The 72,089-nt window shown below is 37.7% G+C and overlaps 1 protein-coding gene across 4 annotated transcripts; it reads left to right on the forward strand.

The window, feature by feature from the left end:
* The first annotated feature begins 11,402 nt into the window (after positions 1-11,402).
* PCMTD1 (protein-L-isoaspartate (D-aspartate) O-methyltransferase domain containing 1) lies at positions 11,403-51,796 on the forward strand. Of its 4 annotated transcripts, none has more exons than XM_068671701.1 (7): positions 11,403-11,640; positions 25,358-25,465; positions 29,956-30,381; positions 34,156-34,258; positions 45,864-46,035; positions 47,583-47,706; positions 49,175-51,796. In XM_068671701.1, exons 3-7 carry the CDS (start codon positions 30,075-30,077, stop codon positions 49,543-49,545), a joined length of 1,077 nt encoding a protein of 358 aa, XP_068527802.1. In that variant the 5' UTR covers positions 11,403-11,640; positions 25,358-25,465; positions 29,956-30,074; the 3' UTR covers positions 49,546-51,796. The 4 variants fall into 4 exon arrangements, with proteins under 4 accessions (XP_068527802.1, XP_068527803.1, XP_068527804.1 ...); XM_068671702.1 differs by having other exon boundaries at positions 25,362-25,465; XM_068671703.1 differs by lacking the exon at positions 25,358-25,465.
* The last annotated feature ends 20,293 nt before the right edge of the window (positions 51,797-72,089 follow it).

Below are 72,089 nucleotides of genomic sequence, written 5' to 3' on the forward strand. Positions count from 1 at the left end.
CTATTACTAACAGGCTAGAACACTGAGAAACTCAAAGCAAGCTAAAGACACCTTCCCCCCAACCACCCTCTTCTAACTCCTCCCCCTGAATGGCACAGGGGAACAGGGAATGGGGGCTGTGGTCAGTCCCTCTCACAGGATGCCATCCTTCCTGAACTGATCCTGTAGGGGCTGCCCACAGGCAGCAGCTCTTCCAGAACTGCTCCAACATGGGTCCCACGAGGGTTCATCCACTGCTCCAGCACAGGTCCCCCACTGGCGGCAGCTCTTAGCAGACTCCCGGCTCCTGCGTGGGCTCCTCTCCACGGGCTGCAGCTCCGGCCCGGGGCCTGCTCCTGCAGGGGCTCTCCATGGGCCGCAGCCTCCTCCAGGCCACATCCACCTGCTCCACTGGGGGCTCCTCCACGGGCTGCAGCGTGGAGATCTGCTCCATGGGCTGCAGGGGGACAGCCTGCTCCACCAGGGGTCTCTCCACAGGCCACAGGGGAACTGCTGCTGTGTGCCTGGAGCACCTTCTGCCCTACTTCTGCACTGATCTTGGGGTCTACAGAGCTGGTTGTCACTCCTCTCTCCCAGCTGCTGCTGTAAAGCAGGTTTTTATCTTTTCTTCAGTCTTCTCTCACAGAGGGCCACCCAGCATCACTCTCTGGCTCAGCTCTGGCCAGCTGCAGGTCCCTTTTGGACCCAGCTGGAGCTGGCTCTGATCTGTCATGGGCCAGCTGCTGGGCTCTGCTCACAGAGGCCACCCCTGCAGACCCCTGCTACCAAAACCTTGTCACATAAACCCAATACACTCCTAAATAATCTTTGGATACCTCTCATTTAATTTCTTCATGGCATAACCAGTTACAAGGTGCTTCAGATGACAACTTAATAAAGGCTGATCTTGTGAACACAGAACAGAACACGGTGACAAGAAATTAAAGTACTATTCTTGGTTTTCCATATTTTCTTTCTAATTCTGAGAAAATTGTTTAACCTACCTGAGCCTCACTGTACTCAGTAAGATAAGGATAATGATACATGCCTATTCTACAGAGATCTGCGAAGATAATTATCTTTACATTGAAAAGCTATGGGAATGAAAAGTATCGTTACTTCACTGTTATTTAATTGTATTAAAAATTATCCTTCAACTTCCATTAAAAACTTTGGCATTAAATATAACATGAGTGGGTAGAAGTAACGAATACCATGGTCCTTTATTTTCTGTATGGGTGAGGTGTTCACTTATATGAGTTGACTGGCAGATTCAGGTCCTTTTGGAAAAACACTGCCTTCTGTTGGATGAAGAATCCTACCAAATTCACATAATCTTTTCAGTTTACGTTCTTCCCAGCCAGGTTTAGGAGTTTTGGGGCTTTGCTAAAATTATGATGCTGCTCTAGTATTTACCATGTGAAGAAAAATAATCTAAAAATAGGCAAAACAAATCAATCTTTCTGCTATTAATGTCTCATCTGGAAGAATAACAACAGTAGGATGCCAACAAAACACAAATCTCTCTGCAGATTTTTAATAAACTTTCCTCAGTAAAGTGCTGACAGTTATTTCAAACTTTTTGGTTTGTTTAGTATGATTTTAGTTTAAGATCTATGCAAGGTTCCCTTGAGAATTAGTAACAATTATGACTAGTGTGACATAACTCCCTCCCTCATTTGTGCTAACTAATGGCCGTATTTCTCAAATCAGTTCTTGTAAAATCAGAATTATCAGCATAAAGATTACCACACAAACATCAGAATGTCAAAAGCCAGTTGATCTATTAAAAGGGAGAATTGTGATAGCTGAGATACATAGGTGAAATGCAATAATAAAAACATGCAATGACATTCCCTGTCCTCAAAAATTTATACTGATATTAGGGAGAGGAAATAAAGAAGTGTTATTGACCTTTCCAATAACACCACCTTTGGGTGTTATTGGCCTCCTCTGACCTTTATGGAAATAAAAATGTGTATATGAGCAACTTTAACAATATTTAGAGGGTGCTTACATAATAAACATCAAGGAAGAAGTTTACCACAGTTTATTTTCATATATATTTATATTTAATAAGTTTAAATGTCTTCAGATGCAACATAGGTTTTGAGTAAGTTGGTTTGAAATTTTGGAAACATTATAGCAGGTTATAGTAGGTCAGATTTTCATTAGCACACCTGGAAAGTCTGCAGCATGCATCTCTAAGAAGGCAATTTACATTACTCAGTTGCTGGATCTTTGCTTTCCCATTTTGAATGAAGAACATATTTCATCGTCTAACTACAAATGTCTTCAGCCATTACAGTTCCCTACAGCTCAGAGTCACAAATCAAGTACTTATTACGGCTTAGATCATCAGCATCTGATTGTGTTTTGATTTCCAGGATCTGATTGAGATGAATGGTGTTGCTCCTCTGCAACAGCTAAATTAGTTAAGAAAAGCTACACAAACACTACAAGCATGTACTTTGTTTCTGTTGCCAGTAACTGATTAGCCTATGAAAAAATAAATTAGTTTTAAGGTTTGAAGGAGGTCAGTGAATGACTTAAATGAAGGTCATTAGATAGTTCTTACAATCACAAGAAAAAAGAAGAACTACCGTTGTTCTACTACTTCTTCTGCAATGGTTCTTCCTGGCTACAGGGTAGAAAGCCAGAATAAGGAAAAGTAATGCATTGACTTCGTTAATGTCAGTAATAATAAAGACAGCAGCAAATGAAAGGCCAAAAAAAAAAAAAAGCCTTGGGGTCTCACTTGGCTGGATGATCATCTAACAGCAGCCTCACACATATTATACAAGGAATTGAAGACATCCTAATGGTCAAAAGCCCGTAAGTTCCAAACAAGAAATGTCACACAAATTTTCAAGGATCTGGGACAAAGCTGGACTGAGCAATGCCTAAAGCTGCTTCTCTGTCATAACGGAAGAGAAAAAAAATCCTAAACAAGAGTCTAAGAAAGTGTGCCATTTGTAAAATTATTCAGAACAGCTCTTTGATGTCTATGATGCATCTTTCTCTGTGGTTTTCTAAAATATGTTTCTAGTGCATTATTCCACAAAAATAAGACACTTCTACCACCTCCTCTTCACAACTGAGGATCAGGAAATGACTGCAATTACTTTTATTTATTTATTCCTAAATCATCTTCTAAAGAATCTGACGACTTTTCTGAAGGTTGAAGGGAATCATACAATATATGAATCTATGCAGTAGTCTTCATATAAATATTTTATAACAAAATATATGTGTGAACAAAGGGGAGTGTGACTAAATAGTTGTAGCTTTGGGCTTTTTTTGTTGTTATTGTTGTTGTTTATACGTATGTTATACCTGTATATAATTTTACTCTTTATCTTAATACCTATGTATCTGAAGAAACCACATGAACCCAGTTGGATCCCAAATAATTTAATTTGCTATGAAAGTTTTAGCTATTTTACATGCTTATTTATATGTATTCCCATAGATTGGAAGCTACTATTTTACTTGATGAGAAGCTACTGACTTCATCAGACTGACTAACTTGCACACCATTCAAAAAGCCAGTCAAGTAAATCTTTCTCTCCTATACCTGGGTTTTCTTCAGTGGAGCTTTTCTTTTCATGTAAATTATGTGAAAAGTTAAAAAGTGATTGACTAGAACAGTTAAGGGCCTTCAATCCCTATGAAGAGTTATTGTTTTTTGTTTTTGGTTTTGTTTTTTTTTGGTCAAATATTTGATTACTTAGTTTTTGACTTTTTTTTGGCTTGGTAGAAATTTGAGAACTGTGATGAATCAGGATGATAGGATCTTCCATATGATTTAGAGGCTTAGACATTTATTCAGACCTGGAGTACAAAATGTTCATTCCTGTTGTTGCACATTAGAACGAGTTGGCTTTAACAAGGCCTTTCACTATTAGAAGCATGCATGCAATAAGAAAATGCTAGCCTAAGTCAAGGCTTAACATACATTAACAATGGTCTGCTTATTTGTCCTTGTCTCGCACAGTAAGATATATGTGTTAGGCCAAATAAAACAAATGAAAAAAATCACAAACTTTTTTTTTTTTTTTGACCACAACAGATCATCTAAAATAATGTGGTGGGTTTTTCTTTGTTTTTTCTTTTTTTTTTTTGTTTTCAGTGGACCTTAAACATGACTAGCCAGTACAAAGTTAATCTGGTTATTATACCTTGTATTGACATATTCACTGCAAAGTTTGGCCTGCCAAGTTAAGCTGTGAAAGAGCTTAATTTGGGCTCGATATTTTGAAAAGCTCAATATCAGGGCTAAATGCACTCATTGGCCTTAGCAGGCCCACGTGGGACCTCCACTCACAACCCTGCCCATGGCCCCTGGAGATCCATTTATACTCAGGCTGCTGTACAGTGCAAGTATACCTAAAGTATACGTATCTCCATCCCTAAATTGTTTTGACTTCCTGCATTCACCTTCTTAGTTCTGGCTTGTTGCCTTGTCTTGTGATTGTGTCCTGGTTGTTCACAGGAGCTGTTGCTGCACCATTCTGCTTTGCTTATTTAGCTCAGGTGGTATTGGACTGAATCACTGAATCATTAAGGTTGGAAAAAACCTTCAAGATCATCTGGTCCAACCATACCCTCTACCACCAATGTCACCCCCTAAACCATGTCCCCAAGCACCATGTCCACTGTTCTCTGTCAGTGAAGGAACTGCACATTCCATGGTCGTGGCTTGCCTTGACATACCTTAAGCACACCCCTGCTCTGGTGTAAGTTCAAGGGCCACCATGACTGTCAGAAGGGAATTTCTCTTAAAAGACAGTCACTTGAAAGTGTTCAGCATATCACACAAATAGGCATGCAAGGAGGTGCCCAAGTCTACCATTCTCACTATCAGCATATTACAAGATGTTGCCTTCAGTGTCTTTTTTTTAATTCTTTTCCTTCTTTGCGTACTCTTTCTTTCCAGAGCCTTCCCAAAATATGCTAGTGACACTTTTTCCATGATACAGACACTATGGCCTAGCTGTAACTCAGTCTATATCTCCCTGTATGAAAAAGGCTGCAGACAGAAAATACCCTGCACTTGGTGATAGTAGAAAGCTGCAGAAATGACGAGAGATTTATGTAGTCAGAAAGAGAAAAAAAAAAGTTGTGTTTTTGAGCTTTGTTTACACTGTTCTCATTAGCTATTTTCTGCAATCTTCTGTAACTTCTCAAACCCAGTTGTATGTCATAATCTCTTTCTTCTGTTTCCTGCCTTGTGCCTTTATCCATCTACTTCACTTCACTCTTTTTCTTCTCCTACCTACTTTTACATCCCATAAAGTCATGGAAGTAACCCACTGCTACTGCTATGTAGTTCACTGATATGCATATTGTTCTCTGTATCCATATTCAAGTAATTACAGCAATGGCAAAGGAGGGTTTTATACATCCAAAACAAGATTAACATAATATGTATAACAACTGAATTCTATTGTTTAAAAGATTTAAATCTTCATAGGAAAAAAGTTAACCTTCTCACTTTGCCAAAATATTAAATGTGTTAGAAATGAAGAGAGATGTGGATTTTTGACAAATTTGCAACATACTGATAGCTTTTTTCATCTTTCCTACTTAAAAGCAGCATGTAAGAAACAGATAGCTAACTCTAAGTGAATGATTGGACTTAAAAGCCTCTTAAATTATCGCACAGAAGCCAGTTGACTATCCTTAAGAGGATTAATGATAATGTATTATTAGCTCATACACAAGAAGAGTCGCTCTACAAGTTAATTTATATAAATGAAATTATATATTGTTCCATATTTGATTAACAAAAATCAGAAAAAAAAAAAACAAAAACAAAAACAGAAAAAAACAAACAGGAAATCTCCCAACACTTATTATTTCAGAATAAAATTGAGCGATTATTTAAGATGCAAAATATAGTAACTTCCTTTTAATAGTGACTCATTCAAGGGAAGCTCATCAACTGTTTGGCTTCAAAGTATTAATCATGGTGGCATATAATTTTTCTCAGTTTGAAATGCTGTGTTGCTTCTAAAGAAAATAACATCATAAATTTAGCAAAACACCCTCTTGATTTAAGCAAAGAATGACACAAAATCTGTTGTTGACTCACTGTCAGTTACAGCTAGAGACAAATCAACATATCTTCATGGAGAATGTCTCGTGCTTACAGTTTACAATCCATGAGTAGGACAGAGGTGACACTTTCTCCTGAAATATTCATGTTGTATACTAATATACCTCTGTGACAAGTTACAAATGGATGAAAGCAGAAACACTGAAGGAAGACATTTCTTTTCCCATTAGGGAACGTGGAAAGAATATGTAATGAAAGTATTCATAGTTTTTGGCTTAAAATACGCTATTATTTGTAAAATATCATACAGATGAATAGTTAAATTTTAGAGATGAGATCTGAAAGACAAACACTTGACTTGGTAACAAAGTCTAATTTTTATTTTTATACATTTGATTGATCTTGATTTTGGTTATATAATTATCAGTGATTACAGACTACTGGAACCCTTCCATTGTTATGATCCTAGGTTGGTTCCTAACAGAAGAAAAGAAGATGAAGGCATGAGCAATAAACTAGAAAAATAATCAGAAGGTCAAACAGCAGATCATAAGTGGTATATCAAGACCAATGACTGTGGCCACAGATTTGTTAAAATCTTTCAGTTAAAATATACATATATATATATATTTCTAGCATGTATTTTCAATGTTTCAAAATACAAACTGAGCATAACGTATGTTCTGGCAGCTAAAATAATACTTCTTCCCAAAAGGTGTGTGCCACCCTTTGCCCACACCCAGCAAGGAGCACTGCCAACGTGACTGCTCCAGGGGACCTGAGAATGGTAACACTACCTTAACACAGAACCCTGTGCTACATGTAAATGAAAAAACCTCCTGCGCTCTGCCATCCAGATTTATGCTGATAAATCACTTTAGATAAATATCACTGCTATTCCTGCTTACTCGGAGACACAACAAAAAAATCACCCCTTTTAAAGATACCTCTTTCAATCGACTAGCTTTGAAGCCTTTGGGAGACGTTACTCTGATCTTAAGCATGATCAGCATACACTGTTATCTAAGACTGTTAACCAAAAAACAGACAAAGACTCTTAGTTTTACCCAAACTGCAAATCAAAGAGGCCCAAGATACAGAAACACTACAGCTTGCACATGTGGATCTCACCAGCCTTACAGGTGAGATCTATCAAGTTTCATCTGTAAAAGCAGCACCCTACAAATGTGACTAAACTACTTCCAGAGCCAGGGCACACCTGAAAGCAGCGTAGCTGCATTCCTGTTTCAGAGGACCACAACAACAGCATACAGAGCCAGCTGGATGTTTTGCTAATGCATTGGAGCTGGAGGTTACGACCTGACACAGGACCATGTAGTCAGACTACTCCATTAGAGTTTAACTGTCAGTGGGTTGGTGGTGTTTATGCAACTGAACAGACTCAGCTTGGCTTTGGCACTCTGTGGGACCTCATCAGCCTTCCTGGGAACTGGAACAGTACTCACCATAAATCTTTGGAAGTGACATTATGACTGCTGAGATATAGATGAGAGATACAAAAAGTATATTCCAGTCTCTGGGAAGGAAAAAAAAATACATAAAACATTCTAAAAGTAAGATAGATAGGCCAAACATTTGGGGTAAAATAAACTGCCTTCTAGAAGTTATTACATTTCCCTCTGTATTGTTTGAAATATTTTCAGGAGTACAGTATTTTTTGTTCTGAGACAAGATATTAATGTGGGAAGACCAAATCTTCAAGACAGAAGAAAGACACTGCAGCTCTGCTGAATTTCAAAGCCTTCTTCCTGACACAGACTATGTCATTGACAATACAGGATACAGTTTGAAGTACATGTTCACTGTACCCTCTTTCCAGAAGCAGTATGTACCTCAGGGAACAGAAAACAATATCCAAGAAGTGTATCTTCTACTTATACAGCCATGCTCTGTGTGCTCTATGCCTATAAAATGGACAATCAAAGCTTGTCAAGAAAGGTCACCAAAAATAAAAGAAGGCAATGACAGAAAAACAAAACAAAAACAAAAAATGAGCTCAATGTATATACTATATTAAGGCAAAAATATCAGAAGCAAAAGGCATACCAAACAGACTGAAAAATCTACTGTAATTTTAAAGTGCCTGATAATTAAAGATGAAACAAAAAAGAAAAGTGAGATTAGATTGGGGGAAGGAAGTCTAATTGTGGAAACTTGAGAAAAAAATTACACACAAAACAAATGAGAAACAGGATATCATACTTCAAAGAGTTGCCCCAAGTTACAACACTTAAGCATGAATTAAAAATATATCATCTTTTGGTGTAGTTTCTAGTATGAAGACACTATTTTTATGTTGCAGAACAGAAGGAAAGCAGCAGCTTCTGATCTTCAAATCAATCTAATTATTGGACTAAGTGTAAGTTCAGAAAATAATGAATTCTTCTTATCTTATGTATGGCTGCTCTTTGTGAAACTATTTGTCCAGAGTTCTTCAACATTTTATATTTCTAATGGCTGTGCTACATTGGCCATGTCTTGCGCCTCTAATGACAATAAAGGGGACAGAGACAGTAACTACCATTAACTCCAAAAACTCTGGTGCTGCCATCTCTTTGAGGCCAACTTTTTGTTCATGCTTCACTGGCATAATGGAAGATGATGATCATTCTCAATAAGGGAAAATGTTAGAAAGCATTAAATTTGCAAGAGTTGGCAATACTATATCTTTCACAATTATTTCTTTCCATTGGATCACAAACAAGTGGTCTTGCTGGATTGGAAGATCTTAACATTTCTATTATTTTAAAAACAACTTTCAAACAAGAAGATGTAACAAAAATTATGATATATTATCAAATACTACTTACCTAGGTCTTTGTATCATCTCACTCAAGCCAGTTCATCTGAATATATAGGGGATACCTACGGATTATGCTTTAAACAGAAATTTAGCTTTAGTTTCATGCATTTTTGGATGATTAGATTCCCATAGTATTTTAGTTGTAATTTATATTCTACGTTGGTTCATCTCTTTTATTACTTTCTGGGGGGTGCTTCTTACGTGTCTTTTTCAGACTCGTGCAGACCCAATGCTACATCCTGATTTAATTTAATTTTATTCCCTTTGTAAATCATCAGTTGAAAACTCAGATACATGTACTTTCCATAAAGAAGGAATTATATTTTTTTGGATTTCAGGGCCACTATCAATTACTTCTTCATTATTTTTCTTGAGCTAACTAAAGCTCTATATAACTAGACAGTAGCTATAACAACTGTGATTGAGGAAGTCAATTGCTGGAATTCAGAGCAGTACTTTTGATGTTCATCAGTAGATAAAACAAATGGCTGGTAGCTCACACAACATTAAATAGTCTTAGTTAAAACACCTACTTTAGGGTTTGTTTCTATGCCTTTGTACTATATGTCTTTTTTACACATCTAGAAAAGTCAATGCAAAAGGAAAAAAAATTACCTGTAAAATCTGTTTTCATTAACTACAGAAAATGGCAAAATCCTAAAATGATCACTGTTTCAAAATGACATTTTTTAAGTTTTCAGTGTTGTTGAAAAATCTGTGTCAACATTCAAATGCATGCACCATAATGTGAAATAATTGACATAGAAATAGAGCTTAAAGGTGGGTCTTTTATGTTCTTCTCCTTCCTGTAGCTTTCCATAGGGAGGAAAAAAATTCTTACTTCGTAGGGGTAATACCTAAGAAATACAAACCTTAAGAAATCGAACAGAACATTATAATGTTATAACTTTATTAGATTGCATTGCAGAACATCAAAAATATTTTGAATGCTGTCAGCTAAAACTTCGTCAAAAATTTTACAAGGTCAATCTTTAGAGGCCATTTTGGCAAGTGAATATCTCTGAAAAAAAAATAAAATAAAGTTTTATATTTTTTTATATATATATATCTCCCAAAGCATATGAAAATACTTGAAAATTATTCAGTACCGCAGAACATAAAGTTGAAACTGAGTCAAGGCAACCCATTTTAAATGCATTGATATATATAAATGGTTTTCATAATCTGAGATGTGCACAAAAACATAAACATCGTAAATTATACATTGTTACTTTTGAGTTAAGAGGACTATATCTAATTAATGCTGTTTGTCTCATTCTATTTCTAAGCTACTGCCATTTTTAGGAAGGCCAAAATGCTGTTTTAGTCTAAAGAGTAACATTTTTGTATGTACATAAGAAATTCAGTATGCCTAACTACTCAATATATATTTGACATCATCTTTATTTGGAATAGTGTTCATCATAAATTGACGTGCAGAGAATGAAGACAAACTGGAGCCTGTCATCTACTTCATACTTTATTTGTACGATCATTAAAAAAATAACAGAACATCAGGACAAAATACTGAAAGAATAAGTAATGGTTAAATCTGCACAGAAAATAAATAGAAAACAAACAAACAAACAAAAAACACTTTGAAAGAATAATGAAGTTTAGGGGGCACATTAGTTTAAGTAAATGTTGTTTTATGAAAGGATGTTCACTGTGCTTTAAGAGCTTCTCATCAAGATGCAAGTTACTGCAACAGAAAATATGCACCTTACTTCTGGTTTGAAGATGGATAAGGCATTAGTTGAACCATAATTGACTGTGTAGAATTTTCTTTTAGACCTCGATATTGAAGTTAGAATTTCAGCTTTGAGAGAGGAGGGCTCAGTGACCTTCCTAATCTGATGTTCATGTGCACTGCAAATGGAAAGAAAACAATATTATTAGTTCTTTTGTATCTTCAGTTCATCGTAATCCGTAAGGAAAACAGCTATCAGAAAATGTCCTTAAAATCAAATGAGCAAAATATGGACACAACTTCTGTCCTGAGTGAATATTGATTAAATGCATTTTGTCTGGCAGGTAATGGGGATGTGTGGGTTATATGTGAGCAGATCTAGGAATATGATGGAAAGAGAGGGAATGAAAAGCAGGAAATCACATGCCCAATAGGCAGGACACTGTACACACTTGCAAATCTGTCCAAAAATTCTTTGTGGAAAAAACATTCTCTTCTTAGGGTCAGCAAAAAGTAAGGCCCCCAACCCCCTATAACGCTCACTCCCGGGCCCTTAACAGCCACATTTCGATGTCGTTCATGTCTCAGGACTTTTAGAAATCCTGTCCCACCACTACTCAAGCGCTGGCCACAGCTCAAAACCTTGCGCCTCTCGCTTGCATGTGGGCTCTGCCCCCGGCGGGAAGCCTCCCCTCGTGCCCCAGCGACTGATGACGACAGCCGCGGAGGCGAGGCCTCCCATTGGCCCTCGCTCTCTCCGAGCGCCGCCAATCAGCGGGCCGAATCCAACCCCCCCCCCCCCCCTCCCCTTTTATCCCTTCCCCTCTGGGAGCCGGCGCGGAGGGGCCGGTCACGTGCCCTTGTGTTTACATCCTCTCAGCTGTTGGGGCCCCTCCTCCCCCGGCGGCGCCGTCTCACACCAACAAACAGCGGCGGCCCGAAAGGGGGGCGCGCAGCGTCCTCCGGCACCCCCAAACGCTGCCCTTCCTTCCCCATACGCACACACACACACACACGGCAGGCGACAGCCCCCCGCGGCTTTTCGAGCAGATCCTTAGCGGCTCTGCCCGTCCCCTGGCGGGCCGGGTGAGTGCTGGGGGTCGGGGGGCTCGGAGGGGGCGCGGGGTGTGTGTGGGGTCTCTCTGGGGGTCGCCGTGTGGTGAGAGCTGGGGGGGAGGTGAAGGGGAAAATCCCTCCCCCCCCCCTAAAAGGGAGCGTTGTTGCCTATTGTCCGTTGGCCCCGCGCGCAGGCGCGTCTTTTTCTTTTTTTTTTTTTTCTTTTTTTTTGTTTGTTTTGAGGGGTGTTGGATTTTGGGGAGAAAAATCGGGATTTTGGGGACTTGGGAGGTGTGGGGGGGTGGTTGTTTTCGCGCAGCCCGGGACAGCCTGCCCCCTGTGGGGGGGGTTAGGGGGGGAGGTCCGGGACGGGGCTCGCCTGCGCACGCCCTCAGCAGCCTGTGCCGCCTCCTCCCCCCCCCTCAACCCTCCCCCGTCCTTCCGTCGGCTGCGTAATAAAATATTTGTGTTCCCCCCCAAAAAATTGGGCTGCTTTGGGTCCCCAGCGGCTGTGCGGGGCTCGAGGGGGGGCTGCAGCCTTTGCCTGTCCCGTGTAGGAGGTCGGTGCCCTGCCTCCTCCTCCTCCTCCTCCCGGTGCGTTTGTTTTTCTTTCTCTCTTTTTTTTTTTTTTTTTTTTTTTAAACCAGGGAAGCGCAGCGAGGACGGGAGGTGACTTCGCTGCCCCTCCCCCGAGCCTGAGCAGCCCGAGGGCCGTGTGGGGTGCTGGAGAAAGCAGGAGGAGGAGGCAGCGTTTTGTAGGGTCAGGGTGCTGCGAGCAGGGCTGGTGCTTTGCCATAAAGGCGCTGTTTACACCGCGCTCCTGCTCGGGAGGAGGAGCAGGACCCGGCCGCCTCCTCTCCCTCCTGCTCGCTGTGGTGGGTGCCCTTCGGCATCGTCACCCGGCTGTGCCCCGTCTCTCGTCCTGCCGTCCCCTTGTCGGCTGGCTGCGGAGCCAGGGGAGGAATCTTGGCGTGTGTGGGATCCGCAGGCAGCAGCTGGGGCCTGGTTTGTGCAGCGCTGACTTTGACAGCAGAAGGGAGAAACTAAAAAAGAAAACAAAACCAACACAACGCCTGTGGTGAAAAGTGAGCTGCTGGGGTGGAGAGGGAGATCCCTCCTTCTTGGTTAGAAGGAGGAAAACAGTTTTTGGGGCTCTGTAAGAGAAGAGATGGAGCTGCTGCAGTATGCTGAGAATGCTTATGTCCTTGTGGTACTTACTAGTAGCTGCGTAGGTACTTCCCTCTAACTGGGTATCCTGTCAAGTAAAAGTTAAGCACAGCTCAATTGCACACTTCAAAGAAGTAAGTTTTCTTCTGATAACGAGCAGTAAACTCTCAGGCACACAGAGGAGATGCACGGATGAGGATCAGCACTTGAATGATATAATGAAGATACTGATTCATTTTGTTCCTGTGCCCTCTGTATTAAAAAGAAAGCCTTCAGGATGCAAAAACGTGGTAAATCTAATACTTAAAGTCAAAGTCAGTAAATAAGAAAAAAGCGTTGTGAGGATGCCTTTGTGTTATTCTTGTGAAGGAATAATAATCTGATTTTTGTTTTTCCTCTCCCCCCCTTACTTCATTGTGGGTACAGGGTAGCCCATCTCTGGAATGGATCAGGTTTGGATAAATGGAGCTGTTTTCTGCAGAACTCATGCCTGATTTGTTGGAAGAGTTTGAAAAACATTTTGTGTGTGTAGGCGGACAAATGTGTGAAAGATCTATCACCATCTTAACTGCCTTTGGGTGAATAAAGGTAATGATTGGAACATAAGGTGCATTGTGGAGGTCAGAGAACCACAATGAGGGCTTTGGAGATGGATGTGCAGCCAGATGTGCTTGACAAGTCAGTGTCCCTCAGAAATGCAAGGAAAAACAATTGGATGTTGTTGGGAGGTCTGCAGTGTGGAGAACGTCATAAAACTGCAGAACTGGGCATGATTACATAATGTTGAACTTGCACTCAGGACAGCCAAATGCTATCTCTGGGTTTGTGTAGGATAAAGTGCCTTCCCTGCATAATCTTCACATCAAAGGTCTTGTAAAAAAATTTCTGCCTCTCCTAATTGGCTTACTCTGTGGATTTTCTTCATGCAACCTCAACCTTTTTGTTTTTGTTGTGACTTGCTCCAAGTAATTGAACAGCCAGCTTCAATACTGAAACACCACATTTATTAATTTATGAAGTCTTTCTGTTTTTATAGTCCAGATTGGCAAGAATTTGGGATCTTGCCAGATTGGTCATTCTTACTGTTTTCTTGTTGATGACTGCCCAAGCCACAACAGCTCCTTCTGAAGAGGTTTCTGCCTTACAAGAGTCTAATAATAGAACCTAGCTGCCAAACATGTATTGTAGTTTTCCATGCCTGCGCTGGACTGCACCAGAGCAGTTACTTGGCTGAGTTTCTATAAACTTGGAAGAGCTCTTGCTTTGAGACTGTGTGTGTGTTCTGAAGGTAAAGGTAGGGTCAGGCACGATATTGATGCAGGTTGAAGTCTCTAAAAAGCACATTGCCTATAACTTTTCTAGGCAAACTTGAAAGAAGAGTAAAACTGGGACAAATTTTCAGGTTCTTGCTGCAAGAGCTGGTTAGTAATACAGTTTCTTCCAAAGGTATTCCAAAAATTTAATACTGGCGAAATAACTTTTCCATGCAGCCTTCCAGAAGCATTTATGCAAGTAATTTTAAGACTTTTAAGACAAATGCAATAAAAATAATTCTGAAATAGATGGGCGGTATAGGAATATTTACTGAAGTCTTCAGTGGATGGTAGGAAGTAACTGAGAATACAGTCAGTCTTCTGGAGGAGAAACGTCTTAACATGTACCCATTCCTTTCATTTCCTACCATGTTCCCAAATCAGTCGGATTTTGCGTAAAATAGAGATGAAAGCTCTGTTTTACTGTGCTGTTTGAACTGCAAGTGATTCTCTAGCTGATCATGAGTTACTTCTGTGTAAGAAAAGTGCTTTGAAATTTACAGTGCTTGGCAGTTTCAGATGCAAACATCACTGAATACTATCTTACTCATTTTTCCTACTTAGAATATAGTTTCTTCAAACCTAAGGTGGGAAGAATGTGTGCCATCTTGTTTTGCAAATGAATATTTAGGGATGTGACTTGCCTAAAGGTGCACTAGGAGCCTTCTGGTAGGGTCAGAGTTAGATCAGGTAGATTGGTGTGCCTCTTCTTCTTGAACCAGAGTATAGGGTTTTTCTGAAGGAGAACTCTAATGTTTGCTTTGCAGACGTGTGATTGCACTTTTTCACTTCTTACCTCTCCTTTTATGGAGTTTTAGGGAGCTTATATTAAATAATGTGGATATAATTACATTAAAACATCTGGAAATAACTACTGTGCTCCATTTCCTCTTGGGCTTATTTGTGTATTCTGGATGTTAATTAGAGGCTTTAGGCCTGCTGACTGCAAGCCCTTCAAGCAGTTCTTGCTGTTCTGTTTAAGAAAATTGGGCTGGGCTTCTGAGTGTTGAAGAAAGGACAGAATTTGTAGCAGTTTAGGATGTTGAGTATCTTTTTTTTTCAGGATTGAAGGATTATCTGGCTGCTGTTCAGAACAGTAGTGTTAGTTTTCTCTCCTTTTTGTCCTCCTGGTACATCATGCCAACTTCTTGCTTCAGAGTTAGTGTTGCTACTGCAAAGTTGGCAGTGCTGTTAACTCATCACAAGGAGCCTGAAATCCTGACAACTGCATGTCAATTCTTTTTAAAAATCTACAGAAATCTGAATTGCAAGATGATTAGAAGCTTGTAGGAAAATTTTAAGGTAACAAGTAAAAGTAAACTGAAAGCAAAGATACCTTTGAAAATGGTGGTTAATCCAGAGGAATTTAGTTCTGAATGCAAGGAGTGTTTGAAGTTGTAACTAGAAAGAAACTGAGGTGTCCATCACTTGTATGTTGCAACCGCAATAGGTATGTGACTTCTCAAGTAGTTTTATCAGTCCTTTAAAATGATACATAAACACAAATCCTCCCTCATTGTTAGGAGGAAAACAGTGTTTTAGAAGTAACCATAGAGCAGTTAAAAAAAACCAAAACCACCCAAACCCTACAGCCCAAAAATAGTTCAGAGGTGACATCAGGAAGTCACCATGGTAACTCTGGGCTACACATTCTGGTGCTTTCTCGTGTGGGGGAGTTCTGGGTTGGGGAGGTGACCATGAAACAGGAATAAACTGCTCCTCTAGTTAGAAGGCTGCCATGTGACAGTTCAATGCTTGGAGCCCAGTGCTTAGAAAATGCATGTAATGAAGTCTAGTTTTTCAGTTCAGCTTTATTTTGTATAGTGTTTAGTGAAGAAAAAATGTAAAAACCTATTTTGTTCTAAATGCAGAATACCGAGTTGTATGAGTTGTAGGGAGTTTGAGGTTAAGGTACCTGGAGTGTCATTAATGTGACTTAAGAAATCATAACCCTCTATTTAAAAGGCTGTATTTCACTGCAGATTTTCTCAAGATAATATTTGATCACTGTGGGTTCACAAAACAAATGTTTACCTTGATTTGCAGTGTTTCTAGGGTGTACAGGAAGAAAAATAGAATTACTGTTTAAAAATGCTGTTTAGAAACTTGGGTTTAGGGAGCAAGTAGTTTAATAGTGAAATGTAGAGCCTGAAAGCTTGTAAAGAAAATAGTTTCACATTGCAGGTATAGAGGAGTGTTTATAGCACCTTCAAATAGATGTCTAGTGTTGTTATCTGGGGAGTGAGCTGTTCAGTATGACAGAGGGTCTACTGAAGGCTTAAATTTTTATGAAATTTGGGAATAAAAAGTGACAGGCAGGATAAATCCAGATAGAAGTAGCCTAGCAGTTAGAGAAAGGATAACTTCTGTCTAGGCTGCTAACAGGCATGCCTTACTGGAGATTGTATTTTAATATATATATATATATATATATATATATATATATACATGCGCACATGCACAACCAGCCTGCGTAGTGACTGTATTTAGTTTGCTCACAAGTTTGCTCACAGGATCTGGAATGCCTCCAGGTTATTTTCTTTTGGTCTCTTGACTTACAGATCTTTTGGCTGATGATATTTTAACTTACCTGGTTACTTTTCCAGACTCAACTGCCACTTCATTTTGAAGGACCCATTCCCTCAGTCACGAGCAGTTTGGTTTTTTTTTTTTCTCTAAGTGTCTTAAATCACCCAGCTGCAGCAACTCTTCTCACATACTCAGAGGGAAGCAAGGACAGGATGTGTGCAGAAGCGATTTCCGTTGCATTACTTAACAGTAATTGTTGCTATCATAGCCTGAGTAGCCTATAGTTAGTGTGAGCATCTGCAATAATACTAGAGGTCTGTGTTTAAGCACCTGAATCACATGTCAAGTATCAACAGTTTGTTATTACAAAAGCTTTTATTTGCATAATTGCTAAATAGAAATGCTTATTTAACCTGTCAATCATGATTGTTTCTTCCTTACATTTTTAACGATTGGCTTATTATTGTCCTTAATGATAGGTGCACATTTCTAATGGCAAATGCAAAAACTGTTTTCAGAATGAGTAGCAACAACTCTGTAATACTGGATGATGTTCAGTCAGGAGGCATTTGACTGTCATTGGCAATTTTTTTTTTCAGTTGATATCTACCTACCTTTGTCAGTAGATTTAGAGGTAAGAGGTACCATCAAGTCAGGGTTCTTACATAATACCAACTTAAGATACAGTGAGGTAATACAGCAGATACAAAATATGTGTCTGTATGAATGTCACCGTGCAAAGTATTGGTACTAGACTTCAAGTAAAAAATACTGGACATCAGTTCCTGTCTTCAGGAGTGAAAGGGAACTAAATCCTAGAGAACATCTCAGAGGTGATGTCTTAATTCTTCATTCATGCTTGTTTCAAAAGTACCTCCAAAGATGCTTCTCCAAGAGGAGATAACTGCATCGATATGTGGCTTCCATCAGTAAAGTCTGACAGTCATTGGAATTGTTAATGGTAATAATCAGCTAGTGACTTACATACAGAAATCTGTATGCCTGTGGTGTCTGTGTCCCAAATGAAAGGCTAGATTCCTATAAGTGGTTGCTTTAACATTGAAAGAGGAATTAAGATTGTGGTGGGGAGAAAATGAGAAGCCGTTACTATTCTGAAAATTTGTGTTATTTCTGTAGGAATTTTTTCAGCAGATATTCAGGAATTACCGTGTATTTTTCTTGACAAGTGTTTCAAAGAAAAAATCAAGTAATACTCCTCAACTCAATCACCACCACTGTAATGTGTAATGGTAGAAGTTAAAAATTGTTGGAACCACTTGCTTGGTAATGATTTTCAACACACTTTTTTTTTTTTTTGCTTGTAGGTATGGCTAAATTGTATGGAAATTAAGTGCTGAAAGAATGAACTCTTAAAATCACCAAATGAGTACTTTTAGGAAAACAAGAGGTTAATATTTTTGCTGTAATATGTTCAGTTAGGAAGGAATTCTGTCAGTATTTCTGTCGGGACATCAGTTTGCCACTAAAGTAACTTACTTATTTTGGAAAAATCTCGAGACCCAGAGTTGTCTTTGCTCTTGTTGATGTTGGATTCTGTCAGGTGGGGTTTGCTGGCTCTTCTGCTGGGCATGTGACCCTGCTGTTTATTTGTAAAACTCTCCCCTTTCCCTTTTGAGAATGAAATGTGGGTCTGCTTTCGTTCAGTGTAGTCACCTGCTGTCTATTCTCCTAAGTGTTGTTGTCTTATTTCTACAAATTCTAAATTTGGTGTTATTGCAGTACTTAGGTCAGAAAAAACTGGAAGGGCACAGAAGAATTGTTGCTGAGTTTCTTTATGACTTCTGCAGAGCTGACAATTTGCAGCATTATAAATCCCATAGGCTTTAATCTCTGCTTATTTACTTCAGTTAATTATAACTAAGACTCATTACTGCTGAGTTTCCTGAGATTCTGTGATGTCTTCTGGAGTTACTGAGTTCTCAAGAGAAAAGTCAAGTGTAGGATTTGACTCACAAGTTCTGGAATATGTTGGATAAACTGGAGTTGAATGTGGTATATAACCAAGGCAGGTTATGTGACTGTAGCAGCCTCTTGTGTTACATCTGTAAACTACACTCCTGTCAGGTGAAGGCCATGTGCTTTTTGACTGAAAAAAAATTGATAAGGTAGGATTGTGGGGATGAGTACACAATAGTGTGCAATGCACAGCTGCTACATCAAAGAATGATAAAAGGTTCTGAACTTCCATTTTTATGGAATATTCGTATATGAAATATGATATATTTGTATGAATATCTTGAAATGGTCACTGATGCATTCCCAAATCTCCAGACACCCCTCCTGACTGTACCCGCTGTTGGTACTGTGGGTAAATGCTAATTTTTCAATAATACTTTATTCTTCCCTGAAGGGGAAAAAAAAAAAAAAAAAAAAAAAAAAAACAACAAACAACAATGCCAGGAATATCTTCAAGTTAAAAATGTGTTTATGTAGTTTGTGCTTGGCTCTTAAAGAAGTCCTATGAGAAGTATTTCTAATTTGGAGGAATTCTGAAAAAACTGTGATTTCAAGCCTGCCTGAGGTTGTTGAAAGGTCAGAGATAGGTTGGAGTGTTTGTGAAGAACAAGTGATTATTCATTTAAAAAAAAAAAAAGAAAAGTAGTGAAGTAGCTGTGTAAGTTTTATGGTTTCGGTCATTATCAACTCAGTGAAATCTAGTATTTCATATTTTTTGAAAAATCTGTTTTAATTTTGTAATCTTAACTGTAGAAGCTTTTCAGTATCTTAGGTTATGTAGATAAAAGCATAGTATAAAAGGATATGCAGAAGTGTTTTCTGTAAATTATAAAATGATTCCCCTTGCCTGCTTTCCTCTTATTCCTCTGTCAATCATGTTCAGAGTGATACTGAAAGCCATGACTACAGTAAAGGAATGTCAACAACGATTTAAAAGCATTTCTGTGCTCTTGGAAAGAGGGATGAGTATGGCAAATACTCAGATAAGTGAAAAAAATTCCTGTAGCTCAAAAAAAACAAAAACAACAAACACCACAAAACACTAAAAACATGGGATTTTGCTAATCAGAGGTATGTTCTTTTTAGGATATGACTGAGAACGCAAACAAGTCAGTTTCTTCTAAATTTATGTAGCTTTTTAAAAATCTGTTGGAACTTGGATGAATAAGCATAATGTCACCCTTCTCTGTAAAGTTCTTGAAGTTTTTTACTGGGCATAGGTTCTTGCTCTGAAAGTAAATTCAGAGTCTGTTCTTGCATAATAGCGTGTCCTTCTGAAACTGTCTCCCTTAGTCACAAAGGAAAGGATGTTTTCTGTGGTTAGGCTTTGATCCTGATTTAGTTTTTCATATCTGGAAGTACTACTCATTTCTTGCTGCTATAAAATACAACGAGGCCTGCTTATATGTATGTTTTGCTGCGTTCAGTAGCTTTAAGGATTGAGGCTTTAAGAAGGGCAAGGCACCTGTCATTAAGACATGGAACTGGGCTTGGTTTGAATGTTAGTGACACCTGGGTCTCTTCCAGGAAAAGGAGTAGACTTGGGTTAAACAAATTTGAATGTAAGACTAACACTTGAATAGCCACTTTAAAATGAGAGGCTTTCAAGCATTTGCAGTAAAAGTTTCACCCTTCTACCCCAACTGTCCCTTGGGTTTACTCTTCTTTGTTGCCTTGTGTGTGCTCGCTCAGTGCGCCAGCAGTTCCCTGATACCTCAGGTTCTCCAGCAGCACATTTGGGCCTTCCCCTTACCCTCCAAGAGCTGACTTGTTTCCCTCAGCTCTGGTTCCCTGGCCACTCCGTGTCTGTGGGTACCACTGCTAGGTAGAGCTCATGTCCTTCTTTGCTGACACCATGGACGTGTGGGCCCCAGTGAGCTGCTGCCACATGGCCTCCCACTTGCTGCTGTGGAGACCTCTGTGCACACAGAATAGAGCCCCTCACGCATGAGGGTTGTGAAAGTCCAGTGAGAAGACTCATCCTGTGTGGCTGTTGCATTTCCATGGAGACTTTTTGGTAGATTTTAAATATACATTTAGTTCATACTTGATTTGTGGGTCTTCAGAGTTATGGTAAATCATGGCTGTGGTAAAAACCTTGAAGGGGTAGTAGATCTCTGGTTTATATTAAAGTAGGCATTGGTTATCGTAAGAAATATGGGTCTGTGGATGAGGTTCTGCCTTCAAGTAATTGTTTGTGCATGTACCCAGTTACATTTGAAACAATGGGTGGATCCATGGCGATGCTTCTGGAAGTCTGCGTCAGGGAAAACCTGTAGTGGGGTTCTGAGAAAGACAGGAAGCGAGTAGGCAGGCCTCATCCACCTCTCCTGAAGATTACAGGCCTAAGTAATAACTTAAAACATACTGTTGTATGCAACGTGGATGTGGTATGCATACTGTACGTGTGTTGTATTGCGCTATACCATTTTAAGAATTGAGTAAACAAGATCAGGATGAAGTTGTATTTATATAGTGTTTTGTAAGAAGGGGATGCATGATAAAAGTTGACATCCTCAGGCTGTGAAAGTAAACATTTTGATAGTATAGTAATGAGCTGTTCATAGCACTTACAGCGTGCAATTGTGATGCTTTTAGAATTATATCTAAAGACCAGAAAATCCAAATGTTTTAGTACACTTTGAGTTTGATAGTTGATCAGCTGTGGTGTTTTTTTTGAGAGTGCTGTAAATACATAGCTCTGAGATGAGGTTTCAAGTGTCAGGAATGTAACCATTTTCTATTTTTACACTTGACCTCATTTCTATTTTCTTTTGCTAAAGGCAACAGGCCTGTGTTGTTCTGTTGCTGCTGAAAGCGAGTTTATTTAAATAAATGGAAATGTTTATGTGCAATAAGCTTTTGAACTTTAGCAGTAGCTGAACTAGTGAATATTTTGTCGTGAGCCACATTTATCCTACTGAAAATTATATGGACTGTGACTTGATCTGCTTAAGACTAGCTGCAGAAACTGCATTTATGGTAAGAGTTTAGGAGAATGTTTTGATTTGTGTGTTTAAACCTGCTTTGCATTTTCTTAAATTGGCTTTATTTTGTGGTTTATTCCGTAAGTGATTTATGAGGGTAGCACTGAAGGTAAAGGAGTATCATATTTTACTGTGTGATTTGCTGTCTTCTGGCCACTACATACTAAATTATTACACGTTTTCTTTTGTGGAAAGAAATAGATTGCTTTTCAAGATGTTGAAAATTTGGCTTGTCTTTTACATCAAGGTGTCTGCTTAGTTGTGGTATGGTCAGAATAACATTCAATATTGCAAAAATGTTTGTATCACTTGTATGCCTTACTACTTTTCATACTGATGAATCAGGACTAGATCTTCCAAAAGTGTTTTTCCCCCAACATCTATACAGGTCTTCTCATTAATGTTTGACTGTTACAGCTTGTATAAAACTGTTTGCAAGGAGTATTCTCTTTTAAATACTGTTATACAAAGCTGTTTATTGTGGCAATGAATTTTGCTGCCTGGTCATTCTGTAACTCATTAATTCCTGTAAAATATGTGCATGGACAGCAGTTTCTCTTCTGAAATAACAGGTGCTTGATACAAACTCAGAGACTAACAGACATCTGTATGAATTGAGCATCACTTATTTATATATGTGTCTTATGAAGTCCTGATAGTTTAGTCTTGCTGTTGAACAAGCTGATTATATCTGGTACTTGCTGTTCCCGTGGGTCTATTAGGTCCTCCAGAGTAGCTTCTCTTTTTTTTTTTTCCCCCCTTTCTCCCAGGCATTGTATTACAAAGCAGTACTCTTCCAGTTTATGCTTGACAGTCTTAAAATAGTTGTAACCTGGGAATAGACAGAGCTGTCAGAATACTTCTCAGGATCTGAGTCCAAAAAGGAGTGTACTATAAGGGGACTGTTCATGGGTTGTTTCATGGACTGCTGTCAGAGGAAGGGTAGGGGATTTTCTTTATTATGTTGGGATGGTGGCTGACATCCTTTTGCTTATGATATGCTCTTGTGGAACTTTGACAGGTCACTGCAGCACCTTAGGCTCATTGGAGATGAGGCCAATTTATGCAGCATCATACAAAAGAGCACCACTGAACTTCCTGGGCTGGTGGGGGAAGAGAAGTGATATTAATTGCTTTGATTTCTACAGTTGGTAGGATACGATAGAAAACACAGAATCAGGCCAGAGTTAGCATTCGCTCATAGAGATAAACATACAACCTTTTGAGGTATAATCACCAATTTCCATATGGCTGACTGACGATGATAAGCAACAGACTGACAACTATGTCTTATTGACATGCTGCTTACCACCACAGGTTGTGAAAAAAGCACATCATGCTGCTGTGGTCCATTGCTGGTACTGAAGTAACGTTGCCAACAATTGTAAAGTATCACTATTCCAGTTGTGTCATATGCTACCATAGGCATCAGTCCTTATAATTTTCCTCAGGTATTAAGATACTTCTTCCTAGCAGATAAGTGCTCTCTGAAATTGGGAAAATAATTTTGAATAACTTTTTAGTTTTATAGACTTAAAGGACTGACATACACCGTTTTAGTTCTTTTGGTTTTCTGTAACTATAGTACTACCTTACAGCATCTTACTGCTTTGAAAATTGATTTCTCAGAGCACTTAGAGTATTTTCTTATTCATCTTATGCTTCGCTATATGAGGAAGACCTGATTCTAGGGGCTGAAGCAATAACTGATTGAAATTTTACAGCAAATACTGGCTAAACTAAAACTTTCAGTGAAATGGGATACTACTAAATCGTGTTGGAAGTGTTCAGTTGCTAAACTGTGCTTGCTTTCAGTTTTAAGCTTTTTTGTAACACGAATGATGGGATTGAAAATGCAGTTAGGTGGATCCCAGAGATGGCATACATCTGAGGAGAGAGGTGGAAAGGAAAAACAGTTTGCAAATGATGGATGGTTTTTCCTAGCAATTAATCACTCACTACAACAGGGTAGTGAGACAGCTTTCCTGTCTCTCAAAAGGGTGTTTCTGCAGGAGATAATTAAGAAAGGTCAGCTGGTGGCCCAGGGGATATTCTAGCACGTGAACACTGAAGCTGGGTCTGTGGTGACCATAATGACAACTATTGCAGGATCATAAGCATAGCCCCGGAAAAGACAGGACGGTTGAGGTCTTCCTATCTGAGGACATAAAGCTACTTTAGTACTCTTTAGTTAGAGATCTACAACTTCAGATTTCAGAAACTGACTTGCAGTGTTTCAGCCCAGTACTGCAACCTGCATTGTTGGCTAACTGGTGAAAACACTGACCTCGTGTACACGTTTCTAAGTGGGAATGCAAGTGTGTGGTGCCACAGGTGGGGAAATGAGTTTGAAGAAGAATCTTAAAAATCCTGTGCTGGTTCATCTTTGCAAGCAGTGCTTTTTGCTGATTTTTTTAAGCAGTGGTGAGAACTGAGTCAGGATGTGGTAGTAAACTGCACATTAAAAGCCCCATTCAGGAAATAATGTGGGTTTTTTCATTTGTTATATGAAGTAATGAATTTTAAATTCTTTATTGGCATACTTGAAAACAGACCTGGCATACAGAACTGGTATATAAAAAATGCTTATTTTGGCATTCAGGCTTTGTCGTTGTGTGAAGAGGGTAGATAACATTTCAGATGGGGAAAAAAATCCCAGTATAGAAGAAAACTTACTGAAAAACGAATATATTCCAGTCCTAAGAAAGAAGGGGAAAAAATCTAGGTGGACAACTAACAAAACTACATTTTCTGTTTTAAAAAAAATAATATTGCAGGAACTGAAAATAAAAACAAAGAAAAAAGCTAAGAGGACAACTAGAGATTCAGCAGGGTTGATTTAAAAAGTATAAAACCTTGTGTAATTATAAAGGTAACTTTATAATGAGACCTGTAGTGTTGTCTGTCACTGTTTATAAACTTGTGGAGCCGTAAGCCTCAGTGCATCTTCCAAGAGAAGCGTGGTACTGTCCGTGGCATGTGGTGTGTTCAGGTGGCTGGAGATGGAGGAAGACAATGAGAGCAAGGGCACACCTGGAGCCTTGTGTAAACATCTGTTGAAGGCCTTAGCAGGAGGATCAGTGTTTAAGCTCACAGCAGACTTGACAAACATTTTCTGCCCAAGTAGGTCAATGCAATTCAGGTTAAGTCAGTAGTTGTATCTGTTTACATTCATTTGGCTTAACTTTAATCCTGTGGTCTGTTCCTTGTTCCATTGCTATATTGCAAAGAACCTTGAAGTGTGCTTTGTGTGGAGCGTATTAAATTGGAGGACTGACTGTACTTGTTTCTGTTTAGCTTGAAAAGCTTGTTGAAACGATCGACTAAACAGTAGGTTAGGAGCGAATGTTTTTTCAGTGAGACAAATTTAATAGGCTTAAAATAAATAAATGATGGTATTTCCAATAGAATTCCCCTTAATTCACCAGGAAGTATGGTAGTATACCCTGAAAACAACTGTTTCCTTCCTTTCTAAATTATTTGGAATGAGAAAACAAATAGCTGTGGAAGAGAAGGCAGTTCAAGTAGCAGTTACTCTTCCTAGAACATCTATTTTTTTTTTTTTTTCATTTTATTGTAGTTCAGCAACAAGGCATATGTATAAATATTTCAAAAATGTGTGTGAAGAATTCAGTCTGAAATACCTGTGTCCCACAGTTTGTTCTTGTTTTTGAAGTCACCTATTACAGTCACCTCCAGTCCACAGTTCATGTTTTGTCTGTCTCCAGTCTTTGCATGGCAAAAGTAATGTTACAATTTCTATTTTCCTTTCAGATAGTAATCAACCATTCTGTGTATTCGTGAAGTTCTGCTGAAGCCTTAGATTTAGCTCTGCAGTTGGGAGTTGAATTTCTTCTTTCTGTGGCACTTTCACAATACTTGGTAAGAAATGGAAAGCTGAACAAAAAATGGGGTTCTTTGGTTTTAGGAGTCACTGGGTGGGACGAGAACAGGTGAAATACGATCTCAAGTTCATTACAGCTGTAGGAGTGGCAGAAACTTACTCTAACAGAAGTAGGTCTAACAACTGAAACTGAGTGAGCTGAAATTGTAAAACAGACTGTTTTTTTTTCAGACTGTTACATCATGTGTGGTTAATTCCTTCCTATTGACAGTCATAGAACATTCCTCGTTGAGTAAACTCAACAGCTGGCTCCTGTGTCTACTTTTATGAATACTTTTGTGGCTTACTGTCACCTTTTCTTCTCTCTGTATGCTGCTCCCCCCAGGAAGGGGGAAGGTTCACCAAGCAACTTTGCATACCCGCTGTGACTTGCGAGGAATGCGCCACAGTCTGAATTCGATATGTGTGGGATTGTCAGGGATGATATGCTAATGTAAATAGGACTTTCTCAGAATGCATTGGTTCTGAGGAGCAGACTTTTTAAAATACTTTTGATCACATCTGTTATGCTGCTCATACTGTTTTTCATCTTTTGAAGCAAGACAAGAGTCAAAATGGTAGGCTAAAATAACTCATATTTTAAGGAAGTCGCCTCTATGGGGTAAGGATATGCCGATATTATTGTGGTATCCAGTCTGTTTTAAGTAAAGCACGTAGTCCTTACTGATGTGAGGAATTAACTTCAGAAGCAAAAAACAAAACAACAACAAAAGAAATTTTGCACATTTCAGAAGCTAGTGTCCATTTGAGAGCTGCCAAACAACTTGACTAAACGTGCAGTTACTAACCTTTCAGACGAGTTTGTGGATTATAAGAAGTTTAAGAATTAAAATACACTCAACTTGTTAACACTTCTTAGGTTCTCATAGCCCAAGAACCTGTTTATTTAATGAGACAATACATTTAAAAAAAAAAAAAAAGACTCAACCTAAGCTCTTTATGATAACCAATTTTTACTGTAATTCCTTAAGTTAGGTCAGATACAGGTCAGAGGTGGGGTGTTACAGTTGTGTGGCGTTTTACCGAAATTGAAAGTTGTGATATTTTTATTTGTGGATATGAGAAGAAAATTCAAAATTGTTCCAATTTATAAAAATACATTCATAAGTAGTGTAGAATGAGAAACATTCTAATTGGTTTTTATCAGTGCATGAACTTTTTATTAAGACTTCATTGTAATTCAAATTCCTAAACTACAAGTTCAGTTGGCTACTGTATTCCAGGGGCTTAGGCAGTGGCTGCATTTTGTTAATGTTATGCACCTTTCTTCTGTAATTTCTGTAACTCTTTGTAAAACAGTCATTAGAATGATCCTTAAGCTCTGTCTCTGCAGGTGTTGCAGTTTTGGATTGCTGAGCTTCACAGTATGCTTTCTGTAAGCTTTGTGGAGTGCAGCTATGTAGAATGTTTTTATCATTGCATGTTATGCCGTGCTTATTTTGGTCCTGGGTCAGCAGTCACAAGGAACCTTGGACTGACTTGCCTTTTTCCTTTAGCCTCTACTAAAATAGCTTGTGGGGTGGCTTCATTTTTATATGTAAAATTATAGAAAGTTTATCTGACTTCACACATCTCTTGTCTCTGTTAGAAGCAAGTAATTTTACATTCACAAAGGCAAAAGCTTACATAAAAACATTAGAAGGAAGTATGTTATGCCTTGACAGAATATTTCTCTACAGCACAGGAAGTTATTTTTCATGAAAAGGTCTACTTTGTTTTCTTTAACTTAGAGTGTTTGTTTGTGAGTATCAGCAGCAGAAATTCTGGTGATCCTTTATTAACTAACTTCAGTATCAAATAATCCCAAGACCATAAAATCAGAAAATACCTAAATAAGTTCTGTTTTATTTCAGTGACTATCTTGAAATTGGAAAATATTATTTACAGGGAAACAGTTTGCAGTGAAACTGAGGACACTCATAGAAACTCTGTAAAGTTTTAAGTTGAAAGAACAGGCTTTTTCCTTCAGAACAGTTTCAGATTGCCTGCTCACCAGTGGAGTATAGATAGTTAGTGAAGTTCTCCACCTGCTGGCTTGAGGTAGTGAATGCATTCTGCAGGTAGGGCTGGGAGTGGTATTTCTTTTTCAAACCTGTGAAGTAGCTGCATTAATCTTCAAAAACTTGATTCTTAACATTCACTTTCTAGTTAAAATTATTTCTAAACGTATCTGTCAAGACAATTACAGTGCTTTTAGAGTAAAGGGAGGGCAAAACTGTTTTTGTCACTAGACTTTCACTTGTTATACTGGTTTTGGCTGGGGCACAGTTAATTTTCTTCATAGTAGTAGCTCATTTGCTGTTTTGTGCGGGGTTGTAATGAAGATATTGTCGATACAACTGATGATTTGCCTTATGTTGAGCTGCTTACACAGGATCAAGGTCTTACCTGCTTCTCTCACTGCCTGGCCCGTGAGCAGGTTGGGAGTGCATTTGTGCATCCTACAAGTGGATGTTTGTATCTTGAATATGTAGTCTTTCAGCTGAAGCAGTTCCAAGTGGTATTTTTCCTTCTCCTGTTAAACTTTGAGTTGTTTTTCCCTTTCCTCACCAAGTAACACTACTTGAAATAAAATTCCAATCCCTCAGGCTAGTAAGTGTGGGTTTACTTCTGGATTTCATATGAGTTTGTAAGTCTCATTTCCTTCAGAAGCTACACTGAATGGCTTCAAGCAATGCCTTCTTAGGTTTAGCTCTCCTTTGCAGAGCTTCACTATTCTGATCCTCTTAGCACTCCAGGAAGCACAGATCTTGTGCACTGGTGGCTGGGGAACACACAGAATTAGAAGTTGGTCATAATTTATGTAGATTTCCATTAGTCTTCATGGAAAGGCTTATGAGTACAGTTTTGATACAGACCTGTTACATGGAAGAGGATTCATTAGTGTAAGAAGGTTTTCATTTAAAGTATTGAACTGTAAATTATGGAGCAATGATCCCCACAATCTAGGTTTGTGAACCTGTTTCGTTCTGGTGACTGGCATCTTTGGTATCTTGATTGTTCTGATGAGTTACTTACTGCCTAATTTGTACGAAACAGGAATATGCTGGATTTTGTTGGAGTAATCTCAGACAAAAGATAATACTCATATTTCACTGAGCGTTTTTTTAAATATACATACTTGAAGAAGCAGGTTGATTTGTGTTAAAAATGGTGATACTTAATGCAATTAAGGAGGGTGAGTATTTCTTTGTGAGCATCAGTATCATGTACTTGAAGTCATTCATGCTGGTGGTAGAATGGCTGTTTTGTAGAAACTAATGGGATACTGGATTTGTGTGTAGCATGTAGAAGTAAAGCACTGAAAGTGGCACTTGCTTATTTCTGTCTTACTTTGTCTAACATACTACTTGTTACTGTACAGTTGGAATAATACTTTTGGAAGTGAACTGGTCTGCCTTCTGTATTGTAAGCCAATATTTTTATTGAGGAAAATCTACCAAATATTAGGAAAAACAGCTTGTGTTCATACTTGAATTGTGTATTGTTAGATGTATGGTTATAACAAAACACAAAGCTGGGGAAAGGAAAGGAGGGAAGTAAGATAACATAGCATATGGACCAAGATTCCTTGGGTTTTGTTCTTTTGGCTAAGGTGACTTAATGTTAACAACTAGCTCGCTGTGGTTACTCTATTAGTTTAGTGCTGGTGGATTAAAAGCTTTCCTTTCCAGTACTCTATTTTGCTAATTCATATAAAATTCAAAACGTTAACATCTGGCTTTAATTTAGTGGTTAATTATGTAATAATGCAGATAAAATACTGATTTGAAGGAATTATTTTGAACTGAGTACATGGTGTGGAATTCATAAAACTTTCTAGTTGCTTAAAAGCTAGTAAGATAAGAGTTTTTAAGTACTTAAGGAAATGGTACTCCTTTAGTGGATACGGGAGGCATAAGGAGGATCTCAGAACCGCTCCTGGTGCTGAATCCAGACCAGAGCAATATGTGGTTATCAACATGAGTATTCTGGTTCAACTCAGAAATGAGTATCTGAAATGCATCTCACGGTCATCACTAATCACCTGGCTTTGTCTCCCACTGCAGGGTGACTCACAGCATGTAAACTCAGCTCCTTTTAAACATAACTAAGTTGGTGTGTGCTTCAGCTGCTGTTGGATATCTAGTCCTCTGAAGGGTCTAGAGCTAGTCCAAAGACAGCTATTGTCCCCACAAATCTAGGTAGTAACAGGTGACAGGCTCTTAGTGTTTTCACTGTCTGTATAAACTCTTGTGTTGCTTGCTAATGTAGACAGTCTGTGTTGACATACTAAAAGTAAGCTGAAGAGCAGTGGATTGAGGTGGCATGAATCTGAAAGGCAGAATTTTTTTTATGAAATAAACTGTCCAGTCTATAATGGTTGTTTGGTGAAGTGGTCCAATACTAATGATGTTTTATCACCCTTTAATCATTGTTGATTTGTTTCTCTTGGAAACTCAAGTTATGTAAACATCTTTTTTTCCAGGATTCATTTGTGATGTGCTTTTGAAAGAAGAACCAAGAATCCATTACGTACTTAATGCTTTTTGGAAAACTCCTCCTGATGTATTTTGCAAACTAATTGAATCACCATAGGAGTTCAGCATGGGAGGAGCTGTGAGTGCTGGAGAAGACAATGATGACTTAATTGATAACTTGAAAGAAGCTCAGTATATTCGCACTGAGAGTGTGGAGCAAGCCTTCAGAGCAATTGATCGTGGTGATTATTATCTGGAAGGATACAGGGACAATGCTTACAAAGACTTGGCCTGGAAGCATGGAAATATACACTTGTCAGCTCCTTGCATTTATTCCGAAGTCATGGAAGCTCTGAAGCTTCAACCTGGATTGTCTTTTTTAAATCTGGGTAGTGGAACCGGATATTTGAGTACAATGGTGGGATTAATATTAGGTAACTTTGAATTTTTTAATACATTGTTTCTGCATATTTTTTGAAGATTATACAGGCCCTGTAAAATGTACATTTTCAAAATATAGTTCTATACTTGAAACTGAGTGTTTGTTGTTTTACAATATGATAGGTTATCTACAAACTGTATTCTGATACAGATGTTCACCGACACTTCATGGAGTGTCTTGCAAGGTGCAATTGTTCATGTTTGTCTATTTCTATAGCCTAAAGCTTTCCTTTGAGAGAAAGGAAACAGTTTTTTCACATAAAATGGAAAAGCATAGAGGAACAATTTGAGTGCTAAAACTTTAGTTTGCATTTTTACCATATTTATACCCTTTCTCTAGGTTGTTTTGATTTTTTTCTATTTATCCAAAAAAGTAAATTCTGAAGGCTATATCTCTTGGAGAAACTTAATTGAAAAATAAGTCTCCATGAGTATGCAAACAGCTTTCTCATGATATGTTTGTTGAATCATTTTGTTGTATTGAATCAGTTCTGAGATGTAGACTGCAGATCTGCAGACTGAATAGTGTTTAGGTTTTAAAAGCTATTTTATTTAGCACTGTTCTCTGTTCTGTCCTCAAATACACTTCCTATATGGAGAACAGGCAAAACAAGAAATTGTTTTAAAATTTTAAATTTAACCAAGCTATCTTAGAGAAAAATGCTTAAATTCCCAACACCTATATGATAATTAGAACGTAGAATGTGTGCTAGCAAATCAGGTTTTTTTACAACTTTTCTTATATAATGACTTCAGAATATACCTTTCACAGGTGTAATTTTAATGACTGAATTAAATGGAGTTTTTTTGTATTTCTTTGGTTGCAGAAAACTTGGTAACAAGTGGTACAGTTTCAGGGTATGTTGATACATGCACAATGCTGAAGTGTGAATAGTTGGTTTGTTTATCTTCAGTTTTTGTCATTCATTCTCTGATTAAAAAGTAGAAATTACAGGTAATATATATATAACGAACTTCAGTTGTTGGCATCTCTGATGGTCTTTTGTTGTATTTCAGTTCATTGGCAAACTTCTGTTCTATTGTGCAAACAAATAACGTTCATTCACAGGTAAAAGTTAAAACCAAAGATACCTACTCCATTAGAGTGGCTTTGTCACTTTTGAGAGTTTCTATTTATGAAAATATTTTAATTAGGAATATTTTAACTTAAGTTCTTTTTTCTAAAATGGGTGCTAAGAGTAGTGTGCAATAGTATTCATCCATTTCTCTGTGTAGCATAAAGGTTTGCTTTTTCATTATTGTTTCTGGACTTTGTTTAAAAGTAAGGTACTGGATCATATATATTGCACCTGTATCTGTGTACTTAACCAGTTATGAATGGTTGTTGGTTGCTTGTTGAATGCTCCTGGGTTTGACCTTATCAAACAGAATCCTTCTCCTTCAGAGTATTATATACGGCGTTGAAGAAATAAAAATGGAAAACACTTGTCTTCTACAGAGGGTGAGATTGGCTGACAGCCCCAAGGAAAATAGTTATGATACAGATGTTTCCACATTGCCAGTTCAGGTGCTGATACTTCTCTAGCAGTGCCAAGGAGCCTGTAGCAGTGACTGCTGCAGTGACAAAAGCAGGATTTCCATGGCTGTGTAGATGTTCATTTTCTTACTTTCTGCTTCCTTGGATAAAATCACTAATTATAATAATTATTTTGCTTTTGTTTTAAGCAAAGGAACAGCAGCTTTTATCAAGGAGTAGAAATATAGAAGTAAAGGAGTATGCTTCTGATCAATATAAAGCACAGATATTTTTAAAAGCCCATGTTTTTAAACCAATTCCAGTGTGTAGCGTAATTAGTAACGGAACCATGTGTTCTTTGACAGTAGTTGGACATCTTTCAATTTGACAATATAGTGAGTGTATTTTTGCCATGCTGACAGTGTCAAAATTAAATAGATGAAATTAGTGAGTTGGAACTGGTGAACATTTGCAAATATAGTGACATATATTTAAAAAAAAAAGGCACTCCGTAGAGATAAAGTGTTGCCATCATTAAAATATAAATGTAGTTCAGACTAGGTGATAGAATTGTTTCCAGTTACCTTGGAAGAGACCGGCTAACTTTGGAGAGTAACAAAGGAGTTGGTTTCACTTTTTAGATTAGTGGCCTCTTTTTGAGTTTGACTTCACTGATGAAAGAATAAAATCTATATCTTTTATTTATGTTTAGATTAGTTTTATTGTGGTGTATCCTAACGTGGTATTGTATTACATTCACAAATTTAATTTAAAACATGGAATAACCAGCACATACAGTTCTTTAGTCCTTTGGTTCAAAACTGAGTTTTGAAAGGAACACGTGTGAGTTTTGGGACAAGTGGGACTGTTTCTAGTTAAGGGGCTAATTTTAATGAAAAGAAAACTTGCATTAGATGCTGCAGTGTGTCATAGAAGTGTAACTGCTGGTTGGGAATGTCATAGGCTATTACTGTGCAAAGGAACATTAAATGAACACCTTAAAATATGTGCTATATTAATGCTTCTCTGTGTGATGGATAATAAACCACAATTGGTGTGAATGTCAACTTTGAACGTGTTTCCACAAGTTCAAAGTACATCCCTTGGATGATGTACCTACCTCTTGGCTGATGCTGAAGAGGTCTTGTGAGCAGCATGTATAGTTACCTATTGTTTGGTACTCTAATAGAAAATATTCTAAACTGCATTAAAAATTGCAATTATTAATGAGCCCAGAAGCATATATTAGTTTTTTTTACTGTAGAAAATGTTTTCTCAGTAACCCTAGGTCTGTTTATTTTTCATTGGTGTCCAAGACAAATCAAGTTTTACTCTATTTTATTGGAATAACATCTTTAAGTCAGATATTTAGGTGAGATTTAGCATGTAGTAGACGATTTAAATGTAAGTTTTTGTCTAATGCTATTGATGTTTGCTTTCTTTTCTTCCCCTTCTCTTATCCTTTCCCAGTTTTGTGTTTCCATTACTGAAGTCTCTGGTCTAATGCATACATGTTAAATACAGAATCCCCACAGCAAATGTGACTATTTGATTCAGATTCTTTCCTGCTGTAGATAAGTCATAAAACTCTTTCATGATTTCTTGTTCCAAAAAAAAAAAAGCTTTAACTTCTGGCCCACAAATTAACTTGGAAACATACTTGAATATACTTGGATTTGATTGCAGGAAAGCAGTGTTGCAATTGTTACGTTATTGTGAGGAATTAACATAATGCAAGTCAATTGTAGTATTCTAGGTGGAAGTTAATTACTATATGAGTATATCAGGAGTGAGCTTCTGATTTAGGAACTTAATAAATAGAAGAACCAATGTAGATGAATGTAATAAAAAATTTCTGAATTCTTAGGAACTGAGAAGTCTACGATCAGAAAACCTTTCAAAATTTGAATAACAAAATACAGACTAAATCATGATTTGAATTTGTTGTCTTCCAACTAAACATATTGAAAAGGAAGTTGCTTGGACTGTCCTACATATAGTCGATATTTTCTGCATCCGTCAAGATTTTATGCATCCTTATGATGAAAGTTGGTTGTACAAAATTGTTTTGCCATGGTTCCGTCCTTGTTTTTTTGATCCTTTGGCCTTTCACCTTGTTTCCTCTTATCTTTCTATCTGTACTACAGATCATTATCTCTGTGTAGAGTGTTGGATGACTCCAGTGTTTTATGTGATGTTAGTACTTTCACAAACAAAAGGTAGAACATTGTTCCATGTTTTTGTGTTGTGCTTTAAAGAAAAACAACAAAACTGCTGTTTCTATTTACAGGACCTTTTGGGATAAATCATGGAATAGAGCTTCATTCAGATGTGGTAGAATATGCCAAGGAAAAATTGGAGAGCTTCATAAAATACAGTGATAGCTTTGATAAGTAAGTATCTCATTTGTCTAGTTCACTTTTCAGCAGTTTTTGTTTTGCAATGATGCAGTCAGCTTAAAACGAATTTAATAAGGGGCTGGAGGAGAATGGCATCACACATGGTAAATGGTATTTGTTGCTGGAACAAAGAACTTCCAATTTGTCGCTCTAATTCATGAGGTAAGTTAAAGCTTAGAAAGTGTGGGAGTATTTCTGTTGTGTAATACTTAACAGAATTGATCTCGCTGCATTTTTTGGCATATACATGCAGGTAAGTGTGTGTGTATATATAAAGAATGATGTGTGCTATGTAGGTGTCTTTGCATGTATAGGACAATTTATATGTAATTTTTATAAAACTGGACATCTTTCTGTACAGAATTAACTTTTTTCTAATCTACTACTGTTGATCTAGAAATGAAAAACAGGTGAACTTATCTGATTGTATTCATCTTTATTACTTGAAGAGATGGACTTAGGAGTCTTCATCTGTGCTGATACACAACTCTTTTTTACTGATATACTTCAGGGTTACAGGGCTGTGAAACATACTGGTTCCACTTACTCAGCAATTTATTACTAGTTCTAAGCATGCCTGTAAGAGTCTGCATCTTTGGCCTCTCTGCCTCTGTGAAAGGAAAAACAGACCTCTAGTCCTCTTTACAGAGAATAAGACTTTCTTACAGACAGTACGTTCTCCAGCAGTAATTATAAAGTAGCTGCTGAAAATCCAGATTTTTTTTTTAATTGTCAGTAAAGCATAAGAGTTGCATGTCCTTACTCATTTTCTTTTGCTCACAGGGGAGCAGAGCAAAGTCTTATCTTGCCTTTGTGATGTACTTCAAGAACTGATGTACTCTTGGTTTTCTTATCTGAAGTTCAGCCCACTTTTTTCCTTAAACCAGACTTCTGGAGCTGTGGTCATAACCACAGGCCTTCTTCCTTCTGCTCCTGCATAAAAGGAGGAGTGTGGAATAGGAAGTTTAGTTCAAAGAGTTGTCCTAGTGTTACCTGTATTCAATTCTGTACTTTAAGCACTTGTTAGAGAACTTTATTTTTTTCTACAGAAGAACACAGGGAATATATTACTACACTTACATAACATGAAATACAAGTATGTGTCGTCATCACTGTCCTGATTTTAATACGGGCATTTTAATTTTATTAATTTTAATAACCTTAGTTGATGTATACCTTAGTATACAAGTGAGAACTGTGGTTACTCATGATCATTACTAGTACTGCATTAATGGCTCTGTAAGTAAGATGTAACTGCCAGCTAATGAATTCCTGTGCGTACCTCTATTCCTGTATGTGTACTCCAACATACAAAAAAAGATGGTTTTGACTGAAATGCCTTTCCAGTTTAGTAATACCTTTATGTCCATAAATGAGGAGATTTTGAGTGGAGGGGTACCAAGGGAATATGTGATTATTTTTTTTTTTTTTTAAACAAAATGGATCTGATTAGGTTATGTGTATGAATACATACCAGAACAGTGGGGGTTGCACTTTGAAGCTTATAAAAAAATAGGAAAAAATTTCAAAGTTGTTACATTTGGAATAACTGAATGTTACAGTGCGTATATTGTTTGAAGGAAAAAGGACCATTTTTTATTAAAAAGATGTAAATGTTCTCAAAGCAGAATAAATGCATTTTTGGCTAATTCAGTGATGGATTGGCTATGGGAACAATGTTCTGAATGTTGTGTTATTTATACTGATAGCTAAACTGGTCTTCAGTTACAGTGTGATTCCAGCAAGGGAATGGAAGCGGGATGGTGAATATCCTCTAAACTTAGAGTAATTTATACATATATCACGTGGCATATACTTTCCAATAATGTACCTTTTCTTCACAACAGAAAAATTCTCAGCAATGGCTATAGAAGCACCGTCCTCACCACCTTAAAAATATCTATGAAAGTGCTTTTTGATATAAATCTACTTAGTAATAACTGAACTGTAGTTGACATAATACTGATCTGTTTGGATTTTGTGTTTTGTGGGAGGCTTCATGTCTGCATAGCTGATCCTGGTTAACTGTCTTTTAATATAGTTGAGGAAGATGGGGTTGTGTTTTTTCTGTGATTGACTGGGTCCTTTCTATATATTATTAAAAACATTTAATTTTGTGCATTGTGTCTAAATCTACCTGTCAAAATAATGTGCTCTGGGTCAGTAAATCAGTAACTTTTCCATAACTTTTCCCTGAATCTTGGTTTGCGAAAGAAAGATATGTGAAAAAATCCATGAACTGACTTCTGAACTAATGATTTTGTTGACCTAGTGTTTGGGTGAAAGACTACCAAACAGAAAGGATACCTAAGGTGTTCAGTGCCTGTCTACTGTTGCACACAGGTGTATACCTAGCGGGTGTCCTTACTGTTCGAAAATGGATTTTATCTGGCAGACTGGTATGAATGAAGCTAATTGTCTCAGTGGATGCGTGCGTGTTTTGGGTAAAAATACCTTACACTTGTCAGTAGCCTTTAAAGAGGTATATAGGGGATAAAGCACAGAAGACCACATCATGGTTTCCTGACCATAGTTTTGAAGATGGGGGTTGCTATAAAACTGTGGTGTCCTTTCCCTGTGTTCTTTCTTTGTGGATAACATTCTTCAGTCTGGTCTGAATTTTTGAAGCAGTCTCCTTTTGAAGCAGAAATAAAATGGGTTTTTACCTTATACGTAGATCCTTGAAAACCTTCAACTAGGATCCTAAATAAATACTTTATTTATTGTGTTCTTCCACTTGAAGTGATACGCCTTTAATTTTGCATCTGACATAGGGCACGGAGATGGGTCATTATGATGTGTACTCCTCCCCCCTCCAATAAAAGGGAGTATTGCTTTGATGCTACTTCTTATGAAGGCATAATCCAGTGCTGTGTAGTATAATAGAATGCTTTTTAATGATTACTACTAAAAATGTTGTTGAAATGTAATATTTTTCTATGATTGGGCAGGTGCTTGACTGAAATCTGATAGCAAAGTAAAAATGTACAAAAGGGTTTGAGATACTCTCTTCAAAGGACAGGTTGTCCTTCTATCTGTTATCTCTTGAACTGTTCATCAGAAGGGAAGCTTTTCAGATACCTGGTTCAGAATGACAGATAATTCCAATAATCACTTGTATCTGTATCCATATCCTACCAATCTATCAGAATATTTTCCCTTTAAATGGAGGTGGAGTTGTTCATTCTGAGAGGTAAAATCATGCCTTGGTTTTATTTGGTAACACCTTTGCCAGGAGAAGCAAAGGAGATGTGCTGTCTTCAGCATCTTAAGTGTTGTCATGGTTGAAGTGTAAAAGATTTTAGGTGTAAAGAAAGTTCTGAGTCTGATATACGTGTAAGGCTCTCTTTCATGCTTAAAACCTTGAAGGAATGCATGCTAATTAAGGGGAAAAAACATTCCTTAAGAAGGCTCTATCTAAAACACATTTGTGAAAGTACCAGGCCCCGCTTCACCTGTTTATTGAAGGGGAATGTGTTGTCTTTTCTGCTCCCAGTCAACTTCTAGACCTAGAATATCCAGCTTGGAGAGAGAGCCACAGGGCAAGGCTAGGTTGCCCATCTTCTAGCACCCTATCAAAAACCAAACCTGGGTAAGCTGGTGAAGTCCCTGCTGTGAAAGAAAATCACGAACCCTTCTCGGGATCAAAAGAAACCACTTCAATGGTAAGTGACAAGAACCCTAGTACTACTTCTGGGATAACTGTTATGGGTGAAACTTCTTTCTGAAGTCCTGTAATAAATTGTGTTGGGCATTGAAAAATAGCTTATTCTTCCAACCAAGTATTCATCTTCCTTGAAATTCAAGGCTAGTGATACAATGTTTGAAAGCTCACTTTCATAAATGCTAAGTTAAAACAAAGTTCCTTATATAAACATGATGAAAAAGCACTTTCCTTCCTGTGCAGCTGGATAATGATAGCAGTAAAAATCTAAGCAGGAAAAGCATCCCATCTCAAAATCACTTGTGGCTTTTTTCATTTTAAATTTTACTGGTAACTTACTCTTAATTTCAAGTAGTAAACACGATGTGTTTTTAAAGTGGTGAATAAATTCTTCTTGAGGTTGAGTAATCACAAGAACATAGGACTGTAAGAAATCTAGTGGGATTCTTTTGAGGCCAGAAGTTACATTAAACAAACAAACAAAAAAAGACTTTTGGAATATCCCTTTTTTAGTTGGAGACATTAAAAAGGAAGCAATACACCTCTACCTTATAAGCCAGAATGCTCCAAAAATGGCAATGGGTCTAGTACTATCTAGGAAGAAACTAAAAGTGTATTTTTAAAGTATTTGATAACTGGAGAAATCCATATTCTTGCTTTTTCAAAGCCACATATAAAATATCTTCTAGAAATAAAAATAAGTCCCATGGTGGGCAATGTCATTCTTTGGAAGTCTTTAGTTACTGCAAGTTTTGATAGTATTTATAGTACTTGTTACATTAAAGTAGCTGATGAAAATGTTCAGTGCATTGCTAACAAATCACTGGCTTTAGAAAAGCCTGCAGTATGCAGTAGTGTAGTCTGCAGAAAGAGACTGTTCTTCAGACATCTGTCCTTGTATTTAATAGGGCCTTGACAAACTGAAGTGAAAAACTTACTTGACTTCCGTACTTCTTAGGAGTCCAGATTTCTTCAAATTCACTGCGGAATTAAAGAAGTAAACGGAAGGAATATCTTTTCACTTTTTACCATCATGCTTTGTCTATCATGACTTGGAGTTGTGAAGTTTAAGTTCTGTAAACTAGTGTTGAAGGGGAGAGTGAAGTTAGCCCTTAGTTTTGTCTTCAGAAATGAAAGGGTTTTGAGGAAACTGAGTATCAGAAATCATAAGCAAGGTAGCTGAAGTCACATGATTGAAGAACCATGACAATCTTGTTGAAAAACTGAGAAACAGAAATGAAGCTGGAGTATATCTCGTGCTTACTGTCCTACAGTAATGCCTGGAAGCTGGAAAAAAAAGTACAGGGAAAAGACTACTGGATAGAAATTATGCCAGTATCACTTCTGGCTATTTCCCTAATGCTAACTACCATTATTGTAACTGGATGTAAAGAATTTCAGTTGCTATTGTAGATCTTAACTTGTATTTCTTCGCAAAGATCTAATACTTCTGTTTATTCTAATGTTCACAGTGTACATGTAGAAAATAGTAACGTGTAATTTTGCAGTAGAAATAGTATCAAGTCATGAAAATGCATTTATATATGACCCAGTTTTGTTTAAAGAGCTTGAATGAATACGTACACAAAGCAGAATGAACAATGGAAAAAAATACCGAAAAAGGATGGAAAGAACTTGCTGTCTTGCTACTCTATTGTTTCAGTTAATCAGAAAAGAACTAACACTTTTTAAAAATTGTTCTCTGATATTACCTGTTGCTTTTCTTAAGTTTCTTAATCTTTAGTGTAGTTTTCTTAATTAGTGATTAATCTTAAATTGAAATCACTGTCAGGATAGAACATGGGAAATATTATTGAGAAATGGGAAAACTGCTTCCTGTATAAAATAAACACCTTTAAATCTGTTTGATACAATTTCGATATTAGTTTTGCAGTACAGTAAGTTGAAAAATGTTAATAAGGCATGAAAATAGGAAAATTTCATTAGTTGCACATTGCTATGTTATGCTAAGACCAACTGAGACTATTGACCTTCACCTGTGGTTTTCAAAGAAAGTTTTACGTCAGTTTAAAAACTGAAATTGATTAAATGGTCTGAGGGCTTTTTGAAGGTTTTCTTCAGGTTTTAGGAGTACTTGGAGTAAGATTTAGATTAAGATTTTATGAAATTCTTTTATATAGAAGCAGCTCTTAGTATTATCTTTATAGTACAAATGGATGAAGGAGCCAGAAGTTTGTAGATTAAATTATTTGTAGTTTAAGTCCTTCCATATAACTTCTGGAAATAATCATTTTCCAGCTTCTGTAGCTGTGTTTTTAAAAAAGATAAGCCTGTTTTTTGTTTTAGTGAAAATCATTCAGAAGATGCTTACTAATCTTAATCTAATTTGTCATCCTCATCCCCCATTCTGAGGGATCCTTCTGCTAAAAATGTGGTCAACAGTATAGTTAGTATAGTGTAGGACAAAAGTATGTTACTTCCTTGTCACAGTAGCAGAAATAGTCTATAGCATACATTTTCAGAGTCTCCACACTTTGCAGATTCATTTTAATGTCTACTTACTAAAACATTAAGGGAATTTAATGTAAATCTCATCCTGTGGGTTCTTAAACTGGATTCACTGCTGTTTGCATATATGCATTAAAACATTTTAAAACTTTACTTGACCCCCAGGAATGGCTGTATCCAAAACTTGGGATGCTCTGGAGTTCTTATTCCACTGTAGCATCAGCACAGTTGAAATGGCAAGTGTTAAGTTGCCAGCCTCTGTGCTGTAAATTCCAATAATCTTATGTGTACCTGCCTTACTGCTCTTCCTTTGTGTAAAAAAAAAAAAAAAGTCATTTGTTTTATTTTTTGCCTTTTTGGAGCTGCTGAGTGTTACTGTTTAGTCTTTTTTTTTTTTGTGAAACTACAGTCCTCTAGACTCTGAGGTGAATCAGTTGCAGCATTTGATACTGAAATCTCAGACCCTTTTTGAGGGGTTTGAGTTGTCTGATCAAAGAAAGTGGATGTGGATGGTGAACAAATACACAGAAATTCTAAATTCATGCTGATAAGATTTTTTCTGTAAGGACTGTGAGCAGCAAACTGAGATATGAGTGTGGTTAGTAAAATGAGCAGAAGTATACTATTAGGTGGTGTCCTGCTAATGAATTATAGCTATGGAGAGGTGTAAAATGTAGCTGGAGTGATAGTGGTTTTAAAAACTGATTTTTTTTATTAGCTAAAGACAGCGTTTAAGTAGTTCCTCAGTACTCTTTTTTAAGCATCTTATGATACATTTTATCCTTCAAACACAAATCTGTTGATGCTAAAGTTTGTTTTTCCTTCAAATTACATAATTTTATGCATAGGTTCATTGAACTTGTACTTGATTCTGTAGAAATGAACATCTCCTACTTTAAAAAAATTCTTGCCTCTGGTTTGATCCTCAAGAGACATGAATTAATAATGTCCTGCACTCATACAGGCAGAAGAGCTTAGCCAAAAAAAACATGCTATACATCTTCATAGTTAGAAGTACTTAAATGATGGGTTGTGTGAATAGGTGTTAGCTGAGGACCAGCAAATGAATTTGTGTGTGTGGGGAACTATTAGAGGGTAGGCTATTGTACTGTCATATTTTACTAATATTTTATCACACAAATACTAGATTGGTGGATATGGATACAAAAGCAATAAATCTTAATCTTAGTTCTTTACTCAAAATATTTTTAAATGGATGTTCATTTTATTACAATGGTAGTGTTTTTCTTTTGTTGGTACCTATGGAGAATTTAACTTGAACGCATGCAGTGACAATCTACTCCTTAATTATTCTCTTAAGCTGTTGTAGTGAATACAAAAATGCCCTTTAAATTCCACAGGTAATTTTTGATGCTTACCTGAAAGCGAAGTGCTGTGGCTGTTTATTTATAATCCTTTTATACTGGGAGGATGGGGGACAGAATACAGAAATACAAAGGAAAGGACAAGATTAGGTCAGCACACTTCAGCTTGAAAGTACTTGAATGTCTTGGGCCATTACTAAACAAGATCTGTGTGAAATTAAATCTATCCTTGTGGCAAGTGTTCATTCAGACATAGAAACCTGGTTGCTATGCTATCAATAGTGGGAACTCTTAATTTCTCTTTGGTTGGCTGCTTGCTTTTAATCAAAATACCAGATTGAACTGAAGAACCTAGTGTGATCCAAATTTCTGGGTTGTTCCAGTACACTTCTTGGCATCTAATCTATGAAATAACATTTTTTTCATGTTACCTATGTAGTTGTCTCTAAGGTTACCCTGGCAATTTGATAGAGATCAACAAAAGGTGAATAACACTTGACATTTCTTAACTGTTTTTCATAATTCCATTTCAAGTGTGTAACTAGATGAAATACTATTTCATCTTAATAGGTAGCTTGTGTGACTGTCACTATTACATGTTAGAGCAATAAACCATTCCTTTTCAGCAAAATTTATAATCTACTAGAAATAGCTCAGTGTAACAGATTGAATATCTGATCTGTTTTGACAACCCAAAGGCAATGGGAATGAAATTTGCTTGTTGAATGTAGTGTCAAATAAGACTGAAATAAATTTGTGTTTGGGGTTAACTTCCATTGTAAAACAATGTGGTTGATACTATTTTCATACAGTAAGACTAACAAGCTTGTGTTAGTGTTGGGCAGGTACTCTTAAAATTGCTTACTCCTGTTTATTTGCAGGATCTTCCTGTTTTAGAGCACTCCCTTAACAGATTGAGGGGAGGCTTCAGTGAGGTTGAACTTTAACCTTGCTCATATTGCAAATGGTTTGGGCAAGTTAATGACAAATTCTCATGAAGAAAATTTTGTCTGTACTAGAAGATATTCACAAAGGTGCTGGATTACATGAATACCACAAGTTGGTATATTTGTTTATGAATTCTTTCTGATTCAAAGTTGCATGCATCTTTTCATGATAATGGAATCAGTTGAAGATTAAGGGAGTGGAGAAGGAGTCTAATTTCTTCAGTTAGGTTTATTTTGTATTGTAGTGAGGAAGAGTAAGGTTGACTGTTGCACAACTAGATTTAAGTCTGTAATTCTCCCAAGTATCAGCCATATATGCCTTTCTATTCTTGGTGTGTTGTCACTGTTCATACCATAACATGCAAAACTGTTAATTCTACAGGCGGTATAAATGGATGGTGTTGCCTTCTGAGCTCAAGTGTTGCCACGATGAGATACCACTCCAGTTTTTCTGCCCCACTTCTACCAGCTGTTAGCTTCTTGATACCCAGAAAAAAAGATGACAGTTCTAGAACCCTATATGATCTGAATGGGCAACCAGCATGCCACTGTAGTCTAGATGGGTGTTACCATTGCACTGCCAAGTGAGCTGAGTAGACCCCCTTGTTTTTCATCTGATACGGACTAAGAAGATGTCTTTGGAAATTGCGTGTATCATACTGCTCTCAGAAGTCTTTCAGGATGCTCCTGCTTTTGACAAACTGGGTTGAACTAGCTGAAGCTACTGGGGTGAAGGAGGTATTTTTGAAGTAAATGAACTAACCACTACCTGTCTGTTTTGGTGATAAGCCATGTCTCCACAAATTTGTACTGATAACATGGTCAACCCACAATGTAATGCCTCTATAGGCAGAGTTGGTCTCCACTGCTTAGCCTGTCTGATTCTTACAGGTGTAATAGGAAGCCACATCTGTGTCACTGGCACTTAGCGTCCTTCTGGCTTCAAGCTGTGAAGCTATATGAAAAATTATTTTTAGCATTTACTGTATTTATAAACCCTTTTTCATCCACGCTTTGTAAATAGATTTTGTCTGGGAAATGTTTTGTGGGTCTTTGTTTCATGGTTTTGCGTCTTTGGAGAATTTGGTGTTTGTTTTCAGAGGGTGTGACCGGTGGCTTCTAGTAGAGGAAGCAGTTCAGAAATACCGGGTAATCCTCTCAGCTTTTGGAGGAGCATTTTACTAAAAAGTTATGAAAGTTACCAGGTTAGGCAGGCAGGCTCTCTTATGTTGTCTAAGGACACAGAAGCAGTGAATGTCATAAGATCTAAAATTGCATTTTAGGGAAGTGCTTTATTACCACCTGTTTTTATTGTACTTTCTTAAAACTGCAAAGGGTACCTTGCTCAAACCTAAGTTAAATCAGTGTGTTGATGCTTGACTTCATGTGTAGGCAACCTGAAATTAAAACTATGTAGAACTGTCAGATCTTCACTGAATGTTGAAAAATGCACAATATTTCACATACTTGTGAAATGAGATGAGTTCTTCAGTGAAGTAATGAGTGCTTTGGGTTTAATTTTCTTCCTAACATTTAACCTTGCCTTACATATTTCCAGATATTTTTTTCTTCCTCTGAAATTATTTCATCCACAGTTCAGGCTAGCTGTGCCTGGTTGTGTGCAGTTCTTCCTCACTCCCCCTTCCTTTTTTTCTTCTCAGTGTTTGTAGTTTTCATTTCTTCCACTGGACATGAGTGAGGAAACAACATGGACTGTTGGCCACGTACATCACATAAGGGAGTTTCATTTACTTGATTGGTGAAGGATTCTGGGGTTTGTCCTTGACTAGTCAAAGAAGGAAGACCTGAATTATTTCCAAGGTCAAGCACCTCATCTTGGAAATAAAATAGACTAAGCAAAAAATTTAGTTTAATAGAATTTTAATTTGTGAATGGCAATACTGTAGATCAGAGTCAGCCAAGCCTTATAGGCCATATCCCTAAGCAGTGACAACTCAGTTACAGTGAAGCCTGGCAGGAAATACTGATTTGAATGTTGTTAGTTGTACTGGGACTTCCTACTGCAAGCCAAGTCAAAATTTCCTTTTGAATGTCAACTATAAAGTTCATAAAATGGCTGTATGCATTCAATGAAGTATTTAGAACTCTTCAAGTTTATTTTTTCTGGGTGAAATTTGAGGGGTCTTGGATTTTGATACTGTCAGATGACCTATGAACTACTTAATGCCACAACGAAGTGTTAGACTTCACTTAGTGGTTTTTCCAAGGAAACCGTAATTCTTTTCTATGAGCAACTGTAACTTCTCATCTTAAAGTGTGTGTGTGGTGGGGCAAACAGTTACTGGCTGAATGTTGTTGGTGTGTGTGTGTAGAGAGGTGTTGTGTTTCTTTAAACAAAGATGTAAATTACATTATCATGGCATTAACAATGTAAGCAGTAAGGTGTTGTGGAGACCTGAAAAATGTCAGGAAAACATCATTGAAATAGGAAACATACACAACTTTTGGAAATAAAGTTCTATCCCATGCGTCTTTTCTTTGCTATTTTATGCAGTGTCCAAGAGAACTTAGTCCCTGCAACTACTTTTGGCAACTTCTTTTATATGCTCAAGTCCACATAAAGGCAGTTATGTAACTTTCATTTGCTGATGAAAATTAGAACAGATGCTTCTCAGAACTAATAATTTTATTCCCCTTTTTTGTGTGTAGTCCCAATTTTTTCCATTGAATTCTATTTTGGAGAAAAACAGATTGGGCTCAAGGTGGAAGTTTGTGTGACACAAAAATGACTACAGAGCATACTTCTTTAAAAGCTGGGATGGGAGAATGTATTAGGAATTGGACTGCTTCCACATTTATTCAACGGGCTGGGTATTGCACAAGTGTTGACAAGTCTTCTATTTTAAAGAGACTTTCCTGTATGGCTTGTAAGGTTTCTTTAAACAAATTTATTTGTTTATAGTTAGGAAGTCTGGTGTTTCTTTCAGGCTTTCTTGTTATGTAATACAGTGACTGTAACTTTAGAATTTTTATTTGGTCCTTGATGGGACAAAAGCAATAAATGACTTGTTATTTAGCATTTCCATAAATTTTTTTTTAGAAATATGCATGCTTATTTTTTGTTCCCATTACATAGGGAAGATCTGAAAAATACTTTTCTGTCATTGTCTGGACTGGCTTTTCTCAAAAATCCTAATTTGAAATGTCCCCTCTTTTTTTTTGTTTCCCCTTAGATTTGAGTTCTGTGAACCTGCCTTTGTGGTTGGTAATTGTTTGGAAATAGCTTCAGACAGTCATCAGTATGACCGGATTTACTGTGGAGCTGGAGTCCAGAAAGACCATGAAAACTACATGAAAATTTTGTTGAAAGTTGGAGGCATTTTAGTAATGCCTATAGAAGATCAGGTGACTTAGTGGCAATTTCCCCTTGCTATCTTTATATATTATACTAATTTTAAGAAATGTTTTAAAATGTATATTTTACTAAGTTAATGTTCAGCTGATGACATCTTGACTCAGTGTATTGTTGCAATTAAGCAGATATCAGTCTTTTGCAATGCAGTCTTGAACTCCCCCCTTAAAACACTGAAATCCGCTTGTCTGTAACAAAACCATTTTGTCTTCAGTGTAGCTAGAACTCCATTTGTAAATGTTTTAAGAATATTACGTCATTCCCAGAACTGCTTTGAAATCTTCCCTGACACGCACTTTCAGTCAACAGTTCAAAACAAAAACCATCCTCTAAAACAGGAACGCTGATTTCAGAGAAATATGATGAAATATCTATAATTAACAGAAAATGGTAAGGGGAGACAAAAAAGACTTATTTCCAGCAGTTTTCAGTGTTGCTTTTTCTTGTTAGATTAGACGTTTTTCATTTTCAGACAGGTGTACTATTTTAATAATGCTTCGCACTTCTATCACTTTTCATCCTTAGATCTCAAAAGGCTTTACAAAGGTAAGTAGTATTCTCCCTGTTTTACTGATCGGGAAGTTAAGAAAAAAAGACTATGACTTCACTTGATATTTTCATGAATACAGAGAATTACTGAAACACTTAAATTGATAAGTTTTCTAGTTACCTTCCAAAAATAATTGTCACAGTGCATATATACCTACATTCTCAAAAAAACCCAAGTTGTTGAAATATAGCCTGTGTCATCCAGTTTCATAAATACTTTATCCAATATTTGTTGGGCTGAGATACCATCAGTTGAAATTAATGGCATTGAACTTAAAAGTAGACCAAAATCAGACATAAAATTAAAACTGAGTAATTCTGCCTTACAAGTAGTAAGGACACTAGAACCTGTAAAACATAAGAGCCTCAAAGAGCTCAGTTTGTCTAACCTGAAGAAAAAAAATCAGGAACATCTGACCTCCTGATTTGGCTGCCCAAAAGTGTGTGGGAGTTGATTGTAAACAGTGTTGTCCCAGGTGCACAACAGACTGAAAGAAGAATTTTAAAAACTACAGCAAAGGGATAATTTCTCTTGATAGAGGGAAAATAATTTTTCATAATGATATGAGTTGGTTGAATACCACAGCAGCTTGTCTGGAGAGGCTGTGGAATCTCAGTCCTAGGAGAGATTTTTATGACTTCATTGGAAAAGCTTCTGAATTGCTTGATTTTGCTTGAACAAAGCTAGCTACAAATTAGAGGTTGGATGCCAGAAGCTGTTTCCAACCTAAAATATTGAAAAACTTAAGGAAAAATGCAAGACTTAGGCTTTTTCTCCTGTTGCATCTGTTCCCATTGCAGAAGACCCATCTTTCAGTACTCTGGTGACTAAATACTTAAGGAATATGAAAGTCCTGGCTGTTCAGAGAACAAACTTTATGCGTTCATTTTGAAGCAAATCAAAATACTGTTGTTTGAATATGAGCCTGAATAATAGTGAGTATGACAAAGCTAACCACTAACTTTTGTTTTTGTTGTTGTTCTTACGCAGTTAACACAAATCTTGAGAACGGGACAAAACACGTGGGAAAGTAAAAATATCCTTGCTGTTTCATTTGCTCCACTAGTGCAACCGAACAGAAATGACAACGGCAAACATGATACTGTGGGACTGCGTAAGTGTCACTTGTGCTGGCTCCCTTTGGTTTGTTGGGTTTTCAGAGTGCCTGTTGGTGTTATTCTGGAAATGGGGAAGACTATCCTTGTATAGATGTATGATAGAACAGACACATACAGTCTAGGACAGCAGTAGCTCACTGATAAGTTTATGTGCTGGTTGTTATTCTGTGTTGCTCTGCAGTTAATATCCCAAATTAAAATGATCCTGGTGTTTCCTGCTTATTTTTCCAGACTACTTTTCCTTTCGTGTTAAGGTTCTTGTTTTCTAATGAGGCACAGATAACATACTGAGTCAATATTAAGTTTGTCTCTGACAGTCTTCCAGAGAAAAATTTCCTTTTCCCCCTGAAAAGGAGGAAACTGGTCTACACTACTCTGGTACTGTAGAATGTTAATAGCTGAGTGTGCTTATGCCTGTCTGCAGCTAATACAGTGACACCTAGCTGGTTTTAGTAGTCGCTAGGATGGGCTTTCTAAGTGCAGGGCTCTTCGGTTAGGTTAGCAAAGGGGTTTAAAAAGTCTGTGAAAGCCAAGGTTGGAAAGCCAACAGGTTGTTGCCAAGGTAAGATAGTATGATAATAAAGAGGTTAAAAAGAGGAAGTTATAGAGATGAAAACTTCTGCTAGGAGTAGAGTAGTAAACAGGGCTTCTGTAGCATCTGGGTCTGAAATGCAGCAAAGAAACTAGACCAAAAATGACAAAGTTGAACAGACTGTGTTTGGTGTGCCATTTTTGCTTTGTTTTCCTTGGAGTTATCCAGCCATAGGTCATCTAAGACAGGTCATCCACCAGCTCAGTAGCACTTAATCATCACCTATGTACCATTGAAAAAACACCTCTTGTTTTTTGTTACTTGCTTGTTTTGTTTAGAACCTCAGAAATTTTGATCCCTTTCCTGCTGCAAAGATAAGGGTGATTTACCTGGTTGGTCAGCTGTGAAGTTGATATGGCTTTCCCTCATCAGCAAGAAACAGGAAAAATCGTAGCGAGTAGAAGTGGAAAGGAAGAAAAGCACTTGTTTAAACTAATGTGATGTGGTAGGGAAAACTTCCCTATCAGCAGAACCTTAAAAGAGAATGCTAGCAGCTTGTCCCAGACTGTGTCAGAAACCTAAAATATGACAGTGTGTGGTGTATGTTTCCTGAAGTTTGTTTAATCTGTTATGTTTTTCTGCTTTACTTGCACATGTCAAAAGATCTCTTAATTTTTGGACTAGGTATTTTCTGTAAAAGATCAGTCATATTCTAGAAGTCATCTTCAGCTCAAATCTGAATATGTCTGAAGTAAGGAACACTTGTGAATATTCTAAATGGTTTGCCAAGATCTCTCTACCCTTGTTTCATTTGTATATTGCTTTCTGTACTTAAAAATTTAATTTGTTCTTATAAGTCTTGCTGTCTTGCAGACGTTTTTGTTACAGAGAAATTTCGCTAAGTGAATCTAACTCACTCTCTTTCATTTTAGCTCCATGTGCTGTTAGGAATCTCCAGGACCTAGCTCGAATATATATCAGACGCACCCTTAGAAACTTCATAAATGAGGAGATGAAAGCCAAGGGTATTGCTCAGAAGGCTCCTCCAAAACGAAAACGCAGGAGATGTCGTAGACGCAGGATTAATACCTATGTGTTTGTTGGTAATCAGCTCATTCCTCAGCCTTTAGATAGTGAAGAAGATGAAAGAATGGAAGATGATAATAAAGAGGAGGAGGATAAAGATCACAGTGAGGCCTTGAAGCCAGAAGAGCCTCCTCGAAATCTACTGAGAGAGAAAATTATGAGTCTACCGTTACCTGAATCTTTAAAAGCATACTTGACATATTACAGAGAGAAGTAACTTGTTCTAAGTAGAAGTAATGCCTACTGATAGTTCCTTTATTCTTGAAAATGTAGCATTTATTAAGAAATAGGTGGACAAATTATTACTAGTCTTTCATCAAGACTGAAGTACAGCGATAAATGGTAACTTATCTCTATCTTGTCTTTGCTACGAGAAAGACTTGCATTCAACAGTAGACTCCCTTTTTAAAAATCTATTTTTCTTTAAATTTTGAAAATGCTGTTTTAACTCTGATAGAAATATATATTCCATTATGCAGCACTAATCAATATTTTGCATGGTAAGTCTTTTTGATCCCTAACAGATTTGTATTGATAAAGGATGAGTGAAATTTTATATATGCTAAATAATTGTTAAACATGTGCATCTGACTTGAGCAATTTGTCTGTATTTATTATTAGGGGAACATTTTAAACATGCAGACACTTATCCTCTAATGTTGGTATCAGACCCTTTTAAAAGTTTATTTTACTATGGCTTTGTTGCAATCATTATTCCTATGTTGGTATAGATGTGTTCCAACAACACAAGTGCAATAAATGTATACAGACACTGAACGAGCTGGCTTTAATGGAATATGAAAACACAAGTTCTGGAACGTCAGATGGCCCTGCTACTTCTGCATATTTTGCCAAAAGATCTTGAGAAAAGTAATAGCTTTTCTCAGAGCCTTAAAGAAACATTGAATATAAAGCAAAGCAATGCTTACTTCAACTCTGCTTGTACTTAACTCCATTCTATGCTTTCAGTATTCCTAAGTGGAGGCACTTCCTTGGTTGTGGGAAGCTTAGGACAGTACATTTTGTTTATTTCTACAGCTCATGGCATTGAGACACAATGTTTGGCAATACAAGATTGTAATGTAGATTTCAGTCATCTATATTTACTGCTTTTAAGTAGAGGTAGAACTTCAACAAATTTAGTTTGTATTGCTTTTTGGAATAGCTGTTATAGTAGAAGTTAGAATTTGTTTGGCAAATGCACTTTAGTAAGTGGATTTTATACTTAAGATGCATCTCCAAGAAGGTAGACTTGTGCTAGCCTATATTTTGTTTCTGAGCATGGCTCTTAGCACAAAAATATTTATAAAATCATATGCATCTTTTGGAAACCTAAGAGTAGCAGTGCAACTGTGGGGACCCACAATAGTGCTGACTTAATCCTTCTACAATTTTTCCTCTCCTAGTTGTGAAGTTACTTGCAGTTCTTGTTTTTTAAATTTGTTTGCTTTTAACATCTTAATTTCTTCAATCTGTGTTGTAACATAACCATGAGGGAAAACACTGCTTATTAAGAATTTGGCATGATCTGCATTAAAAGCCACAGTCATTGAAACAATCTGCCTGTTGGACCCAGTGAAAAACATTCCTTGTGAAGAAATACCCTGCATGATGCATTTATAATGCTGGTAATATTTTTTGTGTAATAATGAGAAAATATTTTTCTAAAACTAAAGGTTCGTAGTCTAAGTATTTATAACCAGCCAATATTCATGCAGTCCAATATTGACTTTGAAATATATAAGATGAGAAAGAAGGCTAATAATCCCACAACACTGACTCTTTATTATGCATTTCATGCTCTAGACCCCCCCCTTTCTTTTTTTAAGGTACATTGTAGTAATGTTTAAGTGGAACTTCTTGAAGGCCTGTTGTACCAGCATGTGGAGTTACTTTCCGCAATATATTTACAGTATAAGTAAACAATACTATTTGAAATAAATACTCCTGACTATTTTAAAAGCGGGAAAAAACTACTAGGAAATAGTTTTCCAAAATAATGATACTAATAAAGTAATTGTGATGCTTCCGCTGTAAGAATTGAGCATAATCTTGTTTTAAATGGGTTATTTTAGATGGAGTTCAGATCATCTGAAGTTTGAGATGTTTCTCTAGCCTTTTCTTGGAATCTACATCTATAAGCTCAAGGATTTGAGGTTACTGAATATTAAATACTTTAAGGACTCTATACAGGATGCTTTTGGAGAATAAACTTCTGCGTTCTTTCACTCCTGTGTACTTGGAAAAATGGACAACGGATGATTTGTCATGATTATTCAGTATGTAAGTTTTTTTGCATTCACTGAAAGAGAATGTTTCTTCTGTGTTTTATATGTGGATTTATTTTACACTCTTGAATTTATATTTACATAAATAAAAAGGTAGAAATGCAAATTGTATTAAAACTTGATTTTTGCCATCTCAGTTGATGATGGGGACATTGTTGCAATAAAATGGTTTTTCTGGTGTTTTCTGCTTGCTCGAATTCGTTTCTGTGAAAGTATCAAGTTCATCTGGATCATCTGGAAATTCAGGTATTGGTGTATTCATAGCTAGGTCACTGACTTCATAATAAAGACTATTATTGAAGCTCAGAAATGGATAAATCTCGATAAAACTTGAATTTTTTAAAGGTTGTAGGCTGAGATACCATTCATGACACAGGAAAGCTGTTTTGGGCCTAGTATTACTTCTGAAGCACGTATGTAGAAAGTTAGCTTTTCTGGTGAGCCCATAAGCTTGAGTATACAGTTAAGATGTATATATTTCTTACACATATATATACACACACACACACTCCAGAACAGTTTCTACTTTTTTTTCCCTAAATACAGAGATTGGTTTAACCTTGAACAAAGCTACTACTTGGTCAAAATAAAACTTTGAGGTAAGAATAGCAAGGGTTATGAGCAAATAGTCATGTTACTTACTGAAGAGTACTACTGAAGAGTACTTACTGAAGCTGTCTTGATGTTGCCATATATTCTTAGAAGACAGCAAAACGTGGGTAGGCTAAGCTGACTAGCAATACTATAGTTGTAATCACAGTAAGAAAGGTTGTGGTGAATAGGAACTTTAGGCTTTGAACTTGAGGCTTTTTTTCCGTATACTTTGGTCTGGAGGGGAGTCTTGAGACTACTGCAGTCTTTTGGGAGACCTGAAGTTTTTAATCTCATACATGAAAAACTGAACTATGGCCATCCCAAAAAAAAATGTCCATCTGTTTGCATTTAAATGCACAGGACCAGGTCTGTTCAGTTGGGTACTGTTTCTTAGTATAGCCACCCACCTTTTCTCTAAGCTACTTTTTACTGGTCAGTTTGAAAACAAATAAGGAATTTAAATGAATGTGCTCAGTTTGGATTAATGCTGTTTTACCGCATTAAATAGTAATCTCTCCTCAGGAGTGTCTCCTTCCATTGTCTATGTAGTTGATTAAAATTGAAAGCTTCTCCTTCTGTGACTTACTAATCAATTATAAAAAACTGAAGGAATTGTGTGCTGTATTCTTCCTAGATGTGTATACAGAAGGCTACCTTAATGAGCTAGTAATTACTCTCACAACAGAATTGTGTGAGGTATTTTCCATAAACCTATTTTGAGAAGGTCCTTGGACTCCTTACTGGATCACTGGAGTTTTTAAGTTAAGTGTTTCTTGATACAGTAAAATCTAGATTGCTGGCTTGATAAATGCCTGTTTTCCTTCTGTAACTTCAGAATGCATACCAGCTTTGTGAATTACTCTGCAAATAGAGCTGTCTTGTGTAGGAACAGGTATGCACCATGCTTATGGACAGTAGGTAACCAAGAATATGGATTTATCAATGTTTTCTAATAGCTAATATGATAGTGATATCTTCTTTCTAGAACGTGATTGCCATGTTTTCTACTCTGTAATGTTTCAGAAGTTTATTAGGGGAGGTTAAGAAACTTGCACCTCCCACCTAAAGCTCCCTCCTCTACTGCTTGCAAACTATTACACCTTGCCGGGATGTTTTTACAAACTACTTCTTTGCTGGAGCAAAGCAGTAAAATACTTCCTTTCCTCCTTCATGTGTTCACCTGCAGCCACGATGATCAGTGGCTGGAAGGATATGAAACTAAAGCAGGTTTATCAATATATATATTTTTTTCCTTTTGAGCAATGTCCTTGCCCTTTTGCTGTAATCTTCCTCATTCATTAGCGTTTTCTCATTTAGGATGATACAGAGCCATTCTCCTGCTACTTCCTTGCTTATTTGACTCACCTCCTTCAAACTTGTAATGCACATAAATGCTCTCCACAAATTTAGAAATTATTGCAGACAAACCTACTTTTTTATTGTTCTTTGGTACAGTGTTATGTCTTTAAGCCTTTCAGACATCCTTCTGTGGTTTTGCACAAAAATGCTCTGTACACTTTGATTTTTGAAGCCTAATGGCTTCTATTCAAAGGAGTCCCTTGGGTCTTGAGGGAACTGGCTCATGGAGTTGCAAGCCCTTCTCTATCATGACAGGAAAAGTCCCTAGTGCCTGCAAAAAGGGAAACATCACTCCCATTTTTAGAATCGCAAAATGGCTTGGGTTGGGAAGGGACCTCAACTATCTCCTAGTTCTATCCCCACTGCCATAGGCAGGGATGTCACCCGGTAGATCAGGCTGTTCAGGATCTCATCTAACCTGGCCTTGAACGCCTCTAGGGATGGGGTATCCACAACCTCTCTGGGCAACCTGTGCCAGTGCCTGACCCACCCCAAGTGAATAATTTCCTTCTAACCTTTAATTTAAATCTTCCCCTCTTTTAGTTTAAGACCCTTTTCCTCCTTGTCCTATCAGCTACCCAAGTAGATAGTCCTTCTATATCCTTTCTATAAAACACCTTCAAGTATTGAAAGGCTGTAATGAGGTCATCCTGTAGCCCCGCATCATTCTCTTCTGTAAATAGTAAGGGTAAAAAGTAGGATCCAGGGAACAATAGACCTGTGAGCCTAACCTCTGTGCTTGGGGAGATATGGGACAAATCTGGAACATGAAACCTGGAAAATGATGTCAAGGCATGTGCAAGAAAAAGGCGATCTGAAACAGCTACCGTGGCTCTACCAAGGGCAAATTGTGCATGGCCTACCTGGTGGCTTTCTGTGGTAGAGTGACTTCTTGGGGCTGCTGATCTTGTAGCAGCCCACTATTTCTTTGTGGTTATGTTAGGGTCATGGATACCTCATCCTGCTTGTCATCGCTATCAATTTAAAGCTACAGTTGTGCCACAGAGATAAACAGGATAAAAACATGCTATAGACGCAATGTATAGCTATAGGTGCCAGGTTAAGTGGAGAGAGGTCACAGTTAAACTAAGCATAAGCTACAAGCAGGTAAAAAAAAAAAAAAAAAAAAAAAAAAGCTTTGATGTAGCAGGCTAGAAGCTTTGAACTGCTTCAGTACAAACTATATCACCTGTTCTTGGCAATGTCAATGCAGTATTACAGGGTTATGTGATTGGAAGGGTAAAAACAAGCAGGAGTAAAATAACAAAAGATGGGAAACTTATATAGGGGTGAAGTAACTGTCAGATAAAGAGTAACAACAGACCAGTTTATTCACTCATTCATATTTCTTCTCACATCCATACAATCAATAATCTTTGTATGTTAACTTGAAACCAGATTTTGTTCGACATTTTAAGCCCTTTAAATATCTGCTTTTTAGCTTTTGAAGTTGAATTAATTTTTGTCTTGGCCTTCACTTTGATTCTCTCCACTAAATGATAGAGTAGATTTGCATATTTTAATCAGCAAGAGCAAACATAATGCAGTATTTTTGTACCGTTTACTCGGTAAAAAAATTTCTCACCTTTCTGCTGAATTGCATCAAAAATTCTGTGCGTATCAAATCGCACCAGAAGAGGGCAGCATTGCATTACAGCAGGTTTAAAGATTGTGTTGACACAACTAGTTGAAGAGGCATTAAAAAAAAAAAAGTACGTTGAAGCTTATATAACGAGGTGTTTGAGTAATTTGTGTAGCTACATAGCTGAAAGATGCATAATCCTACATACTTTTTATGATTTTCTAAATATGCTTTCTGAGATTTCTGTATTGAAAACATAGTACAATGTTTTTTTTTTTTTTCCAGAGTGCATTTTAATGTGGTTTGATATCTTTACAGTATTGCTGATGTTATTAGAGCCTTCTGTCCTTAGAAGTTTAAGGTACCGCTCTGTAGAAGAGTCTGTAAGAGCTTGACTAGCAGTGTAATTTAGGCATGAGGTATCTTCAGTTGCCCAAGCCATTTTGGGTTTTATACCACTGCTTATTTGAGAACCATGTGTGAAGGTTGGACATTTGGGCATGTGGAGAATCCCCACAGCTTTGTAGAAAACTACTAGGTGGGATACAATCCGTGCCATGTACGTGGCCTATGCGTTGCAGTAGCTGGCTGCTGCTGTGCGTGCTGTACCTAGCTGCTGTGTGGGGCTGCTGTTCCTCAGCTTTGGAGCACTGTATGCAGTGCAGATGCATTAATCTGTCACCTATGGTTATGAGCTGGAAGGGAGGCAGCAGGCATGAAACAAATACATGTTGAATGTTCTGAAACATTTGGCATTAAAACCTGCCCCGGTGCTACACCATTTCTCAGAGAAAGAGCTGTAGGTGATGGGGGGAAGCAGGGGCATCTGGGAGCACTGCTGCCAAGGGCTGCAACAAGAGTTTTGTCCATCCTTGTTCCTCTCTAGCTATGCTTCAAACAGACACAAGTCCTACCTTCAGTGTTTTCAGCAACAGCCATGATGGCTGTCCAAGCCTCTGAACTACGCTAAGTGGTATTTTTGCAGTCCCTGAGAGTCCTACCACTTTACTGGCGATTGATGATTTACTTCTGAAAATTGAAAGAAATATTAAACATTGGCCAAAAAAAACCACCAAGTGTCTTATTTAAAGCACGAGACAAACAGATCTGTAATACTTTTTCCACAGCATGATCTCAGCTTTGCTAGTGATGCCAGTGCTGAGATGAGCATTGGCAACAATCTTATTCGGACACAGTTTCAATTTCTCTTGAAAAACAAAATGCATTTCTAAAGGATTGTGGTATCAGAGGCAAGAAATGAGTGCTGAACTTTCAAAGGCCAGAATGAGATTTTGCACAGATGCAAAGGTTGGCAGGATATGTTAGCTCAAATAGCACAAGCTGCTAAGCAGCTTTCAGACCAAAGTTTGTACATTGTGAGATGTGGGAAATGGTAGCAAGAACTCTCTCCTTAGGAAATCCTCTACTGCTTCATTCCACAGCTCTTCTATTTCACACTCACGTCTGTAAAATAGAGTGTATGAATATCTTCTAGAAAGCTGTAATACAATCCTCATCTTAAACACCTGCACTTAGTGACTTCAGCCATATCTAGATGTTGGGATTTTAGTTTTTCTTTAATACTTAGTGCATCTTTCTTTAACAATATGGTATGCATCTCCATGACCACATCTCTGATTCAGAAATCAGATTTTAAAATTAGTCACTTTTTTTTTGTTGTTGTTGGTTGGTTTTGGTTTTGTGTATGTGTGTGTGGAGAAGGGGAGGAAGCAGACATTTTGGGGAGTGATAACAATGTGAACTTAATTTGAGATTAACAATAAATTCAAATTAATGTAAGTATATTAATGTATGTATACATTAAAATGTAAATGTATACATATATTTCCTGTAAGCATGACATCTTATTTTACTGCCATTCAAACTATTACACTAATGTCCTTTTTTTTTTTTTTCCTGCAGTGGTTGTAGCAAATGTCATGTGACACATTTATTTCTGTCACAGTAATCTTGCCTTTTGAATCCATCATTGATCTTTTATATGGACTCCAGTGGTCACTAACTGCAAGCCACTGATTGTCTAAGATGCTGAGAGGAGAATGTCTGCTTTAGGAAATGATCACAGGTGACACATTTTATACTGGTAGATAGTGGAATTAAGAGTTTTTTGTTTGTTTGTTTGTTTTAAATAAATAAATAAAGGGTCTTGCAAATCATGTAGGTGAAGGTCCACAAAAGAGTCCAATTTTCTAGCTGCCACTTTAGGCACCTAAGATAAAAGTTTGTATTTCCAAAGCTTCTTTAGTAAGCAGCTGCCTCTGATCTGTGTTGCTTGCCATGGGGTTTAATGTAACTTAATTTTCCCATGAGCCCTAATGAGAATCACAGAACAGGTATTTTCCTATTCAATTTGTCCTGAAAGCTCAAAACACTTTTGCTGCATTGTGCTTCAGACCTCAAAGAAGGTGAATAATGCTGTTCCACAAGGGAAGAGGTACTGACACAAGTCCCCTCTCAAGACCAGAACAACAAAGGTTTTCAATTAAAGTTCTGTGACAGCTAAGTAGAGATCTGTGCTGAGAGAACTTATGGAAGTGAATAAAAACCATCTTTTCCTCTCTTAGGCTTCCATCTCTTAGGCTGGTGAACTGAATTAGTTCATATGTTACCATGCTGCATGCTGTGAATCCTGTGCACAGATGTTTAAGTTATCTGAGAAGTGTAGCTTTTGCAAAATAGCAGGACACCAAGTCTCTTTTATGTATATAACTCTTTTGAAAACAACCAAAACAAAGAAAACAAACCAATAACATGGTCTTTTCCACTGTGGAGCAGAATGTGTATTTGTTTACATGTGCTTTATGTTAGATTTACGTCTTCTCTCTCTCTCTCTCTCCCCCCCCCACCTCCCAGCCCCCAAAGGTATGACAGCTTTGTTAAGTCTGTTGCCTTTAATGATGGATCCCTGTTTTGCTGCTAAGTTTCTTGGAGATCTCAAAAGCAGTATAAAAATGGAGTGGGAAAAGGCTATTGAAAGTGGTCAGAAATGATAATGGCAAAGGCATCAACTCTGCTTCTTTGTCAATTTTTAAAGCTCCGAGTCAAAACAATTTTCTAATTAGCGCTAAGGGATACAGCAAAGAACAGACAATAAAATCATTAAAGAAAACAGCTGAACAGTAAGCTTCTTACTGTATTATCCTCTGACATACTAAAAATTTATATTTTAGAGACTTCATCTCTTTAAACTGAATATAAATGTTTAACTTGGATTTTACTTATAGCATCAGCATTGCTTGCAATTGCAAATATAACTAATGTGTCTTGATAAAGAGCAGCTGCAGCCTTCAAAAAGATGAAAGCTTTATTCCATTCAGATCAATAGGAGTTCTGCTATCACCTCCAATTAAAACAGGACCCCGTTGTTAAAAAAATAATAAAAAATAAAATAATCCTTTATTTTAAGAGTTTAGGACAAAGTATAAGACAAAGAGATGAATTGTGTAGGAAAGGAATACAGCTTGCAAATAGTGTATAATCAGTTTCTTTTCACATTAGTTTTTGCATTTTATTTCTTCCTGAAATAATTTGTTCTGATTCAAAGCAAGGCCTTTTCTGGGTTGTTTTGAAGTCTGTGAAATGGAGCATTCATGGGAAGATGAAGGTTATGCTAGGAGATGAGCTGAGCAGATTAAGCAGAAAACAAGGAGAGAGAACAAGCATGAAGGATAGACTTGGTTTGGTCTGGAAGTCTACTAGTAGGAAAAGGTGAGATAGAATGGGGCTAATGAACACCAATGAAAGAGAAAATGTGAAATAGCATTGACAATATTGTATCATGGAAAAGCATGCTGATGATTATTGCGTAGGAAGCTTCTGAGGTTGAGGTTTTGTAAGCTTCTAAAGTCCCAGCAGGACCTTCTGGCTCTGGTAGGTAGCTGCTGGGCTGCTATTACACAGCCTTGCTTGACTTCTGACATAGTGTGACTAAAGGGGCCACCAGTTAATTTTCCCAGATATTTCCAAATAGACTAGAGGATAGCAAGAAAACATTTCACTTACAAAAGTCCTTAGATCTGCAATAGGTTGGTCTCATTCACATTGAAACCCCTTGGTTCTGCAAACTTGATTTTTATCCAACTCTCTTTTATGGTCCAATCTAAAATGTATATTAAACCTCAAATAAATAGTTGTAAACAGTACCCCACTGAATGTATGTGGTATACATTTACAATTTTGCCATACATCAGCATTTGAAACTCCTCTTTGCACTTTAACGTGTATTGTGGCTAAACTTTCCAGGCAGCTAAGCACCACTCAGCTGTTTCTTCTCTTTCCCCTCCCTCACACACAGTGGGATGGGTGAGAGAAATGAAAAAAAGAAGGTAAAAACTCATGGGCTGAGATAAAGAGAGCTTAATAAGATAGAAAAGGAAGGGATAACAACAACAATAATAAAGAATCATAGAATGGCTTGGGTTGGAAGGGATCTAAAAGACACCTCCCACCAGACCAGGTTGCCCAAATCCCCATCCAGCCTGGCCTTGAACACCTCCAAGAATGGGGCATCCACAACTTCTCTGGGCAACCTGTTCAAGTGGCAAAAATATAATATAATGTAAAAGAATATACAAAGCAAATGATGTACAATGCAATTGCTTGCCACCTCCCTGGTGCCCGGCCTGACCGCGAGCAACAGCACCCATACACATACCCTATCCACTTTCCCCCATGTTATCATTCAGCATGATGCCTTAAGGTATGGGACATCCCTTTGGGCAGCCTGGGCCAGCTGCCCTGGCTGCATCCCCTCCCAGCTCTTGGTACACTGCCAGCCTCCTCGCTGGCAGGGCAGCACAAGGAGCTGGAAAGGCCTTGGCTCTGTGTAGTCACTGCTCTGCAACAGCTAAAACATCGGTGTGTTATCACTGTTAGTCTCATCCTAAATCCGAAACAGCACCATACCAGGTACAAGGAAGAAAATTAACTCTGTCTCATTTGAAAAAAGGACAATGTGCTAACTTTTGAGCAGTAGATTATTCTGTGTAGTAGATTAAAGAAAACATGATTTTCTGTATCTCTTCAATTGAAATTATTCTCATTTGCATGGAATAAACATTAGGTCAGAAACACAGCTAACAACATCATTTTTGGTGCATAGAATCTTTGATAGGAAGAGGAGGAACTTGAATTTCATCCTCCCATTCAAGGTATGTTTAAATATTTTACTTTAGTCACCCTCAAATGAACAAATTAAAGCCAGAACTTCTTTTGTACCCAAAGAGGGGATAATGAGTAATGGCAAGACAACAGTTAGGCTGAGACATCTCTAAATGCAGTTCTCAGCGGGGAGGAAGGCACAGGGAGACACAGGGGAGAGGAAGGAAAAGTGGTGGGTACTCAACAGGGCAGAGCCACAGGGACAGTTCTGTCTGGAAAGAGGTAAAAGGTGGGAGATATGCAGAGATTGTGGGGTGGAGGAGGAAGGGACTGTGGCTGCCCCTGACGATGATTTGGGATGAACTCACTGGTGGCCACAAGATGCCATTGTGGCTCCCAGCTCCTGTTCCCTATGGGGTCTCACCAGCCCTGCTTCAGCCAGAGCTCTCTGTGAACACCCCATCTCTCACCAAGACAGCATATTTCCTTTGATGGGGCAGGGAAAATATTAGAAAACTCCTGTAGTAATTCAGCTACTTCAGCAATTGAGGAAATAAAAGGGAAGATGTTAGCACTTTTTTTTTTTTTGGTTGTTTTTTCATGAGAAAATTGTAGCAGAGGCATCTATCAGGTGAGTGCTTAGGGCTTTCAGTCTCAGTGAAGATAAATTGCAGGGCTAAAGCATCTCTCTTATGAGGAGAGGCTGAGAGAGCTGGGACTGCTCATCCTGGAGAAGAGGAGGCTCAGGGGAAACCATCAATGTCTATAGATACCTGAAGGGAGGTGCAAAGAGGACAGAGCCAGGATCTGTTCAGTGGTGCCCAATGACAGGACAAGAGGCCATGGGCACAAACTGGCACACAGGAGGCTCCTTCTGAACACCAGGAAGCACTTCTTTATGAGCGGGTGATGAAGCATTGGCATAGGTTGCCCCAGGTTGTGGGGTCTCCCTCCTTGGAGATCTTCAGAAGCTGCCTGCACATGGTCCTGTGAAACCTGCTCTGGGTGGCCCTGCCTGAGCAGGGATGTTGGACCAGATGGCCACCAGAGATCCCTTCCACCCACAGCCCTTCTTTGATTCAGTGACTGAATGAGATACCCTATTCCTAAAACCGTGACTTTTCAGACTTACCTTCTAGCCCTGTACCTTTTCTTCAGCCTTTCCTCTTAACTTCCTGCTATGCCTGGCCTGTGTGGTTCCCCCTACCCTCCTTGTCACTTGGCTCAGCCTTGGGGTAGAGAATGCTTAATGCCATATGTACCTTTAAATTTGCAGTTAAGAAGGGGCTGATGAGAATGTGCAGGGGGGTGCTGTTGAATATCACTTTGGTATGAGACCCTCTACACTGTGACCAAAGGGAGCAATGTTAATTTCCTCTAAAGATGCCAGTCTTTTTCCATCAAAATGCCAAGCTGAAAACAAAGAGCCTGTCTCCAAAATTTTTCTTAAGGCTTTAAAGTGCTGCTTGGCAACAGGGGCACCTGCACTCTGTAGGCAACATGTTCAAAAGTTAGGGAATGATATGCAATACTAATGCTAAAGTTGTGAGATCCTTTTACTAGATCTACCCACAAATTACCAGTTCTGCCAGTGAATCCAGGGAAACAGCTTTTCTTGGTAATAGAGATATAAGAAAGCTGGGGGGGAATGTGAGAGTCCTTCCCTGGTCTGTAGATGACTTGCATGTCACTATCCTGTGCTTCAGTTTACCCAGTGGGAAAACATATTGTATGTCACAGAACCCCTTTGGCAAATGCTTTTTCAAGCATTTTTTTTTTCTTCTTTCTGTTTACATCCTGAGATTGATATTCTCTCTGGGGAGCTAAGTAAGTGGACCATGTTTGGCAACACTCTTCTTGCATGAAGCAGGACAGTTCAGTTTGTCATCTGCAACATTCATCCTGTTGCCCTGTATGCATGCATGTGACTGAGTTGTTCAGCCTGGGTTTCATTACTCTCCAGGTGGGGAAAAGCTCTCACCACGCGTCCTTCTCCCCTTACCATTTGAAAGGTCTCTGTGCCTGGGGATGTGTGGTGTGCTTGCACCTTCCCCAGATGTTACCCCCAGCCACGGGAGATGGTCTTGTTCAGATGTCTTTCAGGAGAGCTTTGGGGAAGGGTCAGGTGACAGCCTGGTTTGGAAGAGTTTGAGCAGCAAGGAGAGAGAGAGGGACAGTGGAAATATCTAAATTTCTGGAAACATCAATGGTGAAACTGCAGCAGCTGCAAAGGGCCTAGTGCTGGCAGGACCTCCAAGCAGAACACAAGACAGCAGCAGGACAGAACATTTTCTGCCTAAATAAGAAATGCTCATTTCCCACCCTGTGTCACTGCATCACATCATGCTCAGGTGTCCTGGATGAATAAAAAAGCTTCTGGATTCTGCAGTAACACAAATAGTAGAAAATGTCTGCAAACACGGAGTCTGATGTGCATCTGAAGGTTTGGGCTTTGCTGGTTCTCCCTGCTGCTAAGCCAGGATATCCTTTCTGTTTGCTTATGAGATCAGACTCCCACACTGTAGTTCTTACAGCAAACTTCATTGCACAGTCAGTAATGGCAGATGTTTTTTCAGCTTGATTACTTCTACTGTCATTTAGTTAAGGTTCCCACATGTAATTTTTGCTCTCCTTATGTTTGTACATCAGAAGGGGATGTTTAGAAATGCTTGTTTTGTAGGAGTGCAAAATGAACAAGGAACACTGACTAATGATTACAGCAGCATGGGATTATCAAATGACTGTTATTTCAGAGTAAGTGTTTGTACGTGATTAAGATTTTGATCCTGCCACCTCCCTCTGAACCATTTAAAATCAAAATTAGTTTGATCATAACTGATTAAAACTGCTGTGGACAAACACACTCTGTCTGTCCATTTCCATGTGCGTGGGTGAGATGATCTGAGTCAGCAGTTGTGCTAGGTGTACTGGGTCTGGCTGGGATGTTAACTTTCCCTGCAGCAGCCCATACAGTGCTGTGCTCTGCACTTGTAGCTAGAACAGCAGTGTTATCACACCAGTGTTGTGTCTGCCGCTGAGCAGCAGTGGCACAGCGTTGGGACTCTCTCTAACCCTCCTAGGGGGTGGGCAAAAAAGTGAGAAAATAAACATCACCAGGGCAGCTGATCTAAACCAACTGAAGGGATATTCCATACCATATAATGTCACACTCAGCAATAAAAGGTGGAAATAGGAAGAAGAGGGGAGGGGTGGGCTCTCATTGTGAAAACATTGGTCCTTCTCCTGAACACTGGTTATGTGCATTGAGGCCCTTCTTCAAGGATGTGGTTAAGCATTGCTCATTTGTAGGAAGTAGAGAGTAATTTCTTTCCTCTGCACTTCCACATAGCCTTTATTTTTATTTTACTTTATTTTATTTTTATTTTTCCCTTTCCCCCTCCCTTTTCCCCTTTCATTTTTTCCCCCTTTAGTTAAATTTAGTTAATAATAATATTTCCTTAATTATTATTATTTTATTTTTTCCCCCTTTAATTAAATTATTCTTATCTCAACCTGTGAGTTTTTCTTTGCTTTACTTCTTCCCCTCCTCATCTAAGGAGAGGGAGTGAAAGAGTGGTTGTGGTGTTTAGCTGCCTAGCACGGTAAAACCACCACAGTAGGTTACCTTTAGGGAAGGGTTACAGCAATGCTGAGAACTTTGTAATCATTGTTTTTGTCTTTATAGCCATGATGGCAATCTGCCTGATGCTTTTTTTGGAGCCTGGGAAGCAAGTGGCAGTTTATTAAATGGGTGAACAATGACTGGCTGGAAATTACAGGGGAATGAAAGAACTTTGGGTTGAATTTGACCACAGCTGAATTAATCTCCTCAAATATAGCCTATTACCTGGAGCTGTTAAGCATCAAGTTTTATAGCCACAACACTGTGTGTTATTCCTTCAGATTCTTTCTTAAAGTTCAGGTCGATGAAAATTTCACTGTAGCTCACCCATTTATTTCTCCTGGAGAAGAAAAGAGCAATTTACAGTCACAGCACCTACCTACAGCTGAATGTGGAAGCCTTAGTTAATAAGTTAAAGGATCTGTGTATTATATTGGAATTAAATGATGAATTACAGCAATAATATCAGAAACATTGCTATTGCTCTTTGAACTTGTTCACTAATCATTCATGGAGGTCCCAAAATTCAAGCCCATTGCACAGTCCATGCACCAGTTTACAGCCTAAGGCCAGCTTCTACCAATTACTCCATGCAGGAGCCTCTTACGTAGGACACTGGGGTCCTATATAAATGTTGCCTGTTTACTGAATAGCATGGCTTGCCCAGTCAGGGCCAGGCACCTGGTGAGATGCTGCCTATGGGTGAAAGAAATGTGGAACTGTGTGGAAGAAGGGATAGAGTAACACCAGAAAAGTGTTATGCTCACTGTATAGAAAAGAATGGGTGAGAAGCCTGTAACAATGCCCCTTTTCCTCAATGGATACATCTTGAAATTTTAGTTTATTTATTTATTATTACCAAAATATTGTTTAGGACCATCAGTGTCCAAGTGCAATTTCTTGTACACCATGGGTATCTTACATATGAGATTTTTTTCCAAAAGTTATATTGTTTGAATAGTCACCAGTCTGGGCACCATGCTGCTGCCCGTGGGTAATCTACCATTCCTGTGGTGTGGTGCCTAATAAACCTCATTGTTGCATACCTTTCACAAGATGGAGTATGGTTTTATCTTAGTAGCTTTCTTTGTCATTGGCGCGGTATAATTAATGAGTATTTTGCACAATACTCATATGGGATCTTAAAAGACAATTAAGACCATGTGCTGCATGCAAGGTGGAATATGCCTAGAAGATAAATTAAAATCTCTGAGTTATTTTAAAGTATTTAAATTAATTTAATGGTAACAAAGCTTCGTGATATATTATAAGCAATACCTTGAACTCCTGCAGTGTACCATTTTTCAAGCCTGTGACTTGGAAAAAAGATTCAAGTGATAAAAGAGCTCTGCTCTGCAACAGACCTGCTTACTTAACATAAGAAAAAATTGCTCAATGCCGCAAATGTATCCACAAGCACACTAGGGAAAGGTTTCTATGCACTTAATTGGCCCTGTTTACTTTATTTATTAATTTAATCTATAACCTTATTCTGTCAAAGTGCACAAAACTAGGTCTGTTTAAACACAAACCTAATAAGCTAAATGCAGAAATGCATCTGTTTGAACTCTTATCCTACATCCTCAATGTTAACCTAGTTATACATGCATGTGAGATACCATTAAAGTGCTTTAAAAAGCATGAATTCCCTTGTTGGCCTGAAGGGTGAAAAATACAAAATATTTTACTTTTTGAAATGGATCAGAATACTAGGAGATTAAAAAAATCTTGGTAATAAATATATGTTTTTAGAAGCAAACAGAATTCTGGCTAACAAAGAATCTAACATCGTTTCCATCGTTTCAGCTGAGTGCTCTGTGTTATGAGCACACCAATATGTTATGCAATTCTCTGATGCATTGTAGCAGTATGTATATAAAATACAAGTAACAACTAAAGAAAAGGTCAAAAAACAGGTGCAGTATTTGGTTATCATGTGAATATAGGTGATGCTTTCCTCAGACAAGTTTTAAATAACTGTTTATTTTTTTTCTACTTTAGAATTCCTTTTATGTATTGTAGGATGTATATCTCTCACTTGATTTGCATCTAATCTATATTTGATCTATTTATGACATTTTTTATTGGTGAAAAAATGAAGAGTTTAACTATTCCTGTGAAGAAATGAGGCACACAATAAAAAGGATGGACAAAAGGTATTTTTTTCCATTTTGAAGAAATCATTTCTGCTTTGTCAAGAACAAAATAAAATTTTACTTGAGATACGGCAGCTCTAATTCCAGCTGTTAACCTGTGCATTTTATCAGATCAAAAGAAGTTCATTTCTCCTTAGTGGTGATAACGTGCAGCTTTGTTTTCATGTCTTGGATGATGATATGCCTAATGCTGTTATCTACTGTGCTTTTTTTTTTTTTTTTTTTGTCTTTTTGAGCTGGAAATTCCATTTCAGTATGGATAATGGAAATTCCATTTCAGTATGGATAATTTTATTTTTTTATTTTTTGAGATGCTTATGAAAGCACTCAGTTGTAGGAACATTGTGATCATGCAGTCAATGCAACACCTGGTTTCCTGAATGAAGAGTCTGCAGTCCGCGTCTATCCCTCTCTACCTTATGTCTTGTTGTCCTGGTTTCAGTTAGAACAGAATTAATTTTCTTCCTCGTAGCTGGTGGAATGCTGTGTTTTGGCTTAGGATGAGAAGAGTGCTGATAACACCCTGATGTTTTAATTGTTGCAGAGCAGTGCTTATACCAAGCCAAGGACATCTCAGTTTCTTGCTCTGTCCTGCCAACGAGCAGGCTGGGGGTGCAGTAAAAGCTGGGAGGGGACAGACCCGGGACAGGTGACCCAAACTAGCCAAAGGGGTATTCCATACCATCTGACGTCATGCTAAACAATATATAGGGGTGGCTAGCCGGGGGGAGGGCCGGACTGCTCGGGGTTAGGCTGGGCATCGGTCAGCGGGTGGTGAACAATTGCATTGTGCATCACTTGTTTGTACATATTATTAGTGGTAGTACTATTATCATCATTGTATTATTATTATTATTATTGTTATTATTATTTTCCTGTCTTATTAAACTGTCTTTATCTCAACTCATGGGCTTCACTTTCCATTTCTCTCCCCCGTCCCAGAGAGGGAGGGGGGAGGGTGAGCGAACGGCTGCGTGGTGTTTAGCTGCCGGCCGGGTTAAACCACGACACTTGTCAAACCTGCCATTCACTGATAGCCATTAGGGAAGGGTCATTTTTAGTATATTAATGATGTCTAATTATGGATCTCCTAAGAGCCAAGCAATCCATTGTCACAAGCTGATCTGCACTGACTTTAGTTTACACTCAGCAAGTGACCAACCACATTCACATTACTTTTGTGTTGGGCATTTTCCAGACATGTCAACAACATCTACTAGAAAACAGCTTTCTATACTCTCTAAATTCAGACACTGGAATAGGCTCCCCAGGGAAGTGGTCACAGCACCAAGCCTGCTGGAGTTCAGGGAGTGTTTGGAAAACACTCTCAGACATACATGTATGTATTGATTTTTGGGTAGTCTTGTGTGGAGCCTTCCAGCTCAGGGTATTCTATGGTGCTACGATGCAGAGACAGATGAAGCATGGATAGTGTCTAACCAGCCTGAAATCTTTTGTTTGAGGTTTAAAGTTTGTTAAAGCTATTGCTGATATCTTACCTCTCCAAAATTGAAAAGAAGAAGCAAAGAAGACATGAGAATATGCCAGATAGTCAGGGTTGAGATCCTTCTGAAGGTTCAAATGATGTTTGAATTCCAATCTTTTTTGATGGGGCATGCTAGCAAATGTGGAACTTGCCTTCTCTTTAAATCTGCATTTTTGTGTATGGTATCAGGCTGAACAAGTTTGCTTCTGTACTGTTCAGTGTCCTGGACTGTAGGAGAGGTTGTCAGATAGATCTTCAGAGAAGTGGGTTGTTTTGGTTGTTTGTTCTTGCAGCAACCAGTTACATGTATGCTTAAAATATACATATATATGTCTGTTTACATCTCATAGTCCTCAGCAGTACAATTTGGCAGATGGGAAGCTTTGTCTCTCCTTCAGCACTCCTCCACCCCCATTCGGAGAGGTTCTGAAAGTATTCATCAGTTCAGGTTTAAACTTGACAAATTGGTTTTAGAGAACTAATAGAAAATGTTACAAAACATTCCCTCAAGCTTTTAAAAAATATTCTGTCTCTGTAAACAGTTTTTGTTAAGGAATATCCTATGCTCTAGCAAAGATAATTAACCTTCAGAATTATTCTACACTGTAAGACCTAAGTAACTCATGCTGTAGTTTTTCTCCATATGCAAAATATTGGGAAACATGCAAGCCTAATCTACTGCTTAAAAATTTCAATTCATGACAATCTAGTCATATAGGACAGCATGGATTTAATGCTGAGGAAACTGAGCTGAGTGGTAATGAGCTGAACCCACTGCATCCACTTACATCTAAATTTATAGAAAATCTGTCTGAATCAGTAATAATTTAAATATAAAGTCTAAATATATTAACACATTTAAGGAAACTTCAAGTATACTTCTGCATGCAGTGGCTCCATGTACCCTTTCCAGATATTGGATGTTCTTGAGCCTATGTTGGATTTCCCTGAAGAAATTCTACAATGTATAAGGCAAAGAATCAAAGAAAAATAGAGGATTGTTCAAGAACAATTCCCAGCAAACAATTTTCTGCTTTCCATTTTGTCCTCTTTAGAAAAGTTCTTTGTAAAGGTATCCATGTATCCTATATATAGGATATATATATATATATATATATATATATATCCCTTCTTTGTTTATTTATTTTCTATTAAATAAATAAAATCTCAAAGATTGGTTCTGTAGGATTCATCCTTTCCTCAGCCAGTGAAAGCTGGCTGCCTATTACTCCCTTTGAGGAGTCATTTCATTTGCTGCAGTTGTAGCACTAATGAATTGCACACAGCTGATGCTTTGGTTGTGCAGCCTGTCATTCATGAAAAACACAAAATAGTTCTAATGTGCTCAGCAATGTCACTTTGAAAAGACTTTAATGACACACTTCCTTTTGCAATATGCACAGAAAAATCTCTTCTAAAATAAGTGAGGAGAGATGGGTAGCAGAGGAATATCAGGACTTCACAATAGAATGCTTTCTGTGGAGAAAGAAAAATATTTTAGCAAAACTTTCTGATTTAACTGTACTTGTAGGACAGTATATTGCCTTTTTACACTCCCTTTCTTTTATGTGTGTTTGTGTTCCACAAAATTAAATTGAGAACAGATTTTACTATACAGAATAGAGAGAAGTGCAGTTTATGTTCATTTTTATATACTTCATTGGAAAATACTTAAAGAATGTTATTTCAGAACATTATTCAAAAATTGTCAGTTACCATGCTTGCTGGTAATGATCTGTAAAACTATAAACTTCTCAGATCCTGGATATCAATGTTATGTTGTTAAGAGTTTACTACGAAGTAAATTCCTTTATCAGTCCTTTTCTCAATACTGTCTTTGTTATTGGGTAAGAATTTTACAAAGATGAAGATGATTTCATTGAATATTTAAATAGCATAAATGTTTCCTGAACAATTTGTGTAGTCTTATTGAGATGGACAGATTTTTATTTATTTATTTATTTTTTCCTAGAGAACAAGTCTTACGAGAAGCAGCTGAAGGAGCTGGGGTTGTTTAGCTTGGAGAAAAGAAGCCTCAGAGGAGACCTTATTGTTTTTACAGGAGGAGGTAATGAGATGGGAATCAGGCTCTTCTCCCAAGCACCAAGTGATAAGATGGGAAATGGTTTCACGTTGAGCCAGGGGAGGTTTAGGTTGGATATTAGGATAAATTTCTTTACTGTAAGGGTTGTATAACATTAGAACTGGCTGCCTAGGGAAGTGGTTGAGTAACCTTCCCTGGAGGTCTTAAAGAAACATGTAGATTTAGAACTTAGTAGCATGATTTAGTGGTGGACTTTAATACAAGGTTAAAGATTGGACTAGATGATCTTAGAGGTCTTTTCCAACCTGAATGATTCAATGATTCTATGGCATAAGAAGGGGGGGAAAAATTGTGAAGTATGTTGTTATGCTGTTTCTAAACATTGCTAGTTTGGTCATCCCATCTGTCTATTTCTAGATTTGTTTTCTTTTATAATTCTGGTCCAGCTGTGGATGAATCCTGTACTGATTGTGCTGTCTGTCTGATCCTATGGGACATGGATAGTGATTGAGCTCAGTAGGTTAGGTTGCCGTTGGACTTCATGATCTTGAAGGTCTTTCCTAGCCTAGACCATCCTATGAACCTATGATCCTATAGGACTTTCCATTTCATGTCTTTCAGGTACTGTCCTGCCTTCACTGATGACCGAGTAATCATCTCCCATGAAAGCAGATAGTGAATGACCATATATGCGCCTCTCTTCCTCTGCAAAACAGAGAGAAAGTAGTTTAGTTTAAAGTTTTCTTGTAGGAACTGATTGCACAAAAGGCACCATGATGCTGTTGTGATGTCTAAAAGTGCACTGTAGCACTATGGTTGGTGGTACTGCAGATAGGTTCCTGGGAGCTGAAGGTGCAGGTTCTGGTGTCTGGTAGGGACATTCACTCAGGGTTACCAGCACATCCATGGGAAAAACCTTCCTCTCAGCAGCCCTCCCCCCACCGCAAAAAAAAAAAAAAAAAAAAAAAAAGGAAGTTATTGTGAGGAGAATTTAGTCATAAATTGTTAGTTATATGGTAGTTGTGAATGGATCACTTGCTTTTTTTTATTACTTTTTTTTTTTTTCTAATATTCTACATAAGCTTTTTCATGTAGATTTTTCAAGATTTTTGAATATATAAAGCAAACATCAGTAGATTTTTTTTTTTTTTATCTGCTTACAAGCAATAATATTAAAAGTTGACTGTTAATAACATGACAAGACAAGAGTACAAAACTATCAGAAAGGTGTGTTTTCAGGTTTCAAATTGGTCACTAGTTTGTTTAATATTTCCAGTATATATATATATATTGAATAATAATGAAAAAAATTATATATATATAAATTTTCCTAGGTTTGCATCTTTCTTTAAATGTCAGATGATCAAACCAGACTTAATGTAAGTACAGATCCTTTTAGTGCATGCAACTATATATTTTTTTTTTTTTCCTAAATATGGAATATCTATATACAAATATAGAGATTCAACATATGTGGAAGAGATACAGTTCCCTCTGCTTCTATTCCACCTACACCCCTACACTTTTTTTTTTCTTTTTTCAAAATATATTGACTTATTTCATTTTCATTTGAAGTGGGGAATCTTTTCTTCCTGGCTCCACTATACTTCCAGTGGTTTTCAGCAGGGCTAAATGCAATGTACTTTTGCTATTATTCCTTTTATTTACTCCCTGTAACCTTTTTGATGATATTTTTAGAGCCTGATGCAGATTTCAGAACAGCAGATATCATGTCAGACTCCTCAAATACGTTTGTCAAAGAGTAAATGACTGCCTATCATGCACATGCAGCCCTGAGGGCCAGGTCTTTCCCTCTGCATGTCAAGTTATGGGATATGTCTTTGCAGGTCTGACCAAGCCATCAGGGGAGGAGTGTGGAAACAAAACAATATAGGTATTTCAGTTTACTGTAGAGAATTTTGCTTGAACAATTCTTGGACTGAAGTCTGCAATTTCAGTGGCAATGAGTGTAGATAGCAATTTGTGTGTTTAAATTAATGATGGGAAATATTTAATTGTAAGAAACTTTAAAGACCAAAGGTTCAACTTTCTCTAATTTCCCCTCATGGCAGAATTCTCTCTTAATGTGTAAATTTCTTTCATTATGACTAGAAACACAATGTTTCAGAAAGAAAGGGTTGGATCTTTAAAAAAAAGAGTAGGAGAGGAAAAATTATCAGTCATTTGGACTGAAGAGAGAGGAGTCAAAGGCTGTGAGTCTGCATGAAAATACCACTGCCAGCAATAATTATCTTAATTGTTAATGGCAGTCTATCAAGGAGAAGCTGAATTACTGGACTGAATGAGTGAATATAGAACAAGAAATTCAAAAGTAAATTTGCAAAGCTTTAGCATGGACTGGTTTCTCAGATTATTTAGGAAGACTTTGCACATTTGTTTTGAAAGACAAAGAAAATAATAACACATGCCTAGCAAAAAATAACTTTTGTACTTTTTGAATTGAGTTCCATTTCAGAGTTGTGACAGAACATTTGGCTTCTATGGTGCA

This window comes from Anas acuta, chromosome 2 (assembly GCF_963932015.1).
Source record: "Anas acuta chromosome 2, bAnaAcu1.1, whole genome shotgun sequence".
NCBI classification, from domain to species: Eukaryota; Metazoa; Chordata; class Aves; order Anseriformes; family Anatidae; genus Anas; species Anas acuta.

Excerpts from the sequence above, each read along its gene's own strand:
- PCMTD1 (XM_068671701.1), top strand. The coding sequence starts at position 30,075 with ATGGGAGGAGCTGTGAGTGCTGGAGAAGACAATGATGACTTAATTGAT. Across the intron at positions 34,259-45,863 it reads TACAGTGATAGCTTTGATAA|ATTTGAGTTCTGTGAACCTG; the intron begins GTAAGTATCTCA and ends GTTTCCCCTTAG. Across the intron at positions 47,707-49,174 it reads ACATGATACTGTGGGACTGC|CTCCATGTGCTGTTAGGAAT; the intron begins GTAAGTGTCACT and ends CTTTCATTTTAG.